Source organism: Astatotilapia calliptera, chromosome 4 (assembly GCF_964374335.1).
Source record: "Astatotilapia calliptera chromosome 4, fAstCal68.1, whole genome shotgun sequence".
In the NCBI taxonomy this organism is placed as follows: domain Eukaryota; kingdom Metazoa; phylum Chordata; class Actinopteri; order Cichliformes; family Cichlidae; genus Astatotilapia; species Astatotilapia calliptera.
The window spans coordinates 20,113,253-20,185,341 of NC_137425.1; the positions used below are offsets into that span (position 1 = coordinate 20,113,253).

General features: G+C 40.1%; 2 long non-coding RNA genes, 1 pseudogene and 3 gene segments (V, D, J or C); all 6 read right to left on the reverse strand.

Moving 5' to 3' along the window:
• Positions 1-10,124: 10,124 nt before the first annotated feature.
• On the reverse strand, positions 10,125-10,561 carry LOC113020965 (Ig heavy chain V region 5A pseudogene; annotated as a pseudogene).
• Positions 10,562-10,745: 184 nt separating this feature from the next.
• LOC113020978 (uncharacterized) lies at positions 10,746-15,857 on the reverse strand. 4 transcript variants are annotated; one of them, XR_013908557.1, is made up of 6 exons: positions 15,527-15,848; positions 15,118-15,425; positions 14,719-14,989; positions 14,361-14,623; positions 14,112-14,248; positions 10,746-13,137 (listed from the first exon to the last, which is right to left on the reverse strand). It is a non-coding gene; the product is annotated as an uncharacterized LOC113020978 (long non-coding RNA). The 4 variants fall into 4 exon arrangements; XR_003272251.2 differs by having other exon boundaries at positions 14,533-14,623; positions 15,527-15,846; XR_013908558.1 differs by having other exon boundaries at positions 14,112-14,623; positions 15,114-15,425; positions 15,527-15,857.
• Positions 15,858-27,020: 11,163 nt separating this feature from the next.
• On the reverse strand, positions 27,021-27,825 carry LOC113020970 (Ig heavy chain V region 5A-like). The segment is given in 2 exon segments: positions 27,021-27,664; positions 27,746-27,825. Coding segments are annotated over 2 exon segments (381 nt in total).
• Positions 27,826-30,145: 2,320 nt separating this feature from the next.
• LOC113020971 (immunoglobulin heavy variable 4-38-2-like) lies at positions 30,146-30,617 on the reverse strand. The segment is given in 2 exon segments: positions 30,146-30,447; positions 30,531-30,617. Coding segments are annotated over 2 exon segments (345 nt in total).
• A 4,930-nt stretch (positions 30,618-35,547) lies between these two features.
• On the reverse strand, positions 35,548-36,044 carry LOC145419264 (immunoglobulin heavy variable 4-38-2-like). The segment is given in 2 exon segments: positions 35,548-35,874; positions 35,958-36,044. Coding segments are annotated over 2 exon segments (345 nt in total).
• Positions 36,045-62,374: 26,330 nt separating this feature from the next.
• On the reverse strand, positions 62,375-65,357 carry LOC145428289 (uncharacterized). The gene is made up of 3 exons (XR_013908562.1): positions 64,381-65,357; positions 62,592-64,289; positions 62,375-62,514 (listed from the first exon to the last, which is right to left on the reverse strand). It is a non-coding gene; the product is annotated as an uncharacterized LOC145428289 (long non-coding RNA).
• Positions 65,358-72,089: the final 6,732 nt, after the last annotated feature.

Consider the following 72,089-nt stretch of genomic DNA (forward strand, 5'->3'; position numbering starts at 1 on the left):
GTTAAGGTGAAGATACTATTGTCAATTTTCTTAATGACGTTTTTTGATTAATACTTATAAAACACAAACATGATCATATGTTATATTCATATATTATCATATATTATAGATATTTTAATGATTTCTGTGGAAGCAAAAAAAAAAAAGGATGATGAAGTATTTCATGAGAAACTTTGGTCTGCATTTTGAGTATCTGCACAGGTTTTTGGAAGTCTGTGAATGATGATGATGTCTCTTTACAGATATATTATATTAATTCATTAAATAATTTCTATATCAACCTAAAAACAAGTTATCTGTCTTTCAAAAGAGACAAATTCCTTGAAAAAGTGAAGATGGTGAGATTTCAAACAAAACCTCAAATCAACAAGCATCATTTAATCTCACTATATTTAAATTTCTCATTGAAATTATTTTAATTCTGTGACATTTTATCATCATTATCATTATTATTATAAGATGTGCTTACAGACTCACCTTGGAGAATTTATCAACAAACTGACTTCCAGAGAAAAATAATCTTGAATAATTCATTCATGATCTGAGGGCTCCTCCTCTGGTAGTTTGATGCTACAACTGAGGGGGTTTGTTAAGCTGATGGGCTGTGTCTCTCTGGCGCTATGGTAATACACACCAGTGACTTCAGTCTGCAAATCTGGTTAATTTTCAAGTCACTTTCTTGTTTGAAGTTTTTAAATTCGATACTGAAATTATTCTTCAGTGGATCTTTGTAGTATGAATCTGCAGTCTGCAGAATATCCAGTCCTGTCCCTGCAGGGTTTTTTTTTTTTTTTTATCCAAGCTGTGTGGTAGCTCAGCAAATAAGAGACCTGACAGGTGATGGTCAGATGCTGACCTGGCTGCAGAGTCACAGAGGCTGGCTGTGTCAACTGTTCACACTGTAGTTAATTGTACATAAAGTAACTGTCAGGCGCAGTGGCCCGTGGAAATGGAATGAACTCAAGTGCAGATTCAAAACCGGAGGCCAGGGGTGAAGTGTAACGAAACGAGATTTTATTTTACAATGTTCAAAAGCTAACAGAAAGTGCAGACTAGAATCAATGAACATAAACTAGATGTCTGAGGCGAGAGAAAATACTGTGATGATAACTAGATGGCAGGGATATGGAGTGCAGGTACTGGGCAGGGGAAACTGTGGCGGGCCAGGGCAAAACTTGCAGGTGAGGGTTGCGTGGAGAGGGGAGGCAGGAGAGGTCCAGGTGGGTGCTGCATGCAATGCAGGGAGGCAGGCAGGAAAGAGTGGCAGCTCCGACACGGAGAGTGATTTCCGGCGGCAGCAAACTGGTATCCAGGAGAGCTTGGTAGGTGGGGTTCCGAGGTAAAGTTGGCAGATAATCTGGCGACGACCAGTTGAGTGCGCCGGTCATAAATACTGCTGGTATGATTGCCATCAGGTGAGGAACAACAAAGACTCCACCCAGTGGGGAGGAGCTGATGCTGTGGAAAACCACCCAGACCACGACACTACCCCCCCATCAAGGGTCGACCCCCGGCGACCGAGCCCCCCGCGGCCCGCGGCGAGCCCTGTAAAAAGCAGAAAGCAAAGCAGGATCCAAAATCAAGGAACGAGACACCCAGGACCGCTCCTCAGGCCCATAACCCTCCCAGTCCACCAAGAACTGCCGGACCCGCCCCCGCCGACGGACGTCCAGAATGCGCCGGACCGTGAAGGCAGGATGCCCACCCACGAGCCGGGCGGGAGGAGGGGGAGCGGAAGGAGGGCACAACGGACTCACGACCACCGGCTTGACCTGGGAGACGTGGAAGGTCGGGTGAATGCGCAGTGAGGAAGGCAGCTTCAACCGCAGCGCAGAAGGGCTGAGGACCCGCTCCACCACGAAGGGTCCAATGAAACGCGGGGCCAGCTTACGAGACGCCACCTTGAGGGGAACGTCCTTAGCAGACAACCACACCTTCTGCCCAGGGGAGTAGGCAGGGGCTGCCCTGCGGCGACGGTCCGCGTACAGGGACTGGCGAGCAACGGACCGGCACAACGACCGACGGGTCAACCTCCACGCCCGCTGACAACGTCTGAGATGGTGTTGGACCGAGGGAACCTCGAGGTCGGCCTCCTGGTCGGGGAAGAGAGGCGGCTGGTAACCTATGGAGGCTTCGAAAGGCGAGAGGCCAGTAGCAGACGACGTAAGCGAATTGTGAGCGTATTCTGCCCACGGCAGCAACGAGGACCATGAGGCGGGGTTGGAGGCAGCGACACAACGGAGGGTGGCCTCCAGTTCCTGGTTGAGCCGTTCGGCCTGCCCATTCGTCTGAGGATGAAATCCTGAGCTCAAGCAGGGTTTTGCCCCGAGAGCGGTACAGAACGACCTCCATACCCGTGAAATGAACTGAGGGCCCCTATCCGACACGATCTCGAGAGGTATGCCGTGGAGTCTGAAGATCTGCTCGGTCATAATCCTGGCGGTCTCTGTTGCGGTGGGGAGTTTGTTTAGGGCGACGAAGTGCGCAGCTTTAGAGAATCTGTCTACTACTGTGAGTATGGTGGTTTTACCCGAGGAGGCGGGAAGGCCAGTGACGAAATCCAATGCAATGTGAGACCAGGGGCGATGCGGTATAGTGAGGGGTTGCAAAAGTCCAGCTGGGCGTAGTGAGCTCGTTTTGTTGCGTGCGCAGACAGGACAGGCAGCTACATATTCTTTGACGTCTTTATCGATAGTCTCCCACCAGAAATACCTTTTAAGGAGTGAGCCTGTCCTCCCCCCACCCGGATGGCACGCAAATTTGCCCTTGTGGACCCAATCGATCACCTTAGGGCGAGCCCCGGTGGGGACATAGCGTCGGTTCGGAGGGCCCGTGCCGGGGTCTGGCTCCGTCTCCAGCGCACGGCGGATGTCCTCCTCCACGTCCCAGGCGACAGAACCGATCCTGACTCCTGCTGGCAGGACGGTGGGTGCATCAGACGGGTCACACACAGGGTCGAACTGGCGGGACAGGGCATCCGGCTTAGTGTTGCGGGTGCCTGGTCGGTAAGAGATGGAAAAGTTAAATCGAGTAAAGAACAGGGACCATCGAGCTTGACGTGAGTTGAGCCTTTTGGCTGTGCGTAAGTAGGTTAAGTTCTTATGATCAGTCCAAATGGTGAATGGATGCTCTGCTCCCTCAAGTAAATGCCGCCATTCCTCCAGCGCCAGCTTTACAGCAAGCAGCTCCCTGTCTCCAACGTCATAATTCCTCTCCGCAGGTGAGAGGCGGCGGGAGAAAAAGGCGCAGGGCCGAAGCTTAGCAGATGGACCTGAACGCTGGGACAACACCGCCCCGACCCCAACGCCTGACGCGTCTACTTCCACGATGAAGGGTTTACTATGATCAGGATGGATTAAGACCGGCGCAGAGGTAAACAGTTCTTTCAACCGGCAGAAGGCGGCGTCGGCCTCCGGATTCCAATGGTAAGGCAGCTTAGAGGAAGTTAGACGAGTTAGGGGAGCGGCTACCTGACTGTAATTCCTGATGAAGCGGCGGTAGAAGTTCGCGAAGCCCAAAAACCCCTGTAAGTGTTTTCGTGAGGTTGGTAGTGGCCACTCCGCTACTGCCTTCACTTTAGCCGGATCTGTCTTCACCTGCCCCCCTGCAAGAACGTAACCCAGAAATGACACAGACGGTGAGTGGAATTCGCATTTCTCGGCTTTGACGTATAACTTGTTCTCCAACAACCGCTGGAGTACGGTCCGGACATGGACTCTGTGTTCCTTGAGGTCTTTGGAAAAAATCAGGATGTCATCGAGGTAAACGAAGACAAAACGGTCCAGAAAATCCCTGAGGACATCATTCACTAGGGTTTGAAAAACTGCAGGTGCGTTAGTGAGGCCAAATGGCATGACTAGATACTCGAAATGTCCTAAGTGTGTGTTAAACGCTGTTTTCCACTCATCCCCCTCCCTGATTCTGACTAGGTGATATGCGTTCCTGAGATCCAGTTTGGTAAAAATGGTGGCCCCATGGAGGGGCTCAAAAGCGGAGCTGATGAGCGGTAATGGGTATTTGTTTTTAACTGTGATGTCATTAAGGGGCCGAAAATCGATGCATGGACGGAGTGTGCCATCTTTCTTACCCACGAAGAAGAAGCCAGCACCCACGGGGGAAGTTGAAGGTCTGATGAGTCCAGCCGCCAGTGAGTCTCTGATGTATTCTTCCATGGCAGCCCGTTCAGGGCGTGACAAGTTGTAGAGGCGACTGGAAGGCAACGTGGAGCCGGAAAACAGGGTAATGGCACAATCGTAAGGGCGATGGGGTGGCAGGGACAGTGCCTTGTCTTTATTAAAAACTTCGGATATGTCATGGTATTCGGGGGGGACCGCAGAGAGGTCAGGGGTGCGGTTCTCCTTGCTAGAGGGCTCGGTGGCCCCTGGTGGGGCAGCTGAGACGAGACAGTTAGCGTGACAATATGGGCTCCAACTCACGACCCTCTGTCCCACCCAATCCAGGTGAGGATTATGATGCCTTAGCCATGGGAAACCTAAAATGATGGGCGTGTCAGGGGATTGTGAGGTGTAAAAGATCAGTGTTTCTCTGTGGTTGCCGGAAGTGATCAGGGTAACCGGTGCAGTGCGATGAGTAATGTGAGAAAAAACCTGATCGTTTAATGCCCTAACTGGAATGGACGGATTTAACTCAAAAAGAGGGATCTGAAGCTGTTCAGCAAATCCCCTGTCAATCAAACTCTGCTCGGCCCCTGAATCAACCAGCGCTGATGAGACGTGGGCTCCCTGACCGAGTAAGAGTGTCACAGAAAGCAAAAATCGGGGCTTAGCGTTAACCCTGGTACCGCCCACCCGTACCCCCGGATCTACCGGCGGGCGGTCTCTTTTCCCTTCCGAGGGCAGGAAGAAATCAAATGCTCACCGGAGCCACAATAAAAGCAAGAGTGTGAACGGCGGCGCCTCTCTCTCTCTTCCACCGTCAGCTGGTAACGCCCGATCTGCATGGGTTCCGGTTCCGGTTCACCACCCCCTGTGCCAGTAATGGGAGCGGACGGCTGAACCGGAAGCGGTGGCGGGTGAGAAACGACCGGAGATGACCGCCGCAAAGGCCGACGGGAACTGTAGTCCCTCTCCCACTCTCGCTCCCGCAACCTGCTGTCGATGCGAAGCGTGAGGGAAACCAGCTCCTCGAAATTAGCGGGCTCGTCCCGGGAGGCCAGGTGGTCCTTCATCTCATCATTGAGAGAGTGAAAATACACCCCATGCAGAGCCTGATCAGACCAGCCCGCCTCAGCGGCGGCGATGCGGAAATCGATCAGGAAGTCCGCAATGCTCCGCCGTCCCTGACGAAGATGCAACAGCTTCCGCGCCGAACTGCGTTCAGAGGTCGGGCGAGCGAAAGTTTTCTTAAACTCACTCAGAAAATCGTCATAACGACAAGTCGGTAACGGATGTCTAGCTAAATACGCCTCTGCCCATGTAAGGGCGCGCTCGCGCAGTTTCCCGACTAAATACGAAATCCGCACGGTTTCAGAAACAAACGAGCGGGGTGAGCGCCCGAATGCTAGCTCGCACTGAAGGAGGAAACCGCTACATCCTTCCCGGCCGCCAGAAAAAGGTTCCGGCTCCGGGGAGGCGGCATCGCGGAACATCGGCGTCTGCAGGGGCTCAGGATCCGCAGCGGGCTGAGGCGGCGGCGGCGCGGATACCGATGCCGACGTACCGGGAACGGGTTCGGGCTCCGGGGCAGTGGCTGACTGCAGGGTCTGAACCGCGGACTGCATCTTCTCTTGCTCGTCGGTGAGTAAGTTAACCTTCGCCAGGAGAAACTGGAGCGCGTCCTCGTGAGAGCCAAGAATGGCGCCCTGTTTTGAGACGGCTGTCCGGATTTGATCCGCTGAGTCCATACACTGGCCAGATTATACTGTCAGGCGCAGTGGCCCGTGGAAATGGAATGAACTCAAGTGCAGATTCAAAACCGGAGGCCAGGGGTGAAGTGTAACGAAACGAGATTTTATTTTACAATGTTCAAAAGCTAACAGAAAGTGCAGACTAGAATCAATGAACATAAACTAGATGTCTGAGGCGAGAGAAAATACTGTGATGATAACTAGATGGCAGGGATATGGAGTGCAGGTACTGGGCAGGGGAAACTGTGGCGGGCCAGGGCAAAACTTGCAGGTGAGGGTTGCGTGGAGAGGGGAGGCAGGAGAGGTCCAGGTGGGTGCTGCATGCAATGCAGGGAGGCAGGCAGGAAAGAGTGGCAGCTCCGACACGGAGAGTGATTTCCGGCGGCAGCAAACTGGTATCCAGGAGAGCTTGGTAGGTGGGGTTCCGAGGTAAAGTTGGCAGATAATCTGGCGACGACCAGTTGAGTGCGCCGGTCATAAATACTGCTGGTATGATTGCCATCAGGTGAGGAACAACAAAGACTCCACCCAGTGGGGAGGAGCTGATGCTGTGGAAAACCACCCAGACCACGACAGTAACAGTGCGTAGCATCCATGATGTCAGTGTTTCTTTTCAGTGAGACTCACAGGATCCAGCAGCAGAGCTACAGAGAACATGTTGGTGCTGAAAGTGATCTTCTGGAAGCTTCTCTTGTTCTGGTTCAACAAAATTCACCATGTCAAGTTCTTATATGTGTCTGTGAGGAAGCTCATTTTTAATACAGATTACAAGGGACAGGATGAAATAGAAATATGGATTAACCTGCAAGCAACAAGTGGAGTTTGGATGTTTTGTGCTGCTATAAACTGCATGAAGATTTGTATCAGGATATCACAGTGAGGGAGTGGGAATTTGATTAGGGATGTGACATTGAATTATTTTTTGTCATTGTCATAAATTATTGTGACTTAATTATGGACATTTTCTTGTTTTGTCATGACTGACCTATTGAGTTATTAACACTTACCAGTGTTGAGGCTCTGAGGGATTTTTCATTCAGCTATACTGATGGTTTGTATTAGTGTGACTCTCTGGCACAGTAATACACGTCCTGGTTGAAGTGTCTAAGATGATAGTCAACTTGTCCTTGTGCAGTATAATTTGTATTATCAATCCAGTTCTGTCCCTGCAGGATCCCTAATATAATAAAACAATACAATAAAACCATGTATTTTTATCATACTGTCATTGCCTCAGTGAGACTCTTTGGATCCAACAGCGCCATCAGAGCTACAGAGAACTTGTACTGAGGGTGATAGCCCAAAACTTCTCATTTTCTCCTGCACCAGGCTGATATTAATCTTTATATCAGTGTGTGAGGAGCTTTGCTTTCTGTACAGAAGGACAATGACCGATTATAAGAGAGAATGAATGGCCTTGTGGTTCTACTGTAGTATTGGTTTGGGCATAATTAAAAGACAATTATTTAAAACAGAAATTTAGATTTTAATATGTCTTTGTCTTTGTTTTTTTTAATTGATAAAAAATTTAATTAAGACAAGACATCATAAAAGCATTTCCCATTGAGGCAGTGTTATTACATCTTTCGATAACTTAACTGTAATTTCTGTAACTTTAAGGGGAAAAACAGCTGGCAACAAATTGTTCCATCTTTTGATGGGCTGACTTTTTGTAGAGCATTTCTTCCTCTTGTGTCACTGTGACTCTCGAGCACAATAATAAACAGCTGAATCTTCAATCGTCAAGCTGTTCATCTGCAGATACACCTGCTTTCTGCTGTTGTCTCTGGAGATGGTAAAGCGGCCTCTGAATGACCGAGAGTACCAGCTGCTGCTGCCACTGCTCATCCAAGCAATCCACTCCAGTCCTTTTCCAGCAGCCTGTCTGATCCAAGCATTACTATAATCACCACTGAACCCTGAGTATGTACAGGTCAGTCTGTGGGAGTCTCCAGGCCTTTTAATCGCTGATTCAGACTCAGTCAGTGTTTGACCCTCAGAACCTACAGAAATGTTAATGGCTTATTATTCCAAAAAGTTTACTTCATAACAACAAATGTAAAAACGTCCTTACCAGTCAAGAAAAAAAAACAAAATCAGTAAAATAGCAAAATAAACTTTTCTGATCATTGTTAAGGTCAAATGTCTTTGTCTAGTCTGCAGTGTCTCTGGTAGATTGAGAACCAAGATATATAAATCTGCTGAAGGTATCAGTTTTACATAGACTCCTCCTACAAAGTAAACTCAGCCGTATATAAAGAACTTAGTAAATATTTTTAGCTACTAACAGATGAATAGAATGATATGTTATAATAGCTTTATATAAAAAGTAGAGCGTGCTGCCCAGACTGCTAGTTTGAGTAAATGACCTGAAATGTTTGTTGCGCTGGCTGCCCTGTTCAGCATGTAGTACATAATTTATTTTGGGGTTTTTTCTGCTATGATCTTCAGCCAGTCCCTGTCATTCCTTTTTTCTACTAGGATAAGTAGAATGATGAGGAGCAAGCCACTGGACATAATGGGTTTCTGGGCACAACAGTGCTGTCGTCACATTGTATCTGAAGTGCCCTTAAGATTTCTTTTAAAAAGCCAGAGTACCCAACCTAATTTCCAGGCAGCCAGAAACACAGGGTCATTAACTTTTGCATCTTTTCTGATGATTGAAACAGAGAAAACATGCAAACTGCAAAGCCTGAAGATTAATATCAGGATATCATTGGGAGGACAAATATATGGGAAGTGACAGATATAATTTTACTGTATATTTTATAGTTTTTTTAAATAAAATTAAAAACATGTTTTTATTTGTAAAACTTTGACTAAACTTTGGTGAGGGGAGGATGTTAGTAAAGCTGACATCCATCATGAACAACCCACATCACCCACTGCATGAGTATGTGAGTGGGCTGAGCAGCTCCTTTAGTCAGAGACTGAAACACCCTCGCTGCAGGAAGGAGCGCTTTCGCAGATCATTCATCCCAACAGCAGTTAGACTCTATAACTCCTCAATCACGATGTCATAAGTCACTGGACACTGTGAATATCCACGGTCACCACTTCATGCATAATGGACCTTCCATGTGTATGGACATGTGCAGGTATATATGTATGTATATGTATACATATGTATATTTAGTGTATACATGTGTATGTGTACATGTCTATAAATAGGAATAGTAGTGGTACAATAGCTATATCAAGCTATATAGTTTATGTCTTCCATATTTCCAACCATATCCATAATCACATACTGTGTATGCTACCATTGTATATAGTGTATTATCTTACTTTTTTTCATTGATTGTACGTATTTGTATTTTTCTATTTCCATCTGATATATGTACCTGAGCTGAGGTGACGCAAAAATTTCCCCGTTGTGGGATAAATAAAGTCTTATTTTATCTTATCTTATCTTAAACAATAAACAGTAGGCTTCTCACATGTACCCCTGTGATGACTTAGATAATGTGCATATTTGATGAATATTGCTTTGACCTCAGTTCGCTCTATTTTCTCTCTTTCTATCCTTTGTGCTGCTTTTGTGTGGAGGCGGGACACATCTCAGGTTATCCGTGCACACACCTGTCCCTCATGTACTTCTCTGCAGCCACTACTTGATGTAACATCAGATCATCAGTCTTTGCTGGATCATTGCATTGCATCGGTTAGCAAAACTTGGCTCCTAGACCTTTGTCCTCCTCAAAATTTCTGCTAAGGAGAGGAGAGCTATTTGGCGTTTTTATGAGAGAATCTGTATCAGTGTGGATTTGTGGAAAAGTCAGCCCTGTCCTACTGGGACCTTCATTAGGGCCAAGCTTTAGTTTGTATTTTAATTCACTTTAAATAAATTCAGTGAACTTTAGCATGAGTCCTGCCTGCTTAGTGATCATTACATATTTGTATTATTTTAGTTTTGCAAATAATGAAAACCAACAAATTCTAACCTTCATTACAGGTGGTTTTACACAAAGGTTTAGCTGGAAAAACTTATCATATAAATGAGTATCAAAATATATTATTGTCACTTAATTACAGAAAAAAAATGTCAAATTGAGCAAGTTACTAAGGTTGAAAATGTAAAACTTTATTCATAACTATAACTTCAAAAAATATATATTATCATGGCAATCTCCAGTGCTAAACAGCGACATGCAGCAGATAACAGTGTTTTGTAGTCTGGGGGCTCCTGTACTGGTGGAGGATGTTACACATGTTGAAGCTCTGAGGGGTTTGTGTTCAGCTCCACTGATGTTTTGTATTACTGTGACCCTCTGGCACAGTAATACACAGCAGTGTCTCCAGGCTGCATATTCTGTCCATTTAGAGTCACTGTCTTGCTTGAAGTGTCTAAGTTGATGGTGAATTTGTTCTTTAGTGAATCTTTGTAGTATGTGTTGTGTCCATAATGTGCACCTCCAATCCACTCCAGTCCTTTCCCTGCAGGCTGTCTGATCCAAGCTGTCCTCCAGCTGCTTAGAGAATAAGAGACCTGACAGGTGATGGTCAGACGCTGACCTGGCTGCACAGTCACAAACTCTGGCTGTGTCAGCTGTTCACACTTCACACCTGTGGAGAAAACATGTTTTATTTAACAGTAACAGTCAGTATGCTGTGATCATTCTGTCAGTGATTTTTTTTTCAGTGAGACTCACAGGATCCAGCAGCCAGCAGGAGCAGCAGAGACACAGAGAACATTTTGGTACTCAAGATAATCTGATGGGAACCTTTCTTCTTCTGTTTTAACAGGTGGCATGATTTCAAGTCTTTATAGTCGACTATCAGGTGGTTTGCTTTGCATATAGATGGATGCTGACAGATTATAAGAGATCTGAAGAGATATAAAGAATTGTAAAAAAAAAAAAAAAGTGGTTTTGTCAAATCAGTTCAGACATTCTTTAATTGATTTCTTGTATTCAAAAAATAAACAGAAAAACAGAAAATAAACATAAACAGGAAATAAAAGATAAAACTGACATTTCAAATCTTATTCTAAAATCACAAAGATATACAGTTAGACCCGTGCCAAAAAAGTTCCCTTTTTTTCAGTTCTGTTGTTTTCAGTATTCAGTGAGTTGCACATTTAGTGAGTGCACATTTAACAAGGCAAGCTGAGACAGCTTCTCCAATTCTACCTTATTTGACTCATAAAAAGGTAAAACTGCTTACATTGCCAAAGAAAAAGTTGAAATAGGAGGTGCTTTTTTAATCCACTCTGAAATGACAGTAATATTTGCCAACACTAAAACAGCCCATATGTGACAGAAAGGAAAGCCTTTTGATGAAAACTAGTTTTGCTGACTGTGTCGTGGCTAGATCCTTTCTCTCCAACTCGTACGTTCTGTTGGCGTCCCTTTAAGTAGTCCTCATATACACACATCTCTCCCAACACATCATACACAAACCCACAGCATGTATCTGCTTCAGCACAGTAGAGAAGACAGATTAGAACCTTCTCCAGACCACAGTGCTCCTCATCTGCACCCGCCTGATAAGCCCTGGAGAGACCGTTTGCTACAGCAGGAACAAGTTGAGAGATTTCTGCCCGAAGCTGGCACAAGTGAAACAAAATATCCGGGAAATTTACCTAACAAACAGTATATCTGCTCATTAAAGGCTCTTGTAGTCGGCTGACTTTATATGCCTTGCTTTTAGCCTTGAGGTTAGAGAATATCTGCTTATTCTGAAAAGTCAGTGGCCTGGAACGGGGAGGCAGAAGAAATCGAATATTGCAGGCTACTTTGAAACCCCCTTGGTGCTTGCATTTGTTCTGGGGCCCAGTAAATCAGTGGTTTGTTGTGGCCTTAACCTCTAGAACTGCCAGCAGAGCACTGAGGGCGGGCAGGTGGGTTACTCCAGAGAAGGGTTATTGTCATGCAACAGTGAGAGGCAGTCAATAAATTTGATAGAGTTCAGCCCCCTGGCACTTTGTTCACAATTACTCTCCTCCATACAGACAACGTGAAGCAGCAGACGCTGTGCTGACTTTCTGTCTGCAGCACAAACCTGGAGTATCACGTTGTAATTAAGTACTGAGGACCGCGAGCTCTGTCTTAACAATCTGCCACTGTGATTCAGCAGGTAGGAAAAAAAGATAATGCGACACCCACGTCAACCAGAAGACGCACTTAAGTAGGTATTATCTGTTGGGCTTAATGATGGTTGTAGCGATAGCCAATTAATTAAAATGACTGAATGATTAAATCAGAGGATCATAATTCGGTTCATCATCAGTCCATTTGTTTTATTATAGACATGTAGCACTCGGTGTTCATCTTATCACTTTCTTGATGGTTTATTGTGTAATTCTGTCGATCAGCAAAGCCTTTCTTGACATAAACAAAGGGTCCATAATGATGGTTTTGGGAAGGAGCTCTACACAGCTGCGTAACTGATCGTAGATGATGATGTGATGGTGATGATGATGACGTCTTTACTGTAATATTTGGGAAACACTGCTGAAAAAAAGAAAAAAGAGAAAAGAAAAAGAAAAGAAAAAAAACAAAAAACGAGGCAAGCTGTGACAACTTTTCACATTTAAATGTTTTTGAAAAAACATTGAATATCACTGTAATAACAGTAACACTTAATGTGCTGTGATCTTGCTGTTAGTGTCTCGACTTCAGTGAGAGTCACAGGATCCAGCAGCATCAGAGCTACAGACAACAGGTTGGTACTCAAGGTGATAGCATGGGAGCTTCTGTTGTTTTAATAAATGTCTGATAGGTGGCAATCTTTTTTTTTTTTATCCATGTCCATTATTTTCAATATTTGCTTTTTTTCTAAATAATGTTTCTTATTACCATTATCATCTCTTTTATTAAAGAAATTTCTTACAATTATCTCATCAGCCGGTGTCCCTGTTTTTGAGGAACAACTGCTTCCTTTGGGATCTTCTAAAAGTAGATGGCAGGCTGTTTTTGTAAAGCCTCTTCAGCTGCTTTAACCACTGTGTTTCTCTTTGGCACAGTAATAAATAGCAGAATCCTCTGGCCTCAAATTGGAATCAAACCAAATCAAATACACCATGCTGTTGCTGTCATCTCTGCTGATTTCTACACGTCCTCTCAAGCTGCTTGCATAACTATTTCTGCTGGAAGTTGAAAAAGCCGCTCACAATCAATTCCAGTGGTTTTCCTGCAGGTTCTCTGTCCCAGATCAGATAAGACCAGATAACACAGCAATGAAAACTGAAGCCTGATCCTCTACAGGAGAAACTGAGAGTCTCCCCAGGCCTTTTCTCTGACTGGAAGGAATGGACTCCATACTCTGACCTGTAACATTTGATGAGATGATAACAGAGAGGAACGAGTGAGACAGATAAAATGTTAAGTATCATTAACTCACCATCAATCAGTGTGTCCTGGTACATGGTGAAATAGTGAGCAGCACAGGAACTCGGGGGAAGCAAAAAAGCAATCGATGAGGTACAGCACAAATGCTACGGCAAGGACGAGGCAGGACGTCAGGTCATTCATATGTGTTCATTCATAGTTATGATGCCTTCAGTGAGAATCTACAATGTGAATAATAAATGAGAAGGTGTGTCCTGGTAGTGTATTAAATACTGATATTTCCAATGTTAATAAATGTGTTTTTGTTAACGTGAAAATATGGGATAGTCTGAATGCACAACAGATCACTTCAGAGGTTGCCAATAGTAAGCTTTAGTGTGTTTAGTGCTCTCCCTGCCAGTTGTGAATTCCTCTAAACCCCCAAAGTACACAAATGCATTTCATTCAAAGACAGGGAGTGTACAGATTTACAAGGACACTACATATGTTTGCAAAGAAGAAGAGTTACAACAACAGTCTTTGTGCTTTCAAATGACTGCACCTCTTCATAACACCACTGGCATACTAACACATTTATCGGCATCTTGAAATCACTACATGAGTAGTTTTTTTACATAGAGGTGGAAACTATATTGCTGCTTCTGCACATGGAGCTTTGTCTCACTCTTGTGGAAAATCTGAGAATTACAATATCTTGGAGCACGAAGCAATTTTCTGAAGGATAAACATGGTGTTTATTATTATTATTATTATTATTATTATTATTATTATTATTATTATTATTATTATTATAGTAAAAATGCCCAGTATAATTTAAAAATTGGACTGGAATCTTACTTTTAAACAATCAAATGACAGGCACTTATCTTAATCAATGTAACTATGATACCATATAAGGTGGTGATGATAAAAAAAAACAATGAGGGTGAAGCATATCTTCCCTTTGGTTTCACCTGCACAAGTGCCAAGGTAGGTCTCCCCTGCAGAATTGGTTTTCCCTGTGTCGGGAGCGCGCGCTGGGCTGTTCAAATCACGGAAAACAGTATCCCACATTCTTGATTTTTAGTACTTTGGACCAGAAGAAGCTCCACTAAAGTGAAACAAATCAGGGCATCAATTAATCTATTTAACAGAAACTATTAAAGTATAAATCAACAAAGTTAAATCAGCTGCCTAAAAGGGAAGCAAGAGTAGCTTGTTACCAAAAATATAGCTGGTAGAGTTTGACTATAAACTTATTGACTTTGCAGGTAAACTTTCTGTCTTTTTTCCAGTACATCTGAGGGACTGTGAATTAACTACTGATTAAAAGGAGGCCAGCGCCTTCAGCCTTCAGGAAAATCTTTTTTTTTTTTTTTTTTTTACTTTAATCACCATTGACTTGTAAGGTGATGTAGAGGTCACATGAGGACAGTTTTTCCCTTCAGCAGATCTGGGCAAGATCCTGATTTCTATGGAGTTTGAACTGGAGGACAATTAAAAAAAAAAAGCAAAAATATTATTTAGGTCCTCTTTGGTCATAAGATGCCTGAATTTCCTGTAATCTTAATATCATCTTACCTGCAATATTTATAGTCTTCTCAGCAGATGTGACACACGTTTGCTCTCCTCTGCATGTTAAATGCTTTACTTGCTTCCGCCAACTCAAAATCTTTTTTATACTTATAATAAGAGTTGTGTTTTACTCTTATTAGCTGTTTGTGGCGCTCCATTAATCAGCCAGGAGATCATGGCATCAAAATTAGTGTGGACCCAACATGTTCCTTGCACATTAGAGTCTGACGCTAAAGTCTTAAACTTGGGAATCTCCACATGAATGACAGGTGAATTTCTGTGGAATTAAAGAAAAACATGCTAATTAATAAGCTTTATCTTAAGACTGTTTTTAATTAGCTTTACATATTCCTGCAAATGTTCATGTTGAATATGGGCTTTGAGACAGTAGCTGTACATACTCACTGTGACAAATGCTTATTGTCTTCTTATATTCAGTATAATTGTGATTAGCTTTGCAGGTAAAAGTTGATCCTTGTCCCCACACTGAGAGTTTGCTGCTCAGGCTGAAGGTTTTCTGCTCTGTCCCTTCACTTTCTAGCTTCGTTCTGCTTGGCTTCCTGTTTTGACTCAGTGGTGATTTGTCCTAAAACCACTCCAAAGCCAGGTTGTCTGGAAAAAAGCCATTTAGCAGATGAGCCTTACTGGTGAGATTCCAAATTCCCCTTCTGAGACTGGGTACAATGTGATGTTTGGCGACACAATCCATGGCACTGAAATAAAGAAGAGATTAGTTTGATTTACATAACTCATTATAAATATCATGTGTGAACACAACAAGGAAAAACATTAATCTTATCTAAGTTATACATACCTTCAGATTCTGGTAAATGCAGAACTCTTCAATTTCAGTTGTCATTAAGTTATGTTAGAGTTGTACTTTTACATTGTTTAGTGTTGTTCAGCAAGGCGAAAATATGGCAGGAAGTCTGTTGCACAGTTGTTATGCATGATAAGACAGAGTGATCAGGGCAAGCAGCAAGCGGAAGCATTGAGTAACAACCAGGTCTCAAAAAAGTACCAAAACACAGAAGTGAAAGAATGCAAAGAGCAACGGAGCATCACAAACAGCAGGTGTGAGGTGTGGTTATGCCAGTAAGAGAAACAAAGTGCACATTTAAATTTCTCATATCAGTTTGCATGTGCACCACATCCATATTTTCTTATCAATTTGCCAAAGATTTTAGTTCTCAAATCTTGTAATAATAGACTAAAATGCAACCAGTTTTAAAAGCTAACATTTTGCATTTTTGGTATCACATGGGCTGCTGATCCCAGCGCTGTGGATGTGGGTTGGCCTGTATTTATCTAATAATAACAACTTTTAATGCTTTTTTTTGTCTACTATATTTTAAGCATCTGTGTAAAGCATATGAATTATTCACTGTTGCTCTTTTCTTAGTGTTATTCTAGCAGCCACTGTCAGTATCTGATCTAATATCTGCTCTGATAAATTCTTCTGTAAATCTGATGTGAAGTTTTTTACAGAAGAAAGATTGCCAAGTGTGATTAGCGTTTATGCTACATGCAGTTTATTTTTCTGAATCATGTGTGAGTTTTAAACCACGGTCTGAAAGTTTTTTGAGTTACACAGTGGATCGCTGTGGTCCTAACCATTCCTCTGTTTGCACTACCATTAAGACCCAATTTAGCTGCTCTCTCTTCTTGTCTTTGGAAATTTGTCACTCTACAGGTTATAAACGGAGATGATGTAACAAAAATACATCCCTCAGTAGATAACTCACGCAACAACAGTCTACAATGTTGAATGTTTTTAAATATGTCATTTTTACACTGACTAAAAATTGGGACAAATAATTTGTGTATTATTTTGTACAAAAATTCAGAGAATATACAACTGATTATCAGATACATGTAGACAGGATAAAGACTACTGGATTTTGTACAGCTGTTTAAGGAACTTAAACAGCTTAGGGTGGAGTGCCCACTCTGATTCAGGAATGAGTTCCTGCCCCAAGTGGAGGAGTTTAAGTATCTCAGGGTCTTGTTCATGAGTGATGGGAGAAGGGAGCCGGAGATCGACAGACAGATTGGTGCAGCGGCCGCAGTGAAGCGGATGCTGCACCAGTCTGTTGTGGTGAAGAGAGAGCTGAGTATAAAAGTGTCATGGTCCGACAGATCTGCCTGAGAAGTTTTGCTTTGTGTTCTTTTTTTTCCTCCTCTCCCTCTCTCTCTCCCTCTCTCCCCCTGTTGCCTGGGCGGAGTTCATTGTGGGCTCCCACCTTTGGCCTACATACCTGGGAGATGATCAACACCTGCGTCTCATTAACTGGCCTCTACTAAAGGGAAGAAGTGACACTGCTCTTCGCTGGATCGTTGCTTGACCTGTGTCAGTGAAATCCTGGCTTAGACACTACAGTCTAGTTCCCGCGTTTCAGCTTCTTGTGCTAACGTTTTGTTTCCCTGTGTACAGACCTCTGGACCTGCCCTTGTTCCCTACGGAGTTTCTGGTCCGAGAGAGGAGTAAATGACTGGTGAGATGCCAAGAGAGACTGAAGAGGAGTGAGAGTGTTCCCCTGCTTTTCCCCGTGGATTCCCTGGAAGCTTGATCCCCGCACGCTTGTACATAGCACTGAGTCACTGTTACACATTTCACCTGGTGTTTGTAAATAAAAACCCTCTGTTCTTCCTTTAACCCTTTGACTGCCTCACCAAGAAAAATACAATGAAAAAATTATTTGTTCATATTTTCTATTCCTTTAGGTCAATAATGATCACAATCAAAAAAAAATTTATACACACCTTATAGTTTTTTAAATATTACCCTCTACCAAACGGTTGAGATGTCTCTCTATGGTACAACTACATAAAGTTCTACAGACATAACTGGTAGAAAAAAGTAAAGGTTATACTCATTTTGCAAAACAATAACTACCAAATTTTGTGTTTGACCCACTTTGTTGTGGTAGTAAAACATCAAACATTGTTGGATTCCATTTCAACAGTGGGCGTTATAATAACAAACCACAAAATGTATAAAACACAAAAATATTGTAAATTTGATCAAAAACTTGATCTGCAATTACCGAAAATTCATAAACATACAAATTCACTTTTGACCTGTTGTTAACATAAACTTTTCACTGTAGTGTTGGAACAGCACTAACATTTTTTATTTTATTTTCCAGAAAATTCTGGTGGTATATTATATACCATTGCCATTTTGCACTGAAAAATTTGAGAACACACTGAAACAGTTCTGGCTCTTTTCTTTTGCCGTTCATGCAACTTCACCAATACCCCTTGATGATTAGATCTTCTGGTGGTACACTGCAAAGCATTCCTGACTGGCATTCAAGCACAAGAAAACATTGCATTTTTGGCATTTCCATCTTGAGACGCCCTTTGGACAGTAATTGCATCGGCCTCGCTTGTCACAGTGAAGTGGCCAATGCCCAAAGCAGTCATATCGCACATCTGGCTGTGGATGTGAGGGTCTTGGGGTGTATCGTTTCTTTGGTGGTGGTGGAGAGCTGAATGATGGTCGGCCAACTTTGGATGCTGGCTTGTTGACTTGTTTCAAGCTATGCGCAACTGCCATGCGGAATCTTTTGAGTGTGATTGGTTTCTGGTTTAGTTGTCCACATTCCCTCTTGTAGACCAGCCAGGAATTTGCAATGGACAGATCAAGCATGTAACCAAAGAGTGGCAGGTACCATCTTGTAGACTTGGCTGGGGTCTTGGAAGATGGGTCTAATGTATCCTCTGCTTCATCCAAGGGAACTGTTTTTAGGATAGGTTTCCCTTTTTTGCTCATTTTACGCGAAAGTTTATTAGATCTACTTGTTGAAGGAGCATCTTCATCCAGGGAAACATCAAAGCAGCTTTCATCACTATCATCTGCAAAATTGGGTTGAAAATCTGGATCCTCTATTGGGTCATCATCACTCAGTTCACCATCGGAGTCCTGAGAATTTTCAGGTACAAGGGCCAGGTAGGTGCGTTGTCTTGCTCCATAAAAGGATTTGCAATCCATCTAATAAACATTAAAAAAAAAAAATTGTAGAAATATAGTTGGTTTGATTTCCATGTGTCATTTAAAACTGTACTTTAAAAAATAATCACAGAAAGTGAGTAAATCTTTAAACATTAGAACATTTTGTAACATACAGTATTTGTCATGGAAAAATTTAAACATGTCATATTTACATGTATAGATCATTAAATTATTTATATTCAATAGTAAATAGTCAATTTCATATGTTAAAACAACAGTTCTAAACATTAGCTAAGTTTTGCTACTCTTACCATCAATTGACAAATCAACCGTTTGGTTGAGCATGTTTTTAAAAAAATATTATGGATTTATTACAGCTATTTTCTGGTATCAAATGACATAATCATGTTCAGTAAAGACTCTGACATGTTTATACTGCAGAAAAATGTACTTACCTTTAAAATTTTTAGCCAAAACAGTCCATGTGTCCAGAGTGATTTTTTGCTTTCTGATTTCCTGGTTGGAGGGTGGCAGATGAGGCCTGCCATATCCTGACACAGTGCCATCTAGTGTTTTTTTTTAGGATAACATAACTCAACCAAGTGGTAGAGATGGCTCAATAAGGTTGAGTTAAGCCAAGTACTCCAGTTCATTATATATAGTCTCTCAAAATATGCTAAACCAAATGGTTGAGCAGGCAGTCAAAGGGTTAAGCAAGGAGTCCTGCGTTTGAGTCCCCCCTGTGACCGTAACAGAACGATCCAGTCAGTATGGACTCAGCGGACTCGGAATTCGTGCCACAGCCAGATCAGCCTGCTGTTTCGCCTGAAGTCATACTGGTACGGCACGAGCAAATGTTGCAGCATATCAACCAACAGCTGGCAGCTCTCACTCCGGAGAGCTGCCAGCTGCAACACGTTGCTAAGTACATCCCACAATCTCCTCTTTCGCAAATCTTTCGCAACCAGCACCACCAGCGCTTCCTGAACGACCATTCCCTTTTTCTGGTGGATTGGAAAACTGTACAGGCTTTTTAACTCAATTCTCTCTGCCCGCCAGTAGAGAGGGGAGTACGGGTGGGCGAACTTTCTTGTAGAGATTCTCCCTCACACCTTTTAATCCCCACAAAAATCACTGTGTTCGACTTCTCCGCGCCTTAATTGACTCCGGAGCAGAGCAAACATTTATTGATGCAGCTTTAGCCCGCCGATTAAACATTCGAACTGAGCTCCTTCCTCACAGACTTAAAGTTACGGCACTCAATGGGCAACGCCTCCCTGACGTCACCCATATCACTGAGCCTATTTCTTTAACACCCTCCGGCAATCATTCCAAGACCCTGCGCTTGTTTGTGTTTAAAGCTCCGCTCACGCCATTGGTATTAGGATTTCCTTGGTTGCAACAACACAATCCCACACTAGATTGGAAGACAGCTAAGGTTTCGGGGTGGGGGGAGGGGTGTCACATGACCTGCTTAAAGGCCGCTATATCGCCTATCAGTTCTTCAGATCCAGGCTCTGCCCCTGATTCTCCTGATCTCTCCTCCATCCCTCCCATCTATCATGATCTCCTGGAGGTGTTTAGTAAAGACCGTGCATCTTTGTTGCCCCCTCACAGACCTTATGACTGTGGTATTGACCTCCTCCCCGGCACTCCCCTTCCTACGAGCCGTTTATACAGTATTTCTCAACCTGAACGTGAGGCACTGGAAAGATACATCTTCCTCTCCTCTTACGGCTGGGTTTTTCTTTGTAGAAAAGAAAGATAGAGTTTAAGGCCTTGTATTGACTATCGGGGTCTTAATAAGATCAATGTGAGAAACAAGTACCCACTGCCTTTGCTAACATCTGCCTTTGAACTGCTTCAGAGAGTCTCCATCTTTACTAAGCTGGACCTGTGCAATGCTTATCATCTGGTGAGGATAAGGGAGGGAGATGAATGGAAGACGGCCTTCAACACTCATCTTGGTTACTTCAAGAATCTAGTCATGCCATTTGGGTTAACTAATGCTCCAGCTGTTTTTCAGGCTCTTGTCAACGACGTCCTCTGTATTTTGTCTTCGTCTACTTGGATGACATGCTCATTTTCACGAACGTCATGTAAGACAGGTCCTTAAGCATCTCCTGGAAAACCGCTTGTTTGGCAAAGCTGAGAAATGTGAATTCCATGTCAGCACTGTGTCATTCCTGGGCTACATCATTGAACGGGGAAACCTTAAGGCTGACCCTGCTAAGGTGGATGCAGTGCTGAACTGGCCGGTTCCAGTCAATCGTAAACAACTCCAATCGTTCCTGGGCTTTGCAAACTTTTTTCGACGCTTCATTCGGGATTATAGTAAGATTGCTGCTCCCCTAACCTGTCTCACCTCCCCTTTCTGTGGGATGGGCCAGCTCAGGAGGCCTTCACACAACTGAAGAAGCCTCTGCTCTGATTCTCTCACAACCAGATCTTAACCAGCAGTTCATTGTGGAAGTGGATGCCTCTGATTAAGGGGTAGGAGCTGTGCTTTCTCGACGTAGTAAAGGTAAACTCCACCCCTGTGCATTTTTCTCCCGCCGTCTCTCCCCAGCAGAACAAAACTATGACATCGGGGACCGCGAGCTGGTGGCCATCAAGCTGGCCCTGGAGGAGTGGCAGGACTGGCTAGAAGGAAAAGTCCAGCCTTTCATCGTCTGGACTGATCACAAGAATTTAGAGTACCTCCGGTCTGCAAAGAGGCTCAACGAACGTCAAGCCAGGTGGGCGCTGTTTTTAGCTCGCTTTCATTTCACCATCACTCACAGACCGAGGTCTCGCAACGTCAAACCAGACACACTTTCACAACAATTTACTGCTTCCGGGAAAGTGACATGCGAGTCTCCCATCCTTCCCCCATCCTGCATCGTGGGGGCCATCTCTTGGGAGATCGAATCTGCCATTCGGGAGGCGCAGCGCACTGACCCAGACCCGGGAACCGGGCCTCCCAGACTACTCTACATCCCTGCCGCACTCCGGTCGCAGGTACTACACTGGGACACGCCTCTAAGTTCACATGTCACCCCCTAATCCATTGCAATGCCTCTTTTATCCAGCAATTCGCTTGGTAGTCAAAGATGTCCGTGAATATATTTCCGCCTGCTCCATGTGTGCCCAAAATAAGTCAGCCCCTGCCAACCCCAGGTCGCCCCTGGTCTCATATAGCGGTCGACTTCATCACTGGCCTTCCTCTCTGCAGGTAACACAGTAATTCTATTAATTATTGACCGTTTTTCCAAAGCTGTACATTTTGTTGCTTTGCCCAAGCTTCCCAAAGCCTTAGAAACCGCCCGGTTTCAATCCACGTGTTCTGGCTCCATGGAATTCCGGCCGACATCGTCTCCGACCGGGGACCACAGTTCACCTTAAATTGGAATTCAAAAATGACTTTACAAATGCAGAATTTATTCTACAAGTCATTTTTTAAACACAGAATTCTTTATTTCGATGCGCATGGCTCTTGTGGTCCTCCATAATTTAGCTGATACTATGTTGCAGAAACACCAGCTAAACACCTCCGCTGAGGTGAGAGAGAGGGGCTTAGCAATTAAAGATACCAGATCACACTACTAGTCAGCACCAGCCAGTCCCATCCAATTTTTTTACTAGTGTGTGTGAAAAATATATAAATAATAAAAAAAACATGAACCCAAAGTTTTTATGGCATTTTTAAAATGTTTAATTAAAAAAGCTGTTTCATTGTTTCATGATGAAGTCGTTAATGGCAGAAAGCAAATTATGACTTTGATGTGCTGAGTTTTTGTACAGCGTTTCTTCCTCTTGTGTCACTGTGACTCTCGAGCACAATAATAAACAGCTGAATCCTCAGTTGTCAAGCTGTTCATCTGCAGATACACCTGCTTTCTGCTGTTGTCTCTGGAGATGGTAAAGCGGCCTCTCAATGACTGAGAGTGGGCAGTGCCACTGCTAGGGTTGATATAAGCAATCCATTCCGGTCTTTTTCCAGCAGCCTGTCTGACCCAAGCAGCATAAATATCACTGCTGAACCCTGAGTATGTACAGGTCAGTCTGTGGGAGTCTCCAGGCCTTTTAATCACTGACTCAGACTCTGTCAGTGTTTGACCCTCAGTACCTACAGAAATGTTAACAACTTATTCGTTTAATCACTTTTCTTCATATCAGTTGTTAAATTAAAACAAAACAAAAGAAAAGAAAACAAGTCCTTACCAGCCACGAAAAAAAAAAGAATAAGGAAAATAACTAAATGAACAGGTCCGGCCATTGTAAGAATCAGTTGTTTTTGTCCAATCTACAGTGGGTATATGAGATTGGGTCCCTGACTCGTATTCTTGAACATTTATAAAGTTACTGAATGTTGGAGTTTTGCATTGACTCCTCCTCCTCAGTAAAAAATACTGCTGTTTCACAAAGTCAAAGCTAGAAAAGTAGAAAATTATCATGTACAATTTGCCAGTTTTTTATGATTTTATTATATTATGTTTGTAATTCTAAAAAATAGAATATTTATTATTAATTAATTTACATATTAAAACTGACAGTGTATTAAGACAGTCACTCACACATTACTAGTGCTGGCCACTATGCTTTACCTGTACTTCATAATTTTTTGTATACACTCATTGGGTTTTTTTTCTGCTCACTGTTATTCTTTATTTCTACTGAACACACAAATGTACAGTATTTGACAGCACACCACAGACATAAGTGTGTCTCAAATGGCATAGCTGTGACTTTGCTTGACTCAGCATCAAACTGTTTGTGTCTGGCACGTTGTCATTGCCTTGGTGGTATTAACTGTGGATTAACTTTCCTTTTTGTTGCAACTCGGGTCTTATTTTGATCTAATTCGTTAAATTATTATTGAGATTAATTTGCCATGACTCTGCCTTGTCAACACTGAGGCTTTTCTGAATGATAATAAAATTAGTTTTACTGGGAATACAATTCCTCAGGTGGCTTTGAGTCCTCATGTGTGCTCTTATCTACATTGGAGGTTAATCATGTACTCCCTGCCTTATATTCTTTATCACACATTCAGCCATCATAGTTTCATATAGGTCGTTGTTCGCATCAGCTCCTCTTCCTCACAGACAGACAAACACAACCTCTGTCATTGCAATTTCTAACAAATTGTAAGTTAAATAGTTTAGACTGACCTTAGAAATGCACAAATGTGAGATATTCTTCCTCTCACTTCATGAGATGACTAACTTTCAGTCCATCATGTTAAACTGTGTCGACTGTTCCCAGCAGTCAGATAAGTAGACTGAAGACCTGAAATTTTACATTGACTCCTCTCATGAGAGAGAAAAAAAGATCATGTAGAGTGTGCAAGAAAAAGAAAAACTGATTCATCATATTATGTTTATACTGTGTTTATTTAACTTAAATAATAGTGATTTAAAAAATTAATAAAATATAAACATCTGCCATCATAGTAGATCTAAGCAATCCACTCCAGTCCTTTTCCAGCAGCCTGTCTGATCCAAGCAGCATGAATATCACCACCGAACCCTGAATATGTACAGATCAGTCTGTGACAGTCCCCAGGCCTTTTAATAGCTGTTGCTGTGTATTGCTGGAAGCATCCAAGCTGATGGTGAACTTGTTCTTTAGTGAATCTTTGTATGATGCATTGTATCCATAATGTGCAATTCCAATACACTCCAGTCCTTTACCCACAGGCTCTCTGATCCAATCTGTCCACCAGCTGCTCACGGAATAAGAGACCTGACTGGTGATGGTCAGATGTTGGCCTGGCTGCACATTCACACAAACTAGCTGTGTTAAGCCAGAAAATTACCTTAGTTGGAAAGTCACATTCCAGAGCACTATTAGGTACCTTGTTCTAACCGCCATGAAGTAATCAACCTACTTATGAAGTGGTTAGGCCCAGAGTCTTCTGAACATGCCAAGAGATTAAAAGCAGTCCACATAAAGCATCCACCTGCCGGTCTGAAGATAATATGGTTGAGACTAGAGGAACATTACGGCTTACCAGAAGCAATAGAAAAGCTCTCCAGTAAAGAACCACAGAAGCTTTGTGACCTGTCAGGTCTACTGTGTGAACTCCAAGCTGCAAAGCTATATGGTTATTTATCTGATTTAAGTTACCTTGACACAGCTAGGGGAGTACATCCAATTGTGGAGAAGCTGCCCTTCCATCTTCAAGAGAAGTGGACAATGGTAGGGTCAAAGTTTAAAGAACACCACAATGTTAGCCTCCCACCATTCTCAGTCTTTGTTGAATTTGTAAAATGTCAAGCCAAAGCAAGGAATGATGCAAGCTTTACCACACCTTTAAACACAACTTTTTCCTATGTTAACCACATGTACAGAAAAGAAAAACCGTTAAGCAACCACAACCAAAGGTCATCAGTTACAGTGCACAAGACAGACATATCATCCATCTGCTGATCATCCATTCAGTTTCACACTTTTTTGCATGAAATCCTGTCCAAATACAGCACATGCCTGTTCCTTGGAGAAAGTGATGCAAGAGAGAGTTTAGCTGGATGTGAATCTCAATATAGGACACGGGGTCACACTGGGTGCAACAGTACAGACTTTTTTGCTCAGGTCTCCTAATTGTTTGTGTTTCAGTGTCTCTGTCTTGCCACCAGGCTGCACATTCTGTCCATTTATTTTCACCCTGTTGAACTGTATACCTGCTCAGAGAAATTGATAGGTAACATATAATCATGAGACTGTACACTCACAGAGGCTGGCTGTGTAAACTGATCAAACTTTTTCACACTTGTGGAGCAAAACAAGTTTAAGTTTATTGTAGAAATCTTAACAGTATGTTGTGGTCATTTTATCAGATTCTCTGCCTTAGTGAGGCTCAGAGCAGTCAGCACGCAATGCCTCCAGCCAAACTTTCTTCTGAAGGAGATCCGAAGGAACAACTTACTTAACATCAGAGTCTGAATTTTTTTTCATAATAATATTAATATAAACATTTTAAAAGATAATAATAAAAAAGTTCTAACAGATTATGAGAGGATCGGGTCTTTGCTTTGTGTCTCTTGAGGACAATAATAAACAGTCCTCTGCTGTTAAGCTGCTCATCTGCAGATACAGCTGCTTTCTGTTGTTTCCTTTGGACATGGTAAACTGGTGCTGAACTGCCGTGAGCATAATTTCTTACTATGACTATCTCGATCAAGAATAGTGACCAGTCAGGGCAGTCTGCTTCTCCCCACCGCAGGGAAAAGGGTAACACCACCTGGGTCTGGGTGCAGTTCCCCCCTCCAGGGACAGGGGTACCTAGACCCGGTTGGTAGAGTACGCTTGGGGAGTGTGATCGTGTATACAGCATCTCTTTATGTCTGTCTCCACGTCGGTTGAGTGTGGTGTAAGTGCATATGAGAGCATGAGGGTGGGAATGGATGTTTGTGTCTGTGTGTGCCTATATGTCTGTGTCTATATGTCAGGTTGGGTATCAGACGCCACCTCTCTGGGGACATCTCAGGCCCTCCAAGGTTTGGAGGCTTATCTCCCCCCACCACTTCCCCTGCCGGTGGCGGACTCCCTCAGACATCGGTGCGTTGGTGGTTCTTTGTGTCTGGGGATGGGCGTCCAGGTACACACCGGCTCACTCCTTGGCGGCTGCTTATCGGGGCCTGGAGCCTGGGGCTCGCTCAGGCCACTTCGGAGGTGGGGTCAGGCACAGCTGGCTGCCGGCGGAGCTCATGGGCGCGTCACTGCAACCCCCCCTGGCTTCTGCTCCGCAGCTGCTGAGTGACCCCTCATCTGGGACTCTCCTCAGCTCTTTCTGGGACAGTGGCGCGGCTGCCCCTCTGTTGGTCTTCCTTGGTCTCTTGTGTTCTGGGGGCCTCTAGATGTATGGAGTTTTGATCTCCTCCATACCTGCTTCATGCCCTGGAGGACGGGGCTGTGGCTCCCCCACACCCTCTAGCAGATCATTACATGAAGGAACCTTTTAAATACAAGCGCGTCCATGCTCACAGGTGTACACACGGGTGCTCACACACAAACTACACCCTTTTTGGCTCCTACCTCAAAGCACACTGTGCGCTGTCGATCTTACGTGCTGCACAATAATATTTAATATGTAGCACCCTCAAGGATTGACGTATGCATGATGTAGTTATAAAACAGGGTTTATTCTGGTCTTGGCAACCCGTGAGAACTGCTCATATTCCCATATATCATTGTGATGTTGTTTATTCTATTACTCTCGTTTTCTTCTGCTTGTTTTCTTTTTTCTTTCTCAACAGGTGATCCAGGTGATCGATATATGTATTTTTATTTATTTTTTTGTCTGCTTATTCTGTTGGTTTTTGTTTTTTGCCCTTCTCCCCCGTCCCTCTTCTCAGCTGTTTTTCTTTCCCTCTTTCTTTCCCCCAGTCAAGTCTGTCCCGTATTCAGCAAGTGAAAATAAAATAAACAATAAAAGGTGAATCAAATGGACAATTTGGTAAAGTAAATCCGTTGGGCATCTTTCTTTGCCTTTAGACAATAATTCTGATGGCAAAAGAGCCAAACGGGACAGGCAAAAAAAAAAAAAAAAAAAGAATAGTGACCAGTAAGGAATTTCCCAATTTATTTTTTTGAGTAAAATCACCCATCAATTCTTTAGTGGTCTTAGAGCTCCTCCTCTGGTGGCTTCATGCTACAACTGCTCAGCCACTGAGAGGTTTTTGTTCAGGTCTGCTGATGTTTTGTGTTACTGTGACTCTCTGGCACAGTAATACACAGCAGTGTCTTCAGGCTGCATATTCTGTCCATTTAAAGTTACTGTCTTGCTTGAAGTATCTAACTGAATGCTGAACTTGCTCTTTAGTGAATCTTCATAGTAAGAGCTCCCAGTATCTTTCACCCCAATCCACTCCAGTCCTTTCCCTGCAGGCTGTCTGATCCAAGCTGTCCAGGTGCCACTCAGAGAATAAGAGACCTGACAGGTGATGGTCAGACGCTGACCTGGCTGCACGATAACGGAGGCTGGCTGTGTCAGCTGTGCACACTTCACACCTGTGGAGAAAACATGTTTAATGTAGTAACAGTAAGAATCAGTCTGCTGTGATCATAGTGTTTGTGTTCAGTGAGACTCACAGGATCCAGCAGCCAGCAGCAGCAGAGCTACAGAGAACATGTTGGTGCTGAAGGTGATCTGACGGGAGCTTCTCATCTTCTTCTGTGACTGACAGCATGATATCAGACTTTATATCAGCCTGTGAGGAAGTTTGATTTGCATACAGATAACAATATTTAAATGTAAACATCCACCAAAAAACTATTTATTGTAAAACTTTACAACACAAAGGCTTCACAAAATCAGCTTTATTGTATTTCTGAGTGTGAGGATGGAGTTAAATGTATTGTCTATAATTTGAGCAGCAATCAAGCAGTGTTTGACTTAGTGTGATAAGCTTTTGTGCAAAATTTCTTTCTCTTGTGTCACTGTGACTCTCGAGCACAATAATAAACAGCTGAATCCTCAGTTGTCAGGCTGTTCATCTGCAGATACACCTGCTTTCTGCTGTTGTCTCTGGAGATGGTAAACCGGCCTCTGACTGACTCACAATAGAAGCTTCCACTATTGTCGCTCCAGATGAAAACAATCCATTCCAGTCCTTTCCCAGCTGCTTGTCTGATCCAACCAACATGAATATCGCTGCTAAACCCTGAGTATGTACAGGTCAGTCTGTGTGGTTCACCAGGCCTTTTAATCACGGATTCAGACTCAGTCAGTGTTTGGCTCTCAGTACCTGCAGTCAAACAAGAATAATTAGTGACTGTTTTCCAAGCTTATCATTTCACTTTCACAACAATGTTAGTAAAACGACTGCACTTTCCTTACCGGCCCAGTAAATATAAATGATAAGAAAAACAGCCACGAATTCAGGATGATTCATTGTCAAGGCCATTTGTCTCTGCTCCGTGTACAGTGGTGGTTAATCGTGTATTCCCTGTCTTATATTCTGCATCATGTCTTCATGGTAGAGATCATAGTTTACATCAGCTCCTCCTCCTCAAAGACGAACACAAATCCTCTCCTTCACGTTAACACATTACATTTTGAATTATTCAGGCCAACCTTCTGAATGTGATGAAAACAATATGTATTGACTTTTTTTCCTCAGGTCACCCATTCATGCAATTTTTAATACGTTGACATAACGAGAAAATGAAAGTCTTGAGATCAGGGAACAACTGAGCAAGATATCAGTAAATAGTCAATCTGAACTTATACTTTTACCTAATATGTTGTTACAGGTTTTACTCATTCAGTTCGGTTCAGTTCTCACAGCAGAAATTTTATTCTCACTGCTCTTAATGCAGTCGTCAAAACAGTTAAGGCATTTTTCATTACACAAACTCACCTATTTGTCAATTTTGCCAGGGCCAGGAATTCCCTCTCATAATAGGTTTTTCCACCATACTGAGCTACAGATATATTTTGAATGCACAAATAGCCTATCTGACATTAATAAATGGTTGATTACCCTGTTTCAGAGAGCAGGGAGGTGACAGTTATATATCGTATAATGTGGTGGGAATGCAGACAGTTCTTGTAACAGTGTCAAAATCCCCCTGAACCCTTTCACTGCTGTCCCATAATAAAATACACTCAGACATGACGCACACAGTGTCACTGTTTATGAGTCCTCAAAAATGCACTTTTCAACTAAAATTGCATTTTAGAACTAATTAGGCAGACGAGATGGGGGACCGAAGCTGACACAGAGCAGGACTATTAAAATAAAACAGGAAGGATATGAGAGGGACACAGACACAGTGTCAACACTGAACAGAGGGAACACAGAACCAAACCCTAAGAACTAGAACTCGGAAAATACTAAAGCACAGAGCAGCTAGGAATACTTGAGACAGAAGCCAAAACCAACAGACTAACAATAACACATCATGAAATCAAGGATTAATAACACAAAACAGAAAACACTGGGTCACCGACCCAGGACCGTCACAACAGTTGAACAGGTGTACCTAATAAAGTGACTGCTGAAAGTATTGTATGTAGTGTGACGTTATTGGACTATACAGTAGTTGGTGCTATAATCTCAAATTGTATCTGAGAACTGATTATATCTTGAATTACAGAAGTAAAGAAAATGAGTCTCTGAGCTTTGTTTTTCAATTATTTTATTCATGTTTTTGTTTCTTTTTTGCAAATTTTTGCACACTTGCATTTCACATAGTCATGTGCTGCGTGTCTGTTATATGTGGCACCATGGCCTTGAAGGATCACTGTCTCACTTCACTGTGTACTGTACCACCGCACATGGTTGAAATGACAATAAAAGCACTTGATTCGTTAGGCGTAATTTAAACCCATCATATTTTAACAGTTATGAGACAACAAGCAGAAGAAGTTTCTTAGAAGATGAAGTTAAGTTTCATTCATGGTCTTAGAGCTCCTCCTCTGGTGGCTTCATGCTCCAGTTGTTCAGGCACTGAGAGGTTTTTGTTCAGGGTTCCTAACAGTTTGTGTTACTGTGAGTCTCTGGCACAGTAATACACAGCAGAGTCTTCAGGCTGCATATTCTGTCCATTTAGAGTCACTGTGTTGCTTGAAGTGTCCAAGTCAATGCTGAACTTGCTCTTTAGTGAATCTTCATAGTAAGAGCTCCCAGTATCTTTCACCCCAATCCACTCCAGTCCTTTCCCTGCAGGCTGTCTGATCCAGCCTGTCCACCAGCTAAGAGTATAAGAGACCTGACAGGTGATGGTCAGACGCTGACCTGGCTGCAGTATAACAGAGGGTGACTGTGTCAGCTGCTCGCAGTTTACACCTGTGAGGAAAATGTGTTGAATGCATTTAAATTAAAAGTGTGTAGTTTTCATGCTGTCAGTGTTTGTGTTCAGTGAGACTCACAGGATCCAGCAGCCAGCAGCAGCAGCAGAGCTACAGAGAACATGTTGGTGCTGAAGGTGATCTCCCAGGAGCTTCTGTTCTCCTTTTGCAACCAGCAGCAATATATCGAGTCTGTGGGGGAGCTTACTTTGCATACAGATAGACGCTGATACATTATTGGAGATACATTGATTGTTCAAGCAGTGAAAGAGACTGTGTTTTTAACATTTTTAAAAGATGAAAAACAAAAACAATCTTAAAAAAATAACTCTGAGGTTCATTAAAAACTGAATTTTAAAAGAAAAATTTAAACTTGTCCTTGTGACAAGTTATTGACATGTCCTGGGTGAACTCTGCCTCTTTGGCTTATGCAGGCTGGAATAAATAAAAACGAGAAAAGCAAGCCAAATATAATTTCTGATCATTGTTTAAGCCATTTGTCTCTGCCCAGTCTACAGTGCAGACATCAATATGAGAGGAAGAGGAGAACTTCAGAGGTTATGACCTTGCTCGACTCTGTATGTTGAATCCATACAACATAACAAAGTTTGATATGATTGCTAATAAAATTGAAAGAAAAAACATTGTTATAACATTTACTGTACATGTAAATGTTGGGTTCTATGTTTCTGTATATAAACAAGTACTTTGCATAATTTGCACCTTATTAGTTTGTAGATTAAAATGTACAATATAATAAATAAATACAAGCTCACAAACCAAAATATTATTTTAATGAAATCATTTTATGTCATAAATTAATCACTTTATAACATTATTGATAACTAAATTCAGTTTCATGTACTGGCATTTTGTTTTAGGGCTTTATCAATACTTACAAAATCACAATAAAGTCATTGCCAAGGATTTATAAAAAATAAACAGACACTAAAAAAATAGGAATTTGTTAGCAGTCTTAGAGCTTTTTTTTCTGTGAATGTGACTCTGGCCCTGTAATACATAGCACTATTTTCAGGCTGAATATTCTGTCCATTTACTGTAGGATGTCTCTGCTGCAGACGGCACAATGTAACAGAACACAGTTTGCATTTATATAGAATAGCCGATTTTTCAAATTCATTTTTCAATTCAGTTTTTTCTGTTTCATTGAATATAAAGTTTAATAGTTTAATAGTTTAATTATTTATATAGCACATTTAATTACAACAGGAGCGTTGACCAAAGTGCTGTACAAGAATACAACATACATAATAAAACAACTTAGAGTATTAAAAGCAAACACCAAATATGAATTAACAAACAACTCTCATGCTGTATTAAAAGCCAGTAAATAAAAATGCATTTTAAGATAAGATTTAAAAAGATTGACAGTATGAGCCTGTCTGATGTGTAGGGGTAAATTATTCCACAGCTTAGGCGCTACGACTGCAAATGCTCGATCACCTCTATGAACCAGCCTCGACCTTGGTACAGCTAAAAGCAAAAGATCACTTGATCTAAGAGATCTAAGGGGGGTATAAGTCTGCAAGAGGTCAGACAAATACCCGGGAGCCTGTCCATTCAGGGCTTTGTAAGTCAACAATAAAATTTTAAAATTAATTCTGAAGCGGACAGGGAGCCAATGAAGGGAGGCAAGTACCGGGGAAATGTGTTCACATCTTTTAGTACGTGTCAGAAGACGAGCTGCAGCATTCTGGACCAACTGCAGCCTTGCCAGGCAGGTCTGGCTGACTCCAGCATATAAGGAGTTACAATAGTCCAGCTGGGATATAATAAAAGCATGAATCGCTCGTTCAAAGTTTTTAAAAGATAAAAATGATCTCACCTTAGATAAAAGCCTCAGTTTGAAGAAAGACCGCTGTACAACTGAGCTAATTTGTTTTTCAAAGGTGAAATTGCTGTCAAATATAACCCCCAAATTTTTGGCATGTGATTTGACAAAAGGCTCAAGACTGTGCAGGTTAAAATTAGAAGTGTTGGGATTGCCGCTTGGTCCAAAAATTATCACTTCGGTTTTGTTCTCATTGAAGTTAAGGAAATTAGAGGCCATCCAGGATTTAACTTCACCAAGACACTGAAGTAAGGGTTCTAGTGAGGCAGGACTGTTTCCCTTCAATTGAAGATAGATCTGAGTATCATCGGCATATGAATGAAAACAAATGTTGTATTTTCTAAAAATAGGACCAAATTACTGTATCATTAGACTGAAATTAGTTTTTTTCATAATAAATAAAGAAGGAAAATTAATAAAATAATAATAAAACAGTTCTAACAAGTTATGAAAGGATAGAGTCTTTGCTTTGTGTCTCTTGAGGACATTAATAAACAGCAGAGTCCTCTGATGTCAAGCTGCTCATTTACTGTTTGTTTTTTTTTTTGTTTTTTGGGGGGGCGGTCTTCAGGATGCATATTCTGTCTATTTAGAGTCACTGTCTTCCCTGAAGTGTCCAAGTCAATGCTGAACTTTTTCTTTAGGGAATCTTTCTACTAAGAGCTCCGAGTACTTTTCATCCCAATCCACTCCTGTCCTTTCCTGCAGGCTGTCTGATCCAAGCTGTCCAGTGGCCAAGAGAATAAGAGACCTGACAGGTAATGGTCAGAGGCTGACCTGGCTGCACAATCACAGAGGCTGGCTGTGTCAGCTGTTCACACGTGTGGACAAAACATGTTGAATGTAGTAACAGTAAGAATCAGTGTGCAGTGATCATATTTTTTGTGTTCAGTGAGACTCACAGGATCCAGCAGCTAGCGCTAAATATGATCTGATGGGAGCTTCTCATCTTCTTCTGTGACTGACAGCATGATATCAGACTTTATATCAGCCTGTGAGGAAGTTTGATTTGCATACAGATAACAATATTTAAATGTAAACATCCACCAAAAAACTATTTATTGTAAAACTTTACAACACAAAGGCTTCACAAAATCAGCTTTATTGTATTTCTGAGTGTGAGGATGGAGTTAAATGTATTGTCTATAATTTGAGCAGCAATCAAGCAGTGTTTGACTTAGTGTGATAAGCTTTTGTGCAAAATTTCTTTCTCTTGTGTCACTGTGACTCTCGAGCACAATAATAAACAGCTGAATCCTCAGTTGTCAGGCTGTTCATCTGCAGATACACCTGCTTTCTGCTGTTGTCTCTGGAGATGGTAAACCGGCCTCTGACTGACTCACAATAGAGCTTCCACTATTGTCGCTCCAGATGAAAACAATCCATTCCAGTCCTTTCCCAGCTGCTTGTCTGATCCAACCAACATGAATATCGCTGCTAAACCCTGAGTATGTACAGGTCAGTCTGTGTGGTTCACCAGGCCTTTTAATCACGGATTCAGACTCAGTCAGTGTTTGGCTCACAGTACCTGCAGTCAAACAAGAATAATTAGTGACTGTTTTCCAAGCTTATCATTTCACTTTCACAACAATGTTAGTAAAACGACTGCACTTCCCTTACCGGCCCAGTAAATATAAATGATAAGAAAAACAGCCACGAATTCAGGATGATTCATTGTCAAGGCCATTTGTCTCTGCTCCGTGTACAGTGGTGGTTAATCGTGTATTCCCTGTCTTATATTCTGCATCATGTCTTCATGGTAGAGATCATAGTTTACATCAGCTCGTCCTCCTCAAAGACGAACACAAATCCTCTCCTTCACGTTAACACATTACATTTTGAATTATTCAGGCCAACCTTCTGAATGTGATGAAAACAATATGTATTGACTTTTTTTCCTCAGGTCACCCATTCATGCAATTTTTAATACGTTGACATAACGAGAAAATGAAAGTCTTGAGATCAGGGAACAACTGAGCAAGATATCAGTAAATAGTCAATCTGAACTTATACTTTTACCTAATATGTTGTTACAGGTTTTACTCATTCAGTTCGGTTCAGTTCTCACAGCAGAAATTTTATTCTCACTGCTCTTAATGCAGTCGTCAAAACAGTTAAGGCATTTTTCATTACACAAACTCACCTATTTGTCAATTTTGCCAGGGCCAGGAATTCCCTCTCATAATAGGTTTTTCCACCATACTGAGCTACAGATATATTTTGAATGCACAAATAGCCTATCTGACATTAATAAATGGTTGATTACCCTGTTTCAGAGAGCAGGGAGGTGACAGTTATATATCGTATAATGTGGTGGGAATGCAGACAGTTCTTGTAACAGTGTCAAAATCCCCCTGAACCCTTTCACTGCTGTTCCATAATAAAATACACTCAGACATGACGCACACAGTGTCACTGTTTATGAGTCCTCAAAAATGCACTTTTCAACTAAAATTGCATTTTAGAACTAATTAGGCAGACGAGATGGGGGACCGAAGCTGACACAGAGCAGGACTATTAAAATAAAACAGGAAGGATATGAGAGGGACACAGACACAGTCTCAACACTGAACAGAGGGAACACAGAACCAAACCCTAAGAACTAGAACTCGGAAAATACTAAAGCACAGAGCAGCTAGGAATACTTGAGACAGAAACCAAAACCAACAGACTAACAATAACACATCATGAAATCAAGGATTAATAACACAAAACAGAAAACACTGGGTCACCGACCCAGGACCGTCACAACAGTTGAACAGGTGTACCTAATAAAGTGACTGCTGAAAGTATTGTATGTAGTGTGACGTTATTGGACTATACAGTAGTTGGTGCTATAATCTCAAATTGTATCTGAGAACTGATTGTATCTTGAATTACAGAAGTAAAGAAAATGAGTCTCTGAGCTTTGTTTTTCAATTATTTTATTCATGTTTTTGTTTCTTTTTTGCAATTTTTGCACACTTGCATTTCACGTAGTCATGTGCTGCGTGTCTGTTATATGTGGCACCATGGCCTTGAAGGATCACTGTCTCACTTCACTGTGTACTCTACCACCGCACATGGTTGAAATGACAATAAAAGCACTTGATTCGTTAGGCGTAATTTAAACCCATCATATTTTAACGGTTATGAGACAACAAGCAGAAGAAGTTTCTTAGAAGATGAAGTTAAGTTTCATTCATGGTCTTAGAGCTCCTCCTCTGGTGGCTTCATGCTCCAGTTGTTCAGGCACTGAGAGGTTTTTGTTCAGGGTTCCTAACAGTTTGTGTTACTGTGAGTCTCTGGCACAGTAATACACAGCAGAGTCTTCAGGCTGCATATTCTGTCCATTTAGAGTCACTGTCTTCCTTGAAGTGTCCAAGTCAATGCTGAACTTGCTCTTTAGTGAATCTTCATAGTAAGAGCTCCCAGTACCTTTCACCCCAATCCACTCCAGTCCTTTCCCTGCAGGCTGTCTGATCCAGCCTGTCCACCAGCTAAGAGTATAAGAGACCTGACAGGTGATGGTCAGACGCTGACCTGGCTGCAGTATAACAGAGGGTGACTGTGTCAGCTGCTCGCAGTTTACACCTGTGAGGAAAATGTGTTGAATGCATTTAAATTAAAAGTGTGTAGTTTTCATGCTGTCAGTGTTTGTGTTCAGTAAGACTCACAGGATCCAGCAGCCAGCAGCAGCAGCAGAGCTACAGAGAACATGTTGGTGCTGAAGGTGATCTCCCAGGAGCTTCTGTTCTCCTTTTGCAACCTGCAGCATTATATCGAGTCTGTGGGGGAGCTTACTTTGCATACAGATAGACGCTGATACATTATTGGAGATACATTGATTGTTCAAGCAGTAATAGAGACTGTGTTTTTAACATTTTTTATAGATGAAAAACAAAAACAATCTTAAAAAATAACTCTGAGGCTCATTAAAAACTGAATTTTAAAAGAAAAATTTAAACTTGTCCTTGTGACAAGTTATTGACATGTCCTGGGTGAACTCTGCCTCTTTGGCTTATGCAGGCTGGAATAAATAAAAATGAGAAAAGAAAGCCAAATATAATTTCTAAACATTGTGGAAGCCATTTGTTTCTGCCCAGTCTACAGTGCAGACATCAATATGAGAGGAAGAGAACTTCAGAGGTTATGACCTTGCTCGACTCTGTATGTTGAATCCATACAACGTGACAAAGTTTGATTTAATTGCTAATAAAACTGAAAGAAAAAAAACACTTTTTTTCATTTGAAAAAAATGTTATAACATTTACTGTACATGTAAATGTTATGTTCTATATTTCTGTATATAAATAAGTACTTTGCATAATTTGCATTTTATTGGTTTATAGATTAAAAAGTACGAAATAATAAATAAATACAAGCTCCAAAACTAAAATATTATTTTAATGAAATCATTTTATGTCATAAATTAATCACTTTATAACATGATTGATAACTGAATTCAGTTTCATGTACTGGCATTTTATTTTAGGGCTTTATCAATACTTACAAACTCACAATAGAGTCATTGCCAAGGATTTATAAAAAAATAAATAAAGAGACACAAAAAAACAGGAATTTGTTAGCAGTCTTAGAGCTTTTTTTTCTGACGCTGGCCCTGTAATACACAGTTTTCAGGCTGAATATTCTGTCCATTTACTGTAGGGTGTCTCTGCTGCAGACGGCACAATGTAACAGAACACAGTTTGTAGTTATATAAAATAGCCGATTTTTCAAATTTTTTAATTCAGTTTTTTTCTCTTTCATTGAATATAAAGGAACAGATTACTGTATCATTAGACTGAAATTAGTTTTTTTCATAATACATAATAAAAGAAAATTAATAAAATAATAATAAAACAGATCTAACAAGTTATGAAAGGATTGGGTCTTTGCCTTGTGTCTCTTGAGGACAATAACAGCAGTGTCTTCAGGCTCCATATTTTGTCCATTTAGAGTCACTGTGTTGCTTGAAGTGTCTAAGTCAATGCTGAACTTGCTCGTTAGTGAATCTTTGTAGTAAGTACTCCCAGTACTTTTCATCCCAATCCACTCCAGTCCTTTCCCTGCAGGCTGTCTGATCCAAGCTGTCCAGTGGCCAAGAGAATAAGAGACCTGACAGGTGATGGTCAGATGCTGACCTGGCTGCACAATCATAGAGGCTGGCTGTGTCAGCTGTTCACATTATGAGAGAAAACAGGTCACACTGGGGCATTTAGTATAAATAGTAAAAATTTTAGTGCAAATAAAGGGAAACATTATTTAAAAAACAAATTTAGTGTTGGATTTGTTTGTAGTTTTGGAAAATAAAATCATCCTAATTCACACATGACAGATGAAAACATTTACATTTAAAATATTTATTGTAAAACTGTACAACACCAAGGCTTCACAAAACCAAGTTTATTGTAGTTTTGAGTGTGAGTGAGTTAAATGTATTTTTCTTTAATTTGGGGGAAAAGCCTAAAATCAGAGTTTGATGGGTTTTTGTACAGAGTTTCTTCCTTTTGTCTCAGTGTGCCTCTCGAGCACAATAATAAACAGCTGAATCCTCAGTTGTCAGGCTGTTCATCTGCAGATACACCTGCTTTCTGCTGTTGTCTCTGGAGATGGTAAACCGGCCTCTGACTGACTGAGAGTAGTAGCTGCCACTACTGTCACCCCAGATGACAGCAATCCACTCCAGTCCTTTTCCAGCAGCCTGTCTGATCCAAGCATTATTATAATCACCACTAAACCCTGAGTATGTACAGGTCAGTCTGTGGGAGCCTCCAGGCCTTTTAACCACTGATTCAGACTCTGTCAGTGTTTGACCATCAGTACCTACAGAAATGTTAACAGCTCATTAGTCCAGTCATATTTTTTCACATGCTCATTTGTATACCAGAAATATATGTCCTTACCAGTCATGAAACAGAACAGAATCAGGAAAACGACTGCATAAAAAGTTCTCATTATTCTAAGAGTCAGTTGCCTTTGTCCAGCCTGCTGTGTGTATATTAGGTTGAGTCCCTGAGTCTTACTCTCAAACCCATAAAAAGCTGCTGAAAACATCAGTTTTGCATTGACTCCTCCTCCTTAGCAAAGCATATCTTAACCTGAAAAAACAAATAAACTGAAAAATTGTGACTTTATTTTATTCTGGTGGTAATTTTACATTAAATGAGAATTTGAACAGAAATGTCATTATTAAATCATTGGATTATATTGTATTACATAAGCAAACATACAGTATATTTAGGCGTTAAACCAATACTGAACGATGTGGTAATCAATGTAAAATTTTATTTGTAGATACATTTGAATAATGTTTAAGCCGCATATTTTTGGCCCTGCCTAATAAAATCCAGGTGGCAGACTCTGTCCTTTTGATTTAAAGCTCTTTGCTCACAGCTTCATTTTCAACATGATGTTCAGACTGTCTGTCCTGCTGACAGTTGTCTGTCTGCCCTGTGAATTGCTTCACGTTGCAATGCATCAATTATTATTTTTATTTAGATCATTTGTTTAAGTCATTATTTATCCCTGATTTTCATTGATCTGTTTTTTCTTCTGGTTGTTCAGCAGGTTTGAATGGTCAGGCTTTGGAGTCCATTCCCTCCACTCCAGTGTTTAAAAAGCCCTCAGTCTTTCCTGTAGAGGAACCAGTTTCAATTTCACACACGGGCTTGACACTGAGACAAGAAGATATGACTGACTGGGGAGACAGAGGGAACATAGTCTGGACACAGGACGACACAGGGTGACTAGACATGAAATGTGGAACACAGGTAATGCACAGTAACAGAAACCTAAAAAAATAGGAACTATGGATATAACATATGCAGAGAACAATAAGGAGAACAAAACCATGAATAACAATAAATCAGAGAATATAACTTAAACTAGAGTTAACACACACTGGATCACAGACCCAGTACCATGACAGAGTACCACAGTAACCTCAGCAATTTACTTTCTGCTAATCACACTCTGTGAGGATTCTCAAAGATATAAATAAACTGAATAAAAATATTTTGAGATTAAAGCCTTAATGATGTTCCTAAGCATAAATGAACACGTGAATTTATGCTTAGGAAGTGTAATGTAAATACATTCACATTTTTTGTTAGATTTTATTCCAGCTATTTTTATTTTTCATCTAAACGATCACAGAATTCAGGTGGAAAAGAGCAGGATTTTTATTTCCATACAAAGATTTGTTCAGATGTGAAAGTGTTTTTAATAACAGTCAATGAATAACCTTTCCCTGCAGGCTGTCTGATCCAAGCTGTGTACCAGCCAAGAGAATAAGAGACCTGACAGGTGATGGTCAGATGCTGGCCTGGCTGCACAATCACAGAGGCTGGCTGTGTCAGCTGTTCACATTTCACACCTGTGGAGGAAACATGTTGAATGCTGTAAAAGTAAGAATCAGTCTGCTGTGATCATAGTGTTTCTGTTCAGTGAGACTCACAGGATCCAGCAGCAGAAGCAGCAGAGCTACAGAGAACATGTTGGTGCTCAGTATGATCTGATGGGAGCTTCTCATCTTCTTCTGTGACTGACAGCATGATATCAGACTTTATATCAGCCTGTGAGGAAGTTTGCTTTGCATCCAGATGGATGCTGACAGATTATAAGAGAAAACAGATCACACTGTGGAAAATTATTAGTAAGAAAAAAGTTTTTTGCAGTCAGTTGTTTTCAGTGGGAAAGATCTAAAACCTAACAGTGATTAGCACAATGTTTTCAACTGAGAAGTTCAATGAATTTAACAGCTCCTTTTAGTCCCCTTTATGAAGTGGTGAGATGTTGTGGAAGTTTTCCATTTAAATAAAGCCTGCAGATGAGCGGTGAGCTGTAGCTAACATCCTTTAATCAAAACACACAAAGAACAGACAGCCAAGCTTGTGGAGAGCCTACATGACCGCAGGGCAGACGGTCAGCAGAGTCTCCCGAGCCTAACATGGCTCTCAGTTAAATACCTTCTTCAGGAACAAAAGGCAGTACACAGCTGTTTTACACCTTAAGGTTCACACTCCCTTGCTACCTCCCAGAGTCCTCAAAGAGACAAAAGATTCTTCCTGTGGAGTTGTCTGCTTCCTCCCAACGTCCTTACTAGACCCCCACCATTTGTCTTACTGTATGGATGTGAAACATGTTTAAATCCAGTGGCACCAAGGCATTATACAATAAAATAATGTGATTAATACATAAATAAAAGAAATTCCTATACAGAGAAAATACAGAATACTTCAGAAGTAATTGTTATTTAATCAAATGAAAGAAGATTTAATACTGAGATTATACTAATATTTGTCTTGCTCAGCAGGACAAATATCAGTATTTCAATACCAGTTAGATATTGAATATCATTCATTTATGTCCTATTTCAGTATTTTTAATGTTTATATTTCTTTTAAAAATATTTTCTAATCATTTTGACAAAAAGTTAACTTTTCATTGATATTAAGGAACAGAAAATCAGCTACTAACCTTTAATGTCATTTGTCTGTGAAGGTTCTCAGTGGAGGTGGAGGTGGCCTCCACCTCCACCTCCACCTTAAGACAACAAAAATCAGCTGTGATCACTGTACTGGCATTAAGAGTGGATGTACTCTTCAAAAGAACTCATATTTTAAATATGATAAACTTGACATTACACAGTGACTTTCTGCTGTTGAGTCTGGAGTCCGGCCCCTGACTGACTCAGAGTGATAGATGCTGTCACTGTTATGGCTGATAATAACAGCAAACTGCAGTCCTTTTCCAGGAGTCTGATCCAAGCGTTTCAGTGATGGCTACTGAACCCTGAGTACGTACAGGTCAGTCTGTGTGAATCTCCAGGCCTTTTTACTAGGGGTGCAACGATACACAAAATTCACGGTTCGGTTCGATACTTTGGTGTCACGGTTCGATATTTTTTCGATACAAAAAAATGTTCATGCCTTTTTAATTTGTCAATTATTAACATTTTAAATATATATTTTAACTCAAAAGTACAGTTTTTAAATTTAATGTTGCTGAAACAACAAAATAATAAAAATAAATAAATCTATCTGATCGAGGAATCACTCATCTTTGGAAAAGAGAGTTTATTACAGAGAAATGGCTCTTTCCGAAATAAAAGCTATACTATACTCTTCTTCTGGGCTATATTCTCAGCAGCATATTAAACATATCAGGTCCCCATGAAGAGAATCATGTGCTAACGGCTGTCTAAATGACGCGGGTAAAGTTTGTAGCATGTGTGCTTGTTGTTTTTGTTTGCTTCCACTTGTCTTTGCACTAGGATGATGTCGGCGTACATGTGCAGTCATATTCATTGTGTTCCCACTAGTGCTGTCAGCGTTAATCTCGTTAAAATGACATTAACGCCATAACACGGCAAATCTCCATTAACGAGTTACCGCGGATCGCCCGTGCGTGGGGCTGGACGGCGTCAACACGTTAACAAGCTAACTGCGCTAACGCACTAGTTCCCACCAATTGAGCATTGCGTGGCACATCTGACATACTGTTTTACTTTTGTCCATGACGCGCTTACCATCAGGGTCATACGTCACATGAAAACCAAAATAGTTCCAAAGGCCAGATCTGAATTAGGGTGGGGGAGGTTCAGTTTCGGGTAGCGTTGAGGCAGTTGCCATGTTGCAACGAGCTTAGCTTCTGTCTTGCTAGCTTGCGCTGCGCTCAGTGGATCTGCACTCGACAGTGCAGCCTGGGCAGAGTAGTCGAACGTAGATCCACTGAGTGATCAACACAGACAGCATCGTCAGAAGAAAAGTTGATAAAATAAATAAAAAAATTTGTATTGTTCGATACATATGCGTACCGAACCGAAAGCACTGTATCGAACGGTTCAATATCGATACGAGTATTGTTGCACCCCTACTTTTTACCACCGCCTCAAACTCAGTCAGCGTTTGACCCTCAGTACCTACAAATAGTCATCCAGAATTATCTTCTGTAATTAAAACATGTATCTTTCAACATTTTTTAATCTGTTCTTACCAGGCCTGTATATTAACAAGAGAAGAAAAACAACCATGAACTCATGAGAATTTATCATCAAAGCCATTTTCCTGCCAGTCTTCAGTGGTGCAGCTCAATCTTGTCATGTCCGTTTTCATATTCTGCAGCACATATTCAAAGATGGAAGCAGTCTGAGTTTGCATCAGCTCCTCCTTATCAATCAATTTAACAAAAGAAATGTTCAAGCTAACCAAACAAACATATATACAAGTAATATGTATGTTCATCAGGGTTCATCATGTATGTTCAGCAGAAAAAGAAAGAAAATGATTTTTAGTGTTTCCTGGTTTTAGTATTTCCTGACTTTACCCTGAAGTAAATTTGAAAAAAGGTATTTATTTATTTATAAATTCAATTATTTAAGTACCATGTTTTTCTTCATCACCCTTTGTTTCTGCTTCAGTGACCTTTTTTTAGCGTTTTATCTTTCAACAAGGGTTTCACCAAGTTAACTCAGAATAAGTTTAAATACATTAACTCAGAATTTAAAGAGAATTAATTAAAACATTATGATATGTTCATGTGAAAAGTAGTGAAAATATTTATTTTTCTACATATCCTATATTTTCATTGATATTTTCTTGTTTTCTTCTTTAAATTGTGGTTAAATGTTTGTGAATTTTATTTTTCACATTGTTACCATAACATGTTTTTAGATTCTGTGTGTTTTACTAATATTTATTCACAGATGGTACAGTCACAGGTGTTATTGTGACAGTGAGTTGAACATCATATTCTTGATCATCTACTGCCCCCTGTAGGTTCCTGTGAAACTGTATGTCTGAAGGTTTTTGTAAAGCCTCTCTCATTACTTAAACCACTGTGTGTCTTTGGCACAGTAATACACAGCAGAGTCCTCTGGCTTTAGGTTGGAAAGGCTCAGATGCACCATGCTGTTGCTGTCATCTCTACTGATTTCTATTCGTCCACTCAGACTGCTCACATATCTGTTGCTGCTGGAAGATGAGTAGCCAATTCCTATCCATTCCAGTGTTTCTCCTGGTTTTTGTCTTATCCAGTGCATAGTACAGCAGCTAAACGTGAAACCAGATCCTCTGCAGGAGAGACTGAGAGTCTCCCCAGGTTTTTTCACTACAGGACTGGAAGGAATGGACTCCATACTCTGAGGAGTAACACCTGAGGAGTTAAAAAGAAACCAGTTAGACAGACATCTGCAAAATGTTCTTATAGCACTCGTTATAAGAACATAAACAATAAGAAGCAGAAGAACTCACAGTGAAGCAAAGAAGCAACCAGCAGCAGAGTGAGTGTCTGTGTCATTGTGAGTCTAGAGATTGTTCACTGCTGCTCCAACAATCAACACTCAGCACAAGACAAGTGAGCAGCACAGAAGTACACTGCACACAGTGAAGATTTGCATTAGCATATTATGGCGAGGGAGGGGCTCTTGTGCTGGCATCTCTTATGATTAATAAGTCAGACTTTCATTGTAGCATTTATTATTTGAAACAACTTCTTCATCATGCAGTATAATAACCAAAAATAATTAAATAATTGCTGAATATGCCATTCATCCAAAGTCTTAAGGATAAACACAAGTACTATATAACTATTATGTAAATCTTTAAAAACATATGAATCTGAATGATTTTATTTGTTCTTCATTCTTTATTTTGATGAAGTCATTTCTTAATTCATTTAAATTACACAATCAGCTGTGCTTCCTTAATTAGATAAAGTCTTACATGCTCAGAAGTTCCCCAATCCTTACTGTTGGTATAAATCCAACAGTGTTTTAGTAATTATGGATTGTCTCTTTAGTCTAATATATGTTTAAAAAAGCACAGAGGCTGAATGTGTTCTGTGAGGAAAATGCTGAATTTTAACCTGTGCAACATTTAAAATCAGAAGTACAGAAAATTAAAATATTGGTGTTGGTGGTTTGTGTTATTATGACTCTGTGGCACAGGTATATGCAGCACATTAGATACAAATCCACCCCAGTCCTTTTTCCTGCTGGCTGGCTGACTGAAGCTGTGAGGCTCACAGGATTCAGTATCCAATAGCTGCAGAACTGTAGAGAAAATAAAAGCTTCACTTTTAATGCTGAAACTGACATGATGAGGTCAAGTCTTTATAGAAGACTGTTAAAGAAATTACTTTGAATGGAAAATTTCATGGATATAAAGTGCTTTTCATTGCACAAGTACTTAAGGCTCCTTCACTAAATTATTGGTTTGCTCAAATTCACCCCAAGTGTCAGATAGAGTTCATTTTCTTCTTCAAGTACATGTCAGCTCCTGTAGGCCTTATTGCTTATGTATTATTTTTAAACCTGGCTGTTAAAGAATTTGAAGGTATGTACATATTTCACATCTGTATGATGCCCCTGAAAATTTAACATGTAACTACTTAATGTTGTGTATCTTAAAACACACAGAAGTAGATGTTTTGTAGCTTCTGGAGTGATGTATGTTGCTGTGCATGAAAACCAGTTCACTACATTTGGCTTCAAAATATTTCTGCCAAATATCATGTTTTTAATTGTGTTAATGTAATGTTTTCAAACAGTTTATTTATGAATTAAAAAGTAATGAATTCAACAGTGCAGTAAAACTTTCAAGTACAGGCATTTTTCCCAACAACAACAGATGAATATGTTCTTACAGAAACAGGAAGTCCACAGCTTTCATTCTGTATGTAAAAGCATGGTGCCAGACATAATATCTTAAATTTATCTTCAAACTGCTTCCTTCATTTGTTGACTGCAAGACTGAGTTAAGAGGTTTTTGTAAAGCCTCCCTGAGTATTTACACCACTGTGGGAGTGTCTAGCACAGTAATACACAGCAGAGTCCTCTGGCTTTAGGTTGGACAGTCTCAGATACACCATGCTGTTGCTGTTGTCTTTGGTGATTTCTACACGTCCTTCCACACTGCTCGCATAAGCAGTTCTACTTGCATCAGACGAAATGACTCCTAACCATTCTAATGCTTTTCCATCAGGTTGTCTGATCCAGTCCATTCCAAAGCTGCCAAAACTGAAACCACTTCCTCTACAGGAAAGACTGACAGCTTCCTGAGGCTTTTTCAGCACTGGAGTGGAAGGAATGGACTCCATAGCCTGAGCATTCAAACCTGCCAAAAATAAAACAGAAATAAAAACAGATCAGTGAAGTTATAAATACATGCAGGAACATTTGATGAACTAATTTCCACATGCTGTGTTAGAAAATGAAGCAGCTTACAGGGCAGACAGAGCACTGTCAGCAGAACAGACAGTCTGAGCATCATCTTGAAAGAGAAGGTGTGAAGGAAGTGCTGTGAGAGGACAGCCAGTCATAACAGAACCTAAGTAAGCCGTCTGGATTTAAATAGGGAGGGGCTAAAATGTCTGGGTCACATAAAATTCAAATGAGTTGAATTCCCTCCTTTTACAGTTGCTGTATTTTATTATAGGACTGTGAACATTTTTTTATTTATGTATTTTTTTTTCATTGGGTTGTATTTATTGTGGTTATTTTAAGGATTTTTGGTACAATCTGCTACAACAACGCCTTTGAAAATTTCATTATATGTGTATTCTTTGCATCCAGTGAGGGTGGAGTGAGGATTATGATATTATACAGTATCATATATTATATCATATAAAGTCTATAATTAGTGAAGAGAAAAATGTTTAATAAATCACAAGACTAAAAAAAAAGGGTTGATTATCTGACACAGTAATACACTGATCATTAGAGTCAATGCACTACTAGAGCAGTCTGTGTTGATGTTGAACTTGTTCTTTATTGCTTGTACTGTGTGCTGTGTCTGACATGTACACTACAAATGGGCTCGGTTTCCTTTCCTGCATGCATTAATTTTTCAACAACACTCTTCCTAAAGAAAATAAAAATGTAGTATCCAGAAAAGCTCTCTGGCATCTCTGGGCACAAGCTCTGGTTGATGAAAATACACCACATATAGTAACACTGTGTCCGTGTGCTAGAGCAGCATTCTTCCTTTGGAACAGAGTGAGTTAAATTGCCTGTTTTGTTATACTTCATGAAATTTGAAATATACAGTAGTACGGTTGTTTGTACAAAAAATGGGAGTTTAAATAATTTGAAAAAATTGTTGGTTTATTTATTCAGTCTTTCAACTTCTATGGAAACAAAGGTCTGTTTGTAAATCAAATCCTGACAGACCACTGCATTTGTTTAGGATTCGTCTTAGTTCAAACTATAGGATCAAAGACATTCCTTTGTGTCTGACCACCTCTCCAGCCACTTTGGTGTTGGGGGAGGCTGATGGAGGTTTTATTGTAGACGCATCCTATCTGAGAGATCTCTTTCTTGTGTTGTAAACTTCCTGCTTTTATGATCCTTTTGGTGAGCAGGAGGTCACACAAACACATACACATACACACGTTCGTGCACACACACACACACACACACACACACACACACACACACACACACAGTGCCTTGTCTTTTGTAACCAAGGGGGTTCTACGGTGGGAGGTGCTTGTGTTATATTGTGTAAACTGTAACTGTCATGGGAATAAATAGCTGCGAGGAGAGCTGCTCTTTGAAGGATTTGGGCTAGAGACAGGTGAGGAGCATTAAGCCCGACCGCCTGGTTCTGACCAAAGCTTCCCTCGTTAGCGAGTAAAAGACCGATTGAAGATGCTCTGTCTTCTTTTTCGTTCTTCATGAGGAATAAGTCTCTAAACTAGCAGGGCCTGTGGAAACACAGACTCAAAAGTGAACTGCTAGTGAAAATTGTTTTCTTCACAAATAACTCTCTTATTGAACTAACACAGCCGAACCCTCAACATGTTTGTACTCTCTGGTCATATTGTCTTCATATTAAATAACTTTTTTTAAAGAACTTATTTTAACATTGCACTCAACAACAAATAAATCCTCCCTAACAAAAAAGTAACTTCAAGGGCCAAATTGTATTATATTTTTTCATGTCAATATTTGGGCCGCAAGTAGGGGTGATGTGGGCTACAAGTGGCCCCTGGGCTGTGAGTTTGAGACCCCTGCTTTAGACTATTTATGTGCAGATACAGCTGCTGTCTTTGTTGTCTATAAAGATGATAAACTGTCTCTAAATTTGTGTGGGTAGCATTTGTTGCTACTACTACTTCAGTGATGGTAGTGGTCACCCTCTGGAGCCATTTTCCAACAGTCTGTCGGATGCAGCTCATTCATTACTCAACGTCAAAGTCAGCGTTATTTTCAAAAACCATGTGTACAGATCACAGACAGGAATTTGAAATTACAGCGCCCCCACAGCCCTCAGTGTTACACTAAAACAACATAAAAGATAAAAAGATAAAAATCTTATGTACAAAACAATCTTATCTACACAAGAGTTTCCAACACAATCCAAGAGTCCATGTGACAACAAATAAAACTGTTCTTTCTGATTTTTGATCATTATTCTATCATTTCACAATCAGGATTCTCTGGTTTCTGAGACAAAGGGAACCTTTTTTCTGTCAATAAATGTGGTTTTCTATATTTAACTTTAATCAACAATTCATTCACAAGTATCTGTACAGGTTTTTGCTTTTAGTTGTAGATGATGCAGTCAAAATACAATTTTAAAAACAATTAGCCTGTCAATGAAAACATTTTAAGTTACAATTTGAAATCATTTATATTAAAGAACACAGTAAAGCTTATTCATGCTGTGACATTTTTTATCAAATATTTCAAAATCAGTTTTGTAGAATTTCCACACAAACTGAAAAGTTTATCTATGAACTGTTTCCTTGTAATTGTTTATATGCTTTATATATTCTGAGGTAAGTTGATCTATAGTGTTACATCATATTCTATAAGGATGTTATGTGTTTGTATACTTTCTGCCCAGTTTGACCCATTTAGCAGAAGTCAGCCTGTTAAAGGCTCTGATATCTATTCTGTATGACTTAAAGCAGTTATGACATGGTCTGATTTTCTCACCCAATAAAGGAATATTTCATATATCAGTCTACTCTTCATTTTATCAGAAACAGTTATCACAGCTTGTACATTTTCTTTTTATAAATATATGTAAGCAATGAGGTGTTAAGACATATAAATAACTGCAACTTGAATCTGTACTGAAGCTCAGTATTTGGCACAGAGTTCATGTTCACTGCTGTAATAGCTAATAATGATTAATATAATAACTATAATATTGGCCATATTATATTTACATTACCAAAGTGATATGACTTTAGTCTCATGAACAACATCAGCTAATTCTTATTTACTAACTAATCTTGAAATAACTGTTCAGTACAGAAATGAAGCCCAAAAATCATGTTTTACTGTCCTGTGGTCTCAGCCTCAGATACTTATCAAATCACACAAAGCTCTTGTAGAAACAAACAAACAAATGAACAAAATATGTTCTCCCTCATTTCTGTCAAACCAAGTTGTATGACACGTTTCCAGCGGTTAGTATCATGGTTGCTAGGCAACCTGGGAAGCGCGACGGAGACTAGACCGTCCCATACAGACAAACTTGCCGTTTATTTTGCAAATCGAGCTCAACACTGCCTGTACAAAAGGGTTAGGTTTGTGTATGGGATTTCCTATGCCCCCTGAATGCACCATCGGGGTGCATGTCCGCAACTTTAGTTCAGAGACAAACGGCAGCTGAACAACGGACAGTGTGTGCGTTCATAAGACCAAACCACACACACACACACACACCCACACACACTCTCTCGCCTAGCTGCGGGCACATTCTCAATTGGAAATACAAAGAATGACAACTTTATTCCTGGACTCTGCCTGTTTGTTCCTCTCACATCTGAACATTTGCAAGTGTTCTGACCCGACACTCTGAAGTGATTGCTGCCAGCTCAGATTTCTTTAACCCTTCGGAACACTGCCCCTAGCGTCCTGGAACACTTCCGTTGTGTTTTGGAATTTGCATGTGTTTTGGAGTTTGCATGTGTTTTTTAGTTTGCAAGTGTTTTGGAGTTTGCATGTGTTTTGGAGTTTGCATGTGTTTTGGATTTTGCAAGTGTTTTGGAGTTTGCATGTGTTTTTTAGTTTGCAAGTGTTTTGGAGTTTGCATGTGTTTTGGAATTTGCATGTGTTTTGGAGTTTGTACGTGCTTTGTCTCTAGGGGCCACCGTAGTAATGCACAATTTTGCTGTTTGCAAACCGCCAATACACACACACACAAACAGAGGTACAAATAAAAGTACTATGCCGTAATCCAGTCAGTGAGATGATGGGAGGAAAAAACACAAATGTGGCACTCTTACTGTACATCTATCTCTCTCTCTCTCTCTCACACACACACACACACACACACACACACACACACACACAAACAGAAGTACAAACAAAAGTACAAATAAAAGGAAATATTATTTAAAAAACAAATATAGTGTTGGATTTCTTTGTAGTGTTGGAAAAATCTTTTCAATTCCGACATGGCAGATGAAAACATTTACATTTAAACATCTACAAAAAACTATTTATTGCAACACTATACAAAACCAAGTTTATTGTTGTTTTGAGTGTAAGTCAATTAAATGTATTTTTCTTTAATTTGGGAGAAAAAAAATCAGTGTTTGACTTAGTTTGATGGGTTTTTGTACAGCGTTTCTTCCTCTTGTGTCACTGTGGCTCTGTGGCACAATAATAAACAGCAGAATCCTCAGTTGCCAAGCTGTTCATCTGCAGATACACCTGCTTTCTGCTGTTGTCTCTGGAGATGGTAAAGCGGCCTTGGACTGACTGAGAGTAGACGCTGCCACTACTGTCACTCCAGATTGTGGCAACCCACTCCGGTCCTTTCCCAGCAGCCTGTCTGATCCAAGCAGCATGTCTATTATCACTGAACCCTGAGTATGTACAGGTCAGTCTGTGTGATTCTCCAGGCCTTTTAACCACTGGTTCAGACTCAGTCAGCGTTTGACCCTCAGTACCTACAGACAAAAACATAATTAGCTTCTTTATATCAAACATATCTTAATGTTTGCAGAAGAAATGTGCTGTCCTTACCAGCCCAGTAAACTGACACTATAAGAAAAATAAAGGTAAACTCGGGACAGTTCATTGTAAAAGTCATGTCCCTCTGCTCAGTCTACAGTCGTGTAAATCAACCATGTAGTCGCTTTGTTATATTTGGCAACATTTATGTAAAACTCTGAATTTGCATCAGTTTCTTCTCCTCAAAGAGGAGTCACACAAACTTCTGCACATCACTTATATTAGTCAAGTAAATCTTATAAATGCACAAATTATGTTTATTATTTATGAAATAATAAGGTTCTCACAAAATGTATGAATTTCTGATACATTAGTAAAACTCTCCATATGTAATAATTATTAAACACATGTTCTATGAAGTTAATTATACAGAGTGTGAATGTCATCATGTTGAAGGCATCTCTGAAAAAGTTTCACAAACAACAGCTGTTGCTTAAAGACCAGCACTAAATGAGTAAACCATTTTATCAGACATCTAAACCTCCACAAAAAAGAACAATCGTCAGTACCTTCAAAAAAAAAAGCTCATTAGACACAATGATGCAGATATTCTGTCTTTTCATCAGTGAAAGTAAACGTATCATCCTTACCAGAACAGCTTATTACAAGAATAAAAAAATGAACCAAATATTCATGAATATGAATATGAATTTGAAGGATGGGTCGGGTGTATCCTTTGTGGCCCACCCTGGCCCAGAATTCATAACGCGGCCCAGCCAATTCCAGTTTCCAACAATGGCGGTAGCTACTTAGTTTTACTCTTATTACGCTTTTCAATACTTTATTAATTAAATTATTATTCATAATATTTGTATAATAATAAAAAAATACTTTTCAAATGTAGCAATGGCGGAGGAGCACAGCTAAAGAGTTTGAAGTATTACTCTTTCTGGGTCACAAAATGAACTTCTAACATATTTTCAGGTGTGTAAACTTCAAATATCTGCTCGGTTTATCAAGACATCACGTATGTGCAAAAGCGCTCTGATGTTTTCGGAGACGTCTGTTACCCCACCACCTCAATCACTGACCGGATGGTCAAGGCTCACTAGAGCCGGCAAGAACATCGGACTACCAGCACATCGTTTTCAGACCCTTTGCAGTCTTTCGCTGCTCAGGTTAAACATGAGTAGCGAAAGTCACTTAGATAACTTTTTTTCAGTGTTTTTCAGTGTTTTATTTGTTCCTGAGTAAATCGGTTTGGCTGCGATTAAATTTATAGTTTTCACACGGCTGAATAAACGTCAATCAGAAAACTGATTAAACAGAAGTGTGAGATGGTACAGAATTTACTCCAATGTCCTGTTATATTTTATATAGCAAGGAGCAGCCGGCTACCGACACAGTGGTGATGCACATCAGAAGGCTAGACGGTCCAATTCCACAGCCTCACACTTACGGCCTTCTCGGTCTTCGGAGGACCCGGCCCATGTAGACTGCGAGCGCCTGGTTTTCCGAAGGATGCGGCCCTTGAATTAGGACACAGCTAATAAGAAGAAAGAGTGTTGCTAGGACTGACCGGAGGCAAATTTCATTTCAAAAGACTACCCACCGGAAGCTTTGATTAACGCATGGTTTTGTACAAACTATGCAAAAAGGAGTTTGCACACCACCGAAACACTTCGACCTTACAGTACCATCTAAATGCAAAACATGTTGCTGCACAGAACCTGTGGGAGCTGTTAGATCTAGCAGTTCGAGTACCAACAAAAGGTGTCAGCAGCCCAAACTTGAGGAATTGACTGGCTTCAAGATCAAAATTAGTGAGTCAACATTGGACAAACTTAAACATTCTCTTGCAAAATGGATTGCTCTGGACTGTAGACCACTACACAGATTCAGATGATTTTTAACAGGGCCCCGAGTTTGCACAGAGCACAATCCACCATCAGTGAGACAGACTGCAGGGGTGGTCCACTCGAGCAGTGACCAACCCACAGCTGTCTGTCCTGGCCTGCAACCATTTGATTAGTCCTGCCACTTCTGTCTCATGTGAGAGATTGTTCTCACTTGCAGGTCATATAGTAACAAAAAAGAGAGCTGCCTTGAGCTCTGAAAATGTGAACAGGCTAGTTCGTCTAAGTAACTGGCTGAAAGAGACGGACAGTAAATAAGCATGGAGCTATTGTGAGTCCAATGAGTTTGTTATTTTTTGCACTAAAATGTTTGATGATCACACTGTTTTAGCCTAATGTACAAAATAATTTTGGCTAAGGTTACTCAGAGTTTAAAGGTGAAGCTGGTCAAATAACCTTTTATGTTTTTCCCTTATTTTCTAAGGAGAAAAACTGCACTTTATGTTAAAATTTTATTATTATTATTTAAAGACAATACCGTTTTGAAAATGTACTTGAAGTACTCAAAATAGCACTTTATTTTTATGTCTGCCCATTTTTGTCTATCTGTTTTGGATTGAAATGCAGTTTAAATGCTTTTTTTCTTTGTTCCTCTGATGGCTACTGAACCCTGAGTATGTACAGGTCCTCCAGGGCTTTTTACTACTGCCTCAGCCTCAGACTCAGTCAGCATTTGACCCTTGGTGCAGACAGTCAACCAGAATTATCTTCTGCCATCAAAATATTTATCTTAAACTTTTTTAAGCTGTTCTTACCAGGCCTGTAAATTGACAAGAGAAGAAGAACAACCATAAACTCATGACAGTTTATCATCAAAGCCATTTTCCTGCCAGTCTTCAGTGGTGCAGCTCAATCTTTTCATGCCCATTTTTATATTCTGCTGCACATATTCAAAGATGAGATGAGAGATGATGCATCTCATCATCTCTCAGATAGCCTTTATTTGTCAGTTGCAGGTCTTTTGCCCACAACCGAGATGACAGACCTTGCCGACCGTACATACAATACACAAACATCACATTGGGGAGACAGGTCAGGCCAGGTAGCGAGGAAAAAAAACATCGAAATGTGCAACACAAAAGGATAATACAGGAATGCACAGGTATCAACACACCATAACACAATAAACACAGACAAGCAACATGGGAAAGTGTTCCAGTCTGTACATCTGATCTGGGACCGCTGCAATCTTTGACTCCGCCTCCAGCTGACCCGATGTCCACATCATGGGGGAGGTAAGCGTTGGAGGTGGCGTTGGATAGGGAGGGTGATGTGTCATTGAGTGCTTATCAGTATATGTATGTGTGTGCGTGTCCATAGTTCAGCTGAGACAGTGTCCTTCGCCCCGCCAGGCTAAGTAAACAGTCTTCCAGCCAACCCAGGTGGCCTTGTAGGGAATGGGAAGGAACAGACTCAACACAGTCGTTATCAGGGAGTTTTTGTTCAGCTCCAGCCTTGAGCCCAAAGCTGGCGCCGAAGGGGTAGCCGCATTATGATGGTGATTTTTCTTTTGCAAACAACTCATGAGAATTTCAAGCTGTTTTTAACACTCCGACACTGGTCTCTCAATCTCCCGTTAATAGCTGCGAGTTTCTCCATGATGTTATTAGCCATCGATTCCGTGGTCTTGTCACTCTTTTGCTCACATAGCAGATTCTGAGACCTCACGACCGCAGCCAACTGATCCGAGATGTAATCCAGCTTCCGCCCAGAGATGTTGTTCTGAGTTGATTCTTTCCTGATGTAATCCAACATACATATTCTCAGAGGTGTTATTCTGAGCATTCACTGCAGTCATAAATGCCTCCAAGCTCTTAACCATGCTGCCTTCAGTGAGCCCTTTCTGAGAAGTCGCACCTGTCGTTCCAATCCCAGCGGGCAGCCTTGTGGGGGTTTGAACAGCCGGTTCCGCTCTCTTAATTCTCCGATAAGCCAGGGCCAAGCAGCTCCAATCAGCAAGAACCCTGTTATCATGGTTCCAAATAGGTAGATATCTTAAGTGTCCTCGATCGACAGTCCCGCCAGGCACACGATCCTCTGCCACCCGTCCATCGTGTATCCGGCAGGGAAAGTCCCTCCAGGGCACTTGGGTTCTCCCGAGCCCAGACTTCTCATTAAAGGGTGTCAATAGCATTCAGAGACCAGTTGATCAAATCCATAATTCTCTTTTAGGTTTTAGACACAGACTATGAGAGAGTGTTCCAGGGAAAGTAATACAAAAAAGACACGAGACTAGACAAGGACATAAGAACTAGCAGGGAAGATAAGGGAGAGGATAAAAAGTGCGTCCGCCTCCTCCGAGAGCCAAAGAAAATAAAAGAAAGATGGAAGCAGTCTGAGTTTGCATCAGCTCCTCCTCATCATTAATCAACCAAACAGACATGTATACAAGTAATATGTATGTTCATTCATGTTTTACTCAGCAGGATTTGATCACTCATTAAAAATAAACATTGTATTGAAACACTGTATCTGCTAAGAAAAAGAAAATTATTTCTTTACTAAATTCTATAATCAGTGTTTCCTGATTTTAGTATTTTCTGACTTTCCTGACTTTACCCCAAAGTAGAATTTTTTTAAGTATTTATTTATTTATAAATTCATTTATTATAAATTCATTTATTTAAGTACTATGTTTCTCTTCATGTTTCTTTATTTCTGCTTCAGTGGCCTTTCTGACTCGTCTTTTTAGTGTTTTATCTTTCAACAAGGGTTTCACCAGTTTAACTCAGAATAAGTTTAAAGGCACTAACTCAGAATTTAAAGAGAATCAATTAAAACATTTTGATGTGTTCATGTGAGAAGTAGCGAAAATATTTATTTTTCTAAATATCCTATTTTCATTGCTGTTTTTTTTTTCTTTTTAAAATTGTGGTTAAAAGTTTATGAATTTTATTTTTCACATTGTTTTTCATTGTTACCATAACATGTTTTTAGATTCTGTGTGTTTTACTAATATTTATTCACAGATGGTGAAAACACAGGTGTTATTGTGACAGTGAGTTGAACATTATATTTTTGATCATCTACTGCCCCCTGTAGTGTCCTGTGAAACTGTAAAGCTGAAGGTTTTTGTAAAGCCTCTCTCATTACTTAAACCACTGTGTGTGTTTGGCACAGTAATACACAGCAGAGTCCTCTGGCTTTAGGTTGGAAAGGCTCAGATGCACCATGCTGTTGCTGTTGTCTTTGGTGATTTCAATTCGTCCTCTCAAACTGCTCACATATTTGTTTTTGCTGGAATCTGTGTAGCCTTCTCCCATCCATTCCAGTGATTCTCCTGGCTTTTGTCTTATCCAGTTCATAGTACAGCAGCCAAATGTGAAACCAGATCCTCTGCAGGAGAGACTGAGAGTCTCCCCAGGCCGTTTCACTACAGGACTGGAAGGAATGGACTCCATACTCTGACCTGTAACACCTGAGGAGTTAAAAAGGAACCAGTGAGACAGACATCTGCAAAATGTTCTTATAGCACTCGTTGTTTCCTGTAAAAATATTAAACAATAAGAAGCAGAAGAACTCACAGTGAAGCAAAGAAGCAACCAGCAGCAGAGTGAGTGTCTGTGTCATTGTGAGTCTAGAGATTGTTCACTGCTGCTCCAACAATCAACACTCAGCACAAGACAAGTGAGCAGCACAGAAGTACACTGCACACAGTGAAGATTTGCATCAGGATATTATGTAGAAGGAGTGGCTCTTGTGTTGGCATCTCTTATGATTTATAAGTTGTACTTTAATTGTAACATATTATCTGCTTCATTATGCAGAGTAATAAAATATTTTTGTTATGCTTCATTGAAAACAAAAGCTAACAGAGGGAAATCAGACAATTCACATTTTCCATGTAGCTTTCATGTTAATGACACAGCTGAATAAATAAGCATTAATCTGATGTCTTAGGGATAAATATATGCGCTATATAAATGTCATGTAAATGTTTAAAAACATGTGAGTCTAAATAATTTTATTGTAATACAGTCAGTTCTTAACTCATTTAAAGCACAAGGTCAGCTGTGTTTATTTAATTAGGTGAAGTGTTACACCCCACTTAAAAGCAGGGTTTTATCTGGGGCGGGGTGTGACACAACCTGAAAAGAAAACTATTAACTGCCACATAGTTGATGTCAGTAAAACACTGTTTATTTCACAATTAACCAAACGAACCAATTAGGCCCAAAATAAAACACAGGGAAGCTCTGTGCGTCAGGGTCTCCAAGGCCAAAACAACAAACGAAACACCCCTTCCTAGCTAAAAACAAACTGAGCACACTCTGTCTATCAGTAAACAAAATACAGTGGCTGAGCTCCCAACTAGCCACAAAACATGAGAAAACTGTTGGAACAAAAATGTCAGAGAACCCCTACCTGCTTCCACTATGGTTCACTATTATTTTTGTAAAGGCACACCTTTACTCACAAAAAGAAAAAAACAAATACAAATATTACATGTTTACATGTTTGTGCCACTGTGACTCTTGAGCACAGTTAATGAATGTTTTGTCACTAATTCGGGGCAACCGTGGCTCAAGGGGTTGGGAAGTGCATCTGTAACCGGAAGGTTGCCGGTTCGATCCCCGGCCTCTCTGTGCTGGTCGTTGTGTCCTTGGGCAAGACACTTTACCCTACCGCCTACTGGTGTTGGCCAGAGGGGCCGATGGTGCGATATGGCAGCCTCACTTCTGTCAGTCTGCCCCAGGCCAGCTGTGGCTGTAGCTTGCCTCCACCAGTGTGTCAATGTGAGAGTGAATGAATAGTGGAATTGTAAAGCGCTTTGGGTGCCTTGAAAAGCGCTATATAAATCCAATCCATTATTATTAATTACATATCTCTAGTGCTACACAGTGTCGTGTGTGCTGTATCCATAATGCACACTTCCAATCCACTTTAATCTGCTATGAAAATTCATGAGTGAATGAGTGAATATTAGTATTAGCATACTGTTCAGATTTCTTGTCTTCACAGTATGACATTTGTCAATTTTAACATGGGCCAGGAATCCTCTGTCATAATAAGTGTTTGCACCATACTGAGCTACAGATATATTTAGAATGTACAAATAGCCTATCTGACATTAATAAAAGATTGATTACCCTGTTTCAGAGAGCAGGGAGGCGACAGTTAGATATGATATAACACTGTCAAAATCCCCCTGCCACTGTTTAAGATTGTTTAAAAATGCAGTTTACTTTACTGCTTGTACAATTCATCAAAACAGTTTGTACTTTTGTCAGTTAGAACTCTTGCGCTCTCGCTTTCCTAAATACTGTCTACATTTTCTGTTTTCAGTCAAATTACTTCAAACTATTTTCAAATATGTAAGAGAAAGCAAATATAGTAACACACAGTCAGCAGTAGCAGTGAAACTGCCCTTCAATTGAAAGCAAATATGAACATGTGTTCTCAGAAAAGGTTTAACAGTAACAAACCTGCTGCTGTAGCTCATCAACTTAAAGCTTCAGATGTTCTTTTGCATATTTTGGTTGTAACGAGTGGTTGTTTGAGTTACTGTTGATTTCGGCTCAAACCTGTCTGCCCATTCTCCTCTGATCTGAAAAGGCCTGACCTCAAGCAGCATGAATATCATCACTGAACTCTGTACAGGTCAGTCTGTGTGAGTCTCCGGGCCTTTTAACCACTGGTTCACAAAGCAAATGAAAATATTTACAGTTATACACAAAACAGAATATTTAATGATACGAGATCTTGACAATCCAGTATTATGTCTTTCTTTCAGTGCATTGATGTGCTGAGTTTTTGTCCAGAGTTTCTTCCTCTTGTGTCACTGTGGCTCTCGAGCACAATAATAAACAGCAGAATCCTCAGGTGTCAGGCTGTTCATCTGCAGATACACCTGCTTTCTGCTGTTGTCTCTGGAGATGGTAAAGCGGCCTCTGACTGACTCAGTGTAGTAGCTGCCACTACTGTCACTCCAGATTGTGGCAACCCACTCCGGTCCTTTTCCAGCAGCCTGTCTAATCCAAGCAGCATGAATATCACTGCTGAACCCTGAGTATGTACAGGTCAGTCTGTGTGATTCTCCAGTCCTTTTAACCACTGGTTCAGACTCAGTAAGTGTTTGACCATCAGTACCTACAGAAATGTTAACAGCGCATTAGTCCAGTCATATTTCTTCATATATTTATTTGTATACCAGAAATATATGTCCTTACCAGTCAAGAAACAAAACAGCATCAGGAAAACAACTAAATAAACAGTTCTCATCATTCTAAACATCAGTCATCTTTGTCCAGTCTGTTGTGTGTATATTAGGTTGAGTCCCTGAGTCTTACTCTCAAGCACATATAAAGTTGCTGAAGACATCAGATTTGCATTGACTCCTCCTCCTCAGCAAAATATATAAGTATATATATATTACATCAAATGAGAATTTGATGTAAACTCCAGTCCTTTCCTGCAAACTGTCTTAAGTATGTTTCTTTCAGTGTATTGATGCTGTTAAAGTCGAGTTCATTTCTCTAAATGTGAACTCTGAAAGCAAATGTTGGTTTTGTGATGTGCTGAGTTTTTGTACTTGTACAGAGATGCTTCCTCTTCTGTGAAGGTGGGCGAGTGACAGAAGAGTTGTCTGTGGAGATGGTAAACTGTCCTCTGAATGACTAAGAGTAGTGGGTGCTATTTCTATCAGAGCAATTACTCTACTCATATTCCAGCAGCCTGTCTGATCCAAGCAGCTTGAATATCACTGCTGAACCCTGAGTATGTACAGGTCAGTCTGTGGGATTGTCCAGGCCTTTTAACCACTGATTCAGACTCAGTCAATGTTTGACTCTCACTACCTGATAAAAGTAAATAATTATCTTCTTTTTTCATGCATATAAATTCTTGTCAAGTCATAATGTTAACAAAAGAATACTTTGTCCTTACCAGTCCAATAAACTGACAGGAAAAAAAAACATAAACCCAGAACTGTTCATTGCAAAAAGGCATGTCTCTCTGTCCAGTCTACAGTGCTGTAAATCCGCCACATAGTCCCAGTGTTATAGTTACATAATACATATGTGTCAGAATTTTAATTTGTTCAACCACTACCTCTATCAAGAATTACGACCCCCTTAGTTCAATTTCTCCCATTTCTTTCCCTTGAATAATAATAATAATCAGTTATCTTAGAGCTCCTCCTCTGGTAGTTTCATGTTATAACTGTTCAGGCATTAAGAGGTTTTTGTTCAGCTCTGTTGATGGTTTGTGATACTGTGGCTCTCGAGCACAATAATAAACAGCAGAATCCTCAGTCGTCAAGCTGTTCATCTGCAGATACACCTGCTTTCTGTTGTTGTCTCTGGAAATGGTAAAGCGGCCTCTGACTGACTGAGAGTAGAAGATATAGCTGCTATCACTGAGGATCCGAGCAACCCACTCCAGTCCTTTTCCAGCAGCCTGTCTGATCCAAGCAGCATGAATATCACCACTGAACCCTGAGTATGTACAGGTCAGTCTGTGTGAGTCTCCGGGCCTTTTAATCACTGATTCAGACTCAGTCAGTGTTTGACCCTCAGTACCTACAGACAAAAACAAAATTAGCTTCTTTATATCAAACATATCTTAATGTTTGCAGAAGAAATGTGCTGTCCTTACCAGCCCAGTAAACTGACACTATAAGAAAAACAAAGGTAAACCCAGGACAGTTCATTGTAAAAGTCATATCTCTCTGCTCAGTTTATGAAATTCAACCATGTAGTCCCTTTAATATATTTGGCAACACATGTGTAAAAATCTGAATTTGCATAAACTCCTCCTTAAAGAAAAACGTCGTCTCATATAAAGAACTGCACACGACTTATATTAAAATATTTAAGCAAATATGATATATATTTACAAATGATTATTATTATTTGTTACTTAATAAATACAAATTTTCTCTCAAACTTTAGTCACCAATTGATTTATTAACCATGAGTAAAGAAAACCATATCAATTCATTTTTAAATGTGTGCTCCATGTAGTAATACAGTAATTAATAATAGGAATATTATGACTCTTTACTGTTAAAGCTCATGTTGATGGATTTTCTGAAAAAGTGGATTCACAACAACATCAGCTGTTGCTTAAGGAACTAGAGCAGTAAACATTTTCTACAAAACTCCATAAAGCAAAACTAAACTCCAACAAAACGAATCTTCAGCATGGTGAATGATGGACATATCAAAATTGGTTTCCCATTTAAAAAACAATAAAAAGACAGAATAGGGACGGTGGGGTGTTTGCCCACAGACAAGCAAAAACAAGAATACATAATTAGATTATTTGATCTTGACACTATGATGTAGCATAACACAGAGCTTTGCAAAAATCTCTCTACAGCAAAAGAAATTATTGAAGCTGTATTTCTGCAAAACTGTAGATGACAGTGAAGATAAAGCAAATCCTTCTCTTGATTTAGTATCACGGTGTCACTGTGACTATTGAGGACAACAATAAACAGCAGAATCCTCTGATGTCATCTGCAGATACAGCTGCTTTCTGCTGTTTTCTCTGTAGATGGTAAACTGGTGGTGAACTGCTATGGGTAATATTTCTTAAGGCCATTTCCCCCCTTTTTTTTCTTTAATACACTCTTAAATCATTCTTGGTCTTAGAGCTCTTCCTCTGGTGGCTTCATTCTACAACTGCTCAGCCACTGAGAGGTTATGTTCAGGTCTGCTGATGTTTTGTGTTACTGTGACTCTCTGGCACAATAATACACAACAGTGTCTTCAGGCTGCATATTCTGTCCATTTAAAGTCACCGTGTTGCTTGAAGTGTCTAAATCAATACTGAATTTATTCTTTAGTGAATCTTTGTAGTAAGAGCCCGCAATACCTTTCACCCCAATCCACTCCAGTCCTTTCCCTGCAGGCTGTCTGATGCAAGCTGTGTACCAGCCAAGAGAATAAGAGACCTGACAGGTGATGGTCAGACACTGACCTGGCTGCACAATCACAGCACTGCAAAAACTCAAAATGTTACCAAGTATATTTGTCTAATTTATAGTGAAAAATATCTCATCACACTTAAAATAAGACACAATCAGCTACAGAGTAACATTTTAGTGAGATATATGAACTTGTTTTTAGACAGTGCATCTTGGATCTGGAGAATTTTCACTTATTCCACTGGCAGATTTCTTTCACTTATTTTAATCACAAATATCTTATATTAAGTCAGAATCAGAATCAGAATCAGAAAGGGTTTTATTGCCAAATGTTGAGCAGGTTTACAACATTAGGAAATTGCTGCGGTGCTTCAGTGCAAACATACTGTCATAAATTACACTTAAATAGACATGAAAAAATAAGAATAAGAATAAGAATTAAAAGTGCTACGTAGAAAGATATATACATGAGTGCAGGTGGTGATCAGTGCCAAACATGGAATGATGCAGTGAACACAGTGTAGGGTCATGTGTTAGTGGCGGGAACAGTCATACGGTTATTGTTCATGTGTCCGACAGCAGAGGGGAAGAAACTGTTCTTATGGCGAGAGGTTCTGGTGCGAATGGACCGGAGCCTCCTGCCTGAGGGGAGCAGGTCAAACAGACTGTGTCCAGGGTGAGAAGGGTCAGCTGAGATTCGAGCTGCACGCCCCAGTGTCCTGGAGGTATACAGGTCCTGCAGAGATGGGAGTCTGCAGCCAATCACCTTCTCAGCAGAGCGCACGACACGCTGCAAGTGAAAAACTTAATAGAAATTAAATACCTGTTAAACAAATAATTAGCTTCTTTTTCAAGCGTATAATTTCTTGTCAAGTCATAATGTGTGCAAAAGAATACTTTGTCCTTAACAGCTCAATAAACTGACAGGACAGGAAAAACAAAAATAAACCCAGAAAAGTTCACTGTAAAAGTCATCTCTCTCTGTCCAGTCTACAGTGCTGTAGTCAGTGTTATAGTTACATAATACATATGTATCAGAATTTGCATTTGCTCAACCACTACCTCTATCAGGAATAGCAACCCTCTTATTTGCATTTCTTCCATTTCTTTCAGTTAAATAATAATCAGTTATCTTAGAGCTCCTCCTCTGGTAGTTTCATGTTATAACTGTACGGGCACTGAGAGGTTTTTGTTCAGCTCTGCTGATGGTTTGTGATACTGTGGCTCTTTTGCACAATAATAAACAGCTGAATCCTCAGTCGTCAAGCTGTTCATCTGCAGATACACCTGCTTTCTGCTGTTGTCTCTGGAGATGGTGAACCGGCCTCTGACTGACTGAGAGTAGTAGATCTCATTACCATTAGAGTGGATCCAAGCAACCCACTCCAGTCCTTTTCCAGCAGCCTGTCTGATCCAAGCAGCATGAATATCACTGCTGAACCCTGAGTATGTACAGGTCAGTCTGTGTGAGTCTCCGGGCCTTTTAATCACTGATTCAGACTCAGTCAATGTTTGACCCTCAGTACCTACAGACAAAAACAAAATTAGCTTCTTTTATATCAAACATTTCATAATGTTTGCAGAAGAAATGTGCTGTTCTTACCAGCCCAGTAAACTGACACTATAAGAATAACAAAGGTAAACCCAGGACAGTTCATTGTAAAAGTCATGTCTCTCTGCTCAGTCTACAGTCATGAAAATCTCCCTGTTATATTTGGCAACACATGCGTAAAAATCTGAATTTGCATAAACTCCTCCTTAAAGTGAAACACACATAATCTCATACAAACATCGGCACACCACTTGTATTTAAAAAAAAAAAAAAAAAAAAGCAAATCTTATAAAAATAATTATACACAAAAAATTATTATTGTTTTTTTTACTTAGTAAAGAAAATTTTTCTTCAAAATTTAATCACCAACCAAAATCTTTTCCGATATTTATAAACATTATACTTATATATTAAATTTATATTATTTGTTTTTGGATCTGACTGTATTGTTGTGATTTTGAAATTAATTCTATTTAGTCTGACCTGAATTAATGCTGATAAATGTATTAAAGATGGTGTTTCTTTCACAATGTTGTTGATGTTGAACAGCAATAAATTAATTTATATTAATGTAAACTGCAGAAAGCAAGTTTTCTATGTACTTAGACAACATTTTATCCTCTTGTGTCACTGTGGCTCTTGACCACAATAATAAAGAGAAAAATCCTCAGTTTACCATTTATTCATTATTAAATGTGTGCTCCATAACGTAATACAGTAATTAACAATAGGAACATTATGTCTCTTTACTGTTAAAGCTCATGTTGATGGAAGTGGATTCACTACAACATCAGCTGTTGCTTAAAAACAGGAACCAGATCATTAAACATTTTATGAGGCATCCAAAACTTGATAATACAAAACTAAACTCTAATAAAACTAATCCTCAGCATGGTGAATGATGGACATATCAAAAAGGGTTTTCCAGTTAAAAAACAATTAAAAGGCAACCAAACACCACTGACAGAATAAGGATGGTGGGGTGTTTGCCCACAGACAAGCAAAAACAAGAATATATAATTCGATTATTTCATCTTGACATTATGATGTAGCAGAACACAGAGCTTTATAAAAATCTCTCTACAGCTTAAAAAACGATTGAAGCTGTATTTCTGTGAAACTGTAGATGAGGGTGAAGGCAAAGCAAGCCCTTCTCTTGATAAAGTATCTCTGTGTCACTGGCAACAATAAATAGCAGAATCCTCTGATGTCATCTGCAGATTCAGCTCCTTTCTGCTGTTTTCTCTGGAGATGGTAAACTGGTGCTGAACTGCTGCGAGTAATATTTGTGTCTAACACTCCCTCTATCAAGAATAGTAAACCCTTAACAACCTTTCCCCATGTTTTTTTTCTTAAATATACCTTAAATTCATTATTGGTCTTGGAGCTCCTCCCCTGGTGGCTTCATGTTACAAATGTGCTCATACACTGAGAGGTTTTGTTCAGGTCTGTTGATGTTTTCTCTTACTGTGACTCTCTGGCACAGTAATACACAGCAGTGTCTTCAGGCTGCATATTCTATCCATTTAAAGTTACTGTGTTGCTTGAAGTGTACAAGTCAATGCTGAATTTGTTCTTCAATGAATCTTTGTAGTATGAATATCCAGTAACTTTCACCCCAATCCACTCCAGTCCTTTCCCTGCAGGCTGTCTGAACCAAGCTGTCCAATAGCCAAGAGAATAAGAGACGTGACAGGTGATGGTCAGACGCTGACCTGGCTGCACAATCACAGAGGCTGGCTGTGTCAGCTGTTCACATGTGTGGACAAAACATGTTGAATGTAGTAACAGTAAGAATCAGTGTGCAGTGATTATAGTGTTTGTGTTCAGTGAGACTCACAGGATCCAGCAGTAGAGCTCCAGAGAACGTGTTGGTGCTAAATATGATCTGATGAGCTTCTCGTCTTCTTCTGTGACTGACTGCATGATATCAGACTTTATATCAGTCTGTGAGGAATTGATTTGCATACAGATGGATTCTGATAGATTATGAGAGAAAACAGATCACACTGTAGCATTAAGTAAAGAGTTTCAGCATAATTAATAGAAAATTACTGACGCTCATTTACTGCACTGCTTTCATGCAGCAATGTTCACATTTTGCAGTCAGTTGTTTTCTGTGGGAAAGATCTGAAACCTAACAGCGATTAGCACAAAGTGTCCAACTGGTGTGTTTGATGCATTTAACAGCTCCTTTTAGTCCCCTTTATGAACTGGTGAGACAGAATACTTCAGAAGTACTTGTTGTTTAAACAAATGGTAAAAGATTTAATAATGAGTTTGCTCCTATCATCATGCTGATATTTGTCCTGCTCAGCAGCAAATCCAATTAGATATTAAATATGACTCATTTATGTCCCATTTCAGTATTTTCAATGTTTACATTGTAACTTAAAAACGTTTTCTAACATTTTTGACAATAAGTTAAACAGAAAATCAAAGACTGCAAAAGCAGCTGCTCACCTTATAATGTGTATTTGTATGTGCATGCTTATGCAAACCATATTCTTCTGCCATTGTGTGTATCTGGCACAGTAACACACAGCACTAAATAACCATCCACTCTTGTTTTTCCTGCAGGGTGTCTGATACATTGCATTCCTGCTTGGCCAAAATTGAAACCGGTTCCTCTACAGGAAAGACTGAGGGCTTCTTGAGGCTTTTTTAACAGTGGAGTGGAGAGAATGGACTCCAAAGACTGACCATTCAAACCTGCTGAACAACCAGAAGAAAAAGCAGGTCTATGAAAATCAGGAAGAAAATAACAATTTAAACAAATGATCTAATTAAAAAATAATAATTTATGTATCACAACAGTGCAGGCGGACAACTGTCAACAGGACAACACAGTCTGAACATCATCTTGAAAGTGAAGGTGTGAATGAAGGGTTTCAAATCAAGAGGACAGAAGTCCGCCACCTGGATTTTAGTAGGGAGAAGTATGTGGCTTAAATTTTATTCAAATGCCTAAAAAGAAAATGTGTTGTGGATTTTATTATGATATACATATATGTATACACTAGACATGTAACAATAATTACTCACATAAATTCTGTGCAATCATACATACTCATATATACTATGCGCACTTACAATGGAGTGTTTTATATAGTTAAGTCACTGTGTTAAGCATTTGACCTGCATGTTCAAAACGCACGAACCATATATTTAGGTCAAATACATCTACCATTATATTAATGAAAACGTTTGTGCCACTTGTTATATGAACACATGCTTATCAATGTTTGAAAATGTAATAATTAGGATCAATAAGTAACCTCTGATTGTGTTATGGCCAACGGTGACTAGTCCACACATAGGGTTATTCAGCTTGGCACTGGTAAAGTATGCACATAGGACCCTTTCTCAGCGTTCATCTGCGTTTATCTGTACCGTCCCACGTTTTGTCCAGCCCTTTCAATGCCTGTACAGCAAGTAAACCCAGCACCGCTGGGCATGCACCAGGGATTCAGGTTCTTGCTACTATCTATGCTAACCCTAAGTAAGGGTTAGCATAGATGTTCAAAAGAAAAACATCATTTAGAAGAAGGATGAAAATTTTAAGATTATTTACATAGATTTATACATGTCAATTTATTCTTCACAGTCATAAATACGTATAAACATGACAGCTTTGCAAACATATTTTTGCAATAAGGTAGTTTCATTGTGTTTTTAAGTAGATTTATGGAGTATGATTGCTATGAGGTACTTAATTTACGTGACTGTGAAAGGCAGAAAGCAAACTGCAGAGTTTTTTTTTACAGAGTTTCTTCCTCTTGTGTCACTGTGACTCTCGAGCACAATAATAAACAGCTGAATCCTCAGTTGTCAGGCTGTTCATCTGCAGATACACCTACTTTCTGCTGTTGTCTCTGGAGATGCTAAACCGACCTCTGACTGACTGAGAGTAGAAGCTGCCACTACTGTCACCCCAGATGACAGCAATCCACTCCAGTCCTTTTCCAGCAGCCTGTCTAATCCAAGCAGCATGAATATCACTGCAGAACCCTGAGTATGTAGGTCAGTCTGTGGGAGTCTCCAGTCCTTTTAATCACAGATTCAGATCAGTAAGTGTTTGACTCTCAGTACCTACAGACAAAAAGAATGATTAGTGACTGTTTTCCGAGTATATCAGTTCAATTTAAAACAACTGCATTTTCCTTACCAGCCCAATAAATTGAAAGGATTAGAAAGGATTAGCCTTCACCTAAGGATTTACATCCCTGATAAGCAGAAGGAGCCTCACTATCTGTTTAATGTCTCCCATTACAATGGCCTCACTGTGTTAACTTTCAACATGCATGTAAAGTAGTGGCAGGAGTGCTCTTAAAGTGAGAAAGTGATATTACTATAACTAATGTGATATAATTAAATATGTAACCTCTCTAATTGTGACGTTGCTGAATTTGATTTTTATATTTTGGGGGGCAGTGTATAAATTGCTGACTGACAGATCAGCTGATCTGTTATCTGACTTGACTGACCATCGACCCTCTATAACTCTGAGGAACAAACTGAAGATAAGGTTCCAACCTAACCAAATACCCTTTAAAGGAACAATTCAAATAATTAAGGACAATGACTTTAAATTTTATTTCATTTTGTGAAAGGCCCAGGTTGTCATTTCTGTTATGAACCTATTACCTGTTGATAACTAAAGTCACAGTTAACTGAAATTCCTGTGTTTTGATTGTTTTTACACATATCCAGCTTCTCCCCTAACATAGAGTAAGTTGTATTTGGGTTACATACAGTACATGTAATTACGAACAAAGTATCATCAAAATGGTTACTCCTCTGATCCTAGGTGTTTTTCATGCCTTTGCACTTTTAGTGTTTCTTTCAGCGTGTTGTTGATGTCAAAGTGCAGTTTATTTCTCTAAATGTGTTGTGTTTTTTGTGTCTGTGTTTTTGAGTTTTCATATGGCATTGCTTCCTCTTCTGAGAAGGTGGGCCAGCAACAGAAGAGTTGTCTCTGGAGATGTTAAACTATCCTCTGACTGACTGAGAGCAGTGGCTGCTACTACCATCATAAGCAATTTAAGCAATCCACTAGTCCTTTTCAAGCAGCCTGTCTGATCCAAACATTACTATAATTACTGAACCCTGAGTATGTACAAATCAGTCTGTGGCCTTTTAACTGCTGATTCAAACTGAGTCAGTGTTTGACCCTCAGGACCTGATAAACAAATAATTAGCTTCTTATTTCAAGCATATAAATTCATAATGTTAAAAGAAAGAATACTTTGTCCTTACCAGCCCAATAAACTGAGAGGACAGGAAAAACAAACACAAATCCAGAACTGTCCATTGTAAAAGTCTCTCTGTCCAGTCTACAGTGCTGTAAATCCATCACATAGTCCCAGTTTTATAATTACATAACCCATACGTATAAGACTATGTATCAGAATTTGCATTTGCGCAACCACTACCTCTATCATTTATTTCCCTTGAATAATAATAATAATCAGTTATCTTAGAGCTCCTCCTCTGGTAGTTTCATGTTATAACTGTACGGGCACTGAGAGGTTTTTGTTCAGCTCTGCTGATGGTTTGTGATACTGTGGCTCTTTTGCGCAATAATAAACTGCTGAATCCTCAGTCCTCAAGCTGTTCATCTGCAGATACAGCTGCTTTCTTCTGTTGTCTCTGGAGATGGTGAAGCGGCCTCTGAATGACTGAGAATAGTGGATCTCATTACCATTAGAGTGGATCCAAGCAACCCACTCCAGTCCTTTTCCAGCAGCCTGTCTGACCCAAGCAGCATGAATATCCCAACCGAACCCTGAGTATGTACAGGTCAGTCTGTGGGATTCTCCGGGCCTTTTAATCACGGATTCAGACTCAGTCAATGTTTGAGCCTCAGTACCTACAGACAAAAACAAAATTAGCTTCTTTATTTCAAACATTTCATAATGTTTCAGAAATGTGCTGTCCTTACCAGCCCAGTAAACTGACACTATAAGGAAAACAAACATAAAGGCAGGACAGTTCATTGTAAAAGTCATGTCCCTCTGCTCAGTCTACAGTTGTGTAAATCAACCATGCAGTCTTTGTGTTATATTTGGCAACACTTATGTAAAAATCTGAATTTGCATCAGTTTCTTCTCCTCAAAGAGGAACACATGTCATGTCACACAATCCTCTGCACATCACTTATATTAGTCAGGTAAATCTTATAAATGCACAAATTATATTTATTATTTATGAAAAAATAGATAATAATTTTCTCTCAAAATGTATGAAAATCTCCATAAGTGCTAATTATTAAACACATGTTCTATGAAGATATTAATACTGTGGGAACAATATGACCTGTTACTGCTAAAGTTCATGTTGATGGCATCTCTGAAAAAGTTTCACAAACAACAAGTTGTTGCTTAAAAACCAGCACTAAATCAGGAAACCATTTTATCAAACATCTGAACCTCCACAAAAAAGTAAAATACATTAAAACTGTCACTCAGCATGAATGATGAATGACATTCAACCTAACATAAAAATAAATAAAAATAAATAAAACCTAAATAAACTCAATCAAAATTTCAAACTCAGATATATTTAAGATTCAAAACTCAAAATCAACACAAAATTCTAAGAACAGGACTTCTGCATGGTTTAGGAGTTTTGGGTTTTTAAAACATTTTTTGTTGTTTGTTGGTTTTTCTTACAAATGAGAGCATTTTCTATTATCTCATGGAAGTAAGTGTTGGATGAGTTATTTAATGTTTAATAAAGTTGATAAAAAGCGTTCTTATCTAAGTGGTCTGGTCTTGTAACCATAAGTGGGGTGAGAGCCTCTCTTCTTGTGGCTTCATGTCAGTGTGGAGTTTGTGGCATTTTTGTTAAGGTTTCCTGATTGGTTTTCTCCATGCATCTCTCTCTCTCTCTCTCTCTCTCAGCTGCTTTCTGTTGTTTTGTCAGCAGATGGTAAATTGGGTGGTAAATTTTTACTGTTACCCTTGAGCTACAGCCACCCACTGGCACAGATGAGTAAACCGTCACAAGGTTTTGGATAAAGTGTAAACTCACAAACCTGTCAAACCTGCATTTGAAACTTTGGCTACCATAGCAGTATATATTTGGGTCTTCTAACTAAAATAGGAAAATAGGAACATAAATAGTGCCTCATTGCCAGACCTGGCCCACATCTGGTTGGCATACACACTGCCATGACACGGGTCAGTCAGACGTGACAGTTTGATGCCAGATCCGGGCCAGACCTGTTTTCTATGGGCCTGGGCCACATGAACCAAACCACAATCGAGCCAGATATGGCATGGCATCACATAGACAGCGCTATCTATGCCAGGCCTGGCTCATATCTGGATATCATACGTCTTATCATGCCAGAAGTCAGCCAGCAGTGCCGCCTTGATACCAGATCCGGGCCAGACCTCCTTACTATGTGGGTTGTTGGGTTTTTTTTCTCTGTATGTATTATTGTAGGGTCTACCTTACAAAACAAAGCGCCTTGAGGCAACTGTTGTTGTGATTTGGCGCTATATAAATAAAATAAAATAAAATAAAATTGAATTGAATTGAAATTCATCTTTATTTTTTAAACGAATCTGTTCTTATTTGGCTTGTAAATTGACAAGAAAAGAAAAACAACCATAAACTCATGAGAATTTATCATCAAAGCTATTTTTCTGCCAGTCTTCAGTGGTGCAGCTCAATCTTGTCGTGCCCATTTTTATATTCTGCAGCACATATTCAAAGATGGAAACAGCCTGAGTTTGCATCAGCTTCTCCTCATCATTAATCAGTTTATCAAAAGAAAGTATCAAGCTAACCAAACAAACAGATATACAAGTAATATGTATGTTCATTCATGTTTTACTCAGCAGGGTTTGATCACTCATTAGTAATACAAAGATAATTATTTTAGTTTTTCCTGATTTTACCCCAAAGTAAAATAAAAGAGAATCTGAAAAGGATGCCTCCTGGGTTAATGTGTTCCGGGCATGTCCCACCGGGAGGAGGCCCCGGGGCAGACCCAGGACACGCTGGAGAGATTATATCTCTCAGCTGGCCTGGGAACGCCTTGGTGTTCCCCCGGATAAGCTGGAGGAGGCGGCTGGGGAGAGGGAGCTCTGGGCTTCTCTGCTTAGGCTGCTGCCCCCGCGGCCCCGGATAAAGCAGAAGAAGGTGGATGGATGAATAGATGGATGGTAAAATAACAAAAAATGTTTTCATTTATTTATAAATGTATTTTTTTCCTAGAAGTTTAACTCACAACCACAGTAAATCTGATAACATTCATCAGTACAAATTAGTGCAGTTGGGTTTTCTGAGCATCCCAGTTGTCGTTCCTTCACGTCTTTCCGTGACCTCATGACATCAGGCACTGAAAAAACAAAATGATACTTTTTTGACAGGTTGACCTCCACCTTTCTATTATCTCTACAGATGGTGAACCACTCTTTAGATAACTGAAAAAGTATAGTCTAAATAATGATGAAATATTTTTGATTTTACTGTGTTTGCCATACCTTGTGTTAACTCGGAAAATATATTAAATGTATAAACATATATTTATTTCATGATATATTATTTAACAACAGTGTGCTCATGTAAAAACTACTGGACATTTGTTTTTTATGTGAATCTAAAATCTTGACTACTTATCTTGACAATGTATTCTTCTGAAATTATCCTTAAAAGTTTACATACATTTTTTCATATTATTTTATTATTATCAGAAAATACTTTTAAATTGGTTTTTCAAAATATGCTTTTATATATTGTAGAATCACAATATATATTATATTTATTTGTGTCAGTGAGCTGATCATCATATTTTTGATTATCTACTGCCCCCTGTAGGTTCCTGTGAAACTGTATGTCTGAAGGTTTTTGTAAAGCCTCTCTCATTACTTAAACCACTGTGTGTGTTTGGCACAGTAATACACAGCAGAGTCCTCTGGCTTTAGGCTGGACAGTCTCAGATACATCATGCTGTTGCTGTTGTCTCTGGTGATTTCTATACGTCCTTCCACACTGCTCGCATACACTGTTTTACTTGCATCATACCATATAACCCCCAGCCATTCTAATGTTTTTCCTGCAGGCTGTCTTATCCAGTGCATTCCTGCTTGGCCAAAATTGAAACCGGTCCCTCTACAGGAAAGACTGAGGGTTTCCTGAGGATTTTTCAACACTGGAATAGAGGGAATGGACTCCATAGCCTGACCATTCAGACCTGCCAAAAACATGAAAATTATAAATAAAAAAGATTAGTAATGTGAGAAACAAATTCAAGAACATGTAATCAATTTCCACATTCTGTATTATAAATTCTAGTGACTTACAAGGCAGACAGAGCACTGCCAGCAGAGCAGACAAACTGAGCAACATCTTGAAAGAGAAGGTGTGAAGCAAGTACTTTGAGAGCCAGTCATTAAAAGAACCTGAGTGTGCCATGTGAATTTCAATAGGGAGGGGCTCAACTATCTGGGTCACTTAAAATTCAAATGCATTTCAAAATAAAAAACATTGCATTTAATTCACTCTTTTACTTCTGCATTAGTTTTTCTTCCAAAC